Source organism: Camelina sativa, chromosome 10 (assembly GCF_030686135.1).
Source record: "Camelina sativa cultivar CO46 ecotype springtype chromosome 10, ASM3068613v1".
Lineage (NCBI taxonomy): Eukaryota > Viridiplantae > Streptophyta > Magnoliopsida > Brassicales > Brassicaceae > Camelina > Camelina sativa.
In genome coordinates, this window is record NC_141889.1 from 20,043,113 (window position 1) to 20,112,941 (window position 69,829).

The window sequence follows — 69,829 nt, forward strand, 5'->3', positions numbered from 1 at the left end:
TTCTCTATGGCTAAACAATCTTTCAATAAACTGGTTTCTATAAGTTCTCGAAACAAATCAAGTCAATACAAATAAAATAAAATAATGTGAAAACATCTTAAACCTATAGAAAGTTGTTAGAGAATCTAATAATTTTTCATACATCCCACACATCACTATTTTTAAACAAACAACCTAGCACGTCCTCTAAATGTAGAAAGTGGTGCCACACTATAGCACGAACCCAAGTTGGGAAGATACTGTAGTATTTACACACGGAAGAAAAATAATATATAAAGGACATTCATTTTCCTGTAATATCATAACCAAAACAAAGAAACCAAAAGAGCGACGAGTATTATGAAATCCTCAAGAATGATGGGGCGAGTGAATTGCATGGTTTATGTCGTGGTCTTAAGTGCCATCGCGGCTACAGTCACATCATATCCTTACTCCTCCCCTCAAACCCCGCAATACAATTCACCGGTCCACAAACCACCTCACTCACTTAAAAAGTATTCCCCATACTATTCGGCATCACCACCATCTCCACAACAATACAAAAGACAAGGCCCTAACTATACGCCACATCCAAAACCATATGTTTACACCTCTCCACCACCACCACTATATTATTTTCCTTCTCCTAAGGTAGCCTACAAGTCTCCACCACCGCCATACGTCTACAACTCCCCACCACCACCATATTACTCTCCTTCACCTAAGGTAGACTACAAATATCCACCACCCCCATACGTCTACAGCTTTCCACCACCACCATATTACTCTCCTTCTCCTAAGGTAGACTACAAATCTCCACCACCCCCATACGTCTACAGCTCCCCACCACCACCATATTACTCTCCTTCTCCGAAGGTAGACTACAAGTCTCCACCACCACCATACGTCTACAGCTCCCCACCACCACCATATTACTCTCCTTCTCCTAAGGTAAACTACAAGTCTCCACCACCACCATACGTCTACAGCTCCCCACCGCCGCCATATTACTCTCCTTCTCCGAAGGTAGACTACAAGTCTCCACCACCACCATACGTCTACAACTCCCCACCACCGCCATATTACTCTTCTTCTCCTAAGGTAGACTACAAGTCTCCACCACCACCATACGTCTACAGCTCCCCACCACCACCATATTACTCTTTTTCTCCTAAGGTTGACTACAAATCTCCACCACCCCCATACGTCTACAGCTCCCCACCACCACCATATTACTCTCCTTCTCCGAAGGTAGACTACAAGTCTCCACCACCACCATACATCTACAGCTCCCCACCACCATCATATTACTCTCCTTCTCCTAAGGTAGACTACAAGTCTCCACCACCACCATACGTCTACAGCTCTCCACCACCACCATATTACTCTCCTTCTCCGAAGGTAGACTACAAGTCTTCACCACCACCATACGTCTACAGCTCCCCACCACCGCCATATTACTCTTCTTCTCCGAAGGTAGACTACAAATCTCCACCACCCCCATACGTCTACAGGTCCCCACCACCACCATATTACTCTCCTTCTCCTAAAGTAGACTACAAGTCTCCACCACCCCCATACGTCTACACCTCCCCACCACCTTCATATTACTCTCCTTCTCCAAAGGTGAACTACAAGTCTCCACCACCGCCATACGTCAACAGCTCCCCACCACCACCATATTACTCTCCTTCTCCTAAGGTAGACTACAAGTCTCCACCACCACCATATGTCTTCAGCTCCCCACCACCACCATATTACTCTCCTTCGCCAAAGGTGAACTACAAGTCTCCACCACCGCCATACGTCTACAGCTCCCCGCCACCACCATATTACTCTCCTTCTCCAAAGGTGAACTACAAGTCTCCACCACCTCCAGACGTCTACAGCTTCCCACCACCACCAGATTACTCTCTTTCTCCAAAGGTGGATTACAAGTCTCCACCTCCGCCATACGTCTACAGCTCCCCACCACCACCTTATTACTCTCCTTCTCCTAAGGTAGACTACAAGTCTCCACCACCGCCATACGTCTACAGTTCCCCACCACCACCATATTACTCTCCTTCTCCTAAGGTAGACTACAAGTCTCCACCACCGCCATACGTCTATAGCTCCCCGCCACCACCATATTACTCTCCTTCGCTAAAGGTGAACTACAAGTCTCCTAAGGTAGAATACAATTCTCCACCACCTTCACCATACTATTCTCCTTCTCCAAAAGCCACCTACAAGTCTCCACCACCACCATATGTCTCCAAGACACCTTATTATTGATTTTTAATTGTTTCATAACCAACAAGCGTGGTTGCAATAATTTCTTCCGATGATTTTATCCCTTTGAATTTTCTCATAATTTCTTTCCATTTTTTTTGTTATGCCTTTATTTAACTAATAAAATTCTGTTAGTTTTAAATGAATTTTTTTTTAAATATTTGTTTGAATTGGCTATAAATTTGTAATATGTTCATTTCGCACATTGATGGCGCTATTCTCTTATCAACCGTATATCACATCATGGTGGGCACCAAAATGATTGCGTCGAAACCATCGTCATACCATGAACACCTTTTTTTTATCTCTTAATTTTTCTATTTAATGGTTCTTGGGAATTTCAGATTCCACATGGCCTTTCCCATGGACAAGTTCTGTTCTACTTCACTATCTTTTTATATATTAGCGAAGCAAGATGTGTATTTTACGTACCAAGTAATATGGATCGTAAAGTCCATTAATGAAGTGAAGTCCAACCCGAAAAATATTCTAGATCTTAATATTACTTATTATACAAGCTATTTCCTTATGTGTTTAGCAAAGTTTACATTATACAATATTAGCAATATGTCAAAGCTAATCACTATATATATATGCCTTAATCTTATCAAAGAAAACTCAATAAAATAAATCTATTTCTATTATATTTGACATAGTATCAGAGCAATCGATCTAGCGGATCAAAACTAAAAGCTTCCGCATCTTGTGTGATCTTTTCGTGATCATGGAAAATCTCATGGACGAAGAAGATGCTGACGATGATGATGAGATTGATCGTTAAGTTATCTAGATTTTTTTTTATTATTATTATTAATTTCTGTTTCTCTCTTAAATTAAGTTGGGAGTTTGGTGTTTTTATTTTAAATATTATTTAGAGGTTAGTGGTACGTGTCTGCGTTTTTTTTCAAAGATTTAAGTATTTGGCTTTCTATATCTGATTATCGTTTTATTTCGTTTGTGCAAGAGTTGTTAAGTGGGGGATTCTTACGAGTGGCTATAGTTAAGGTTTTGTGGGTTTCAGAGGAATTAGTCATGATTTTTAAAATATTTCAATATTTTAGTTTGGTAATAGTTTTAACATTGTGGGGGGGGGGGGGGAGTTTGGTTATAGTTTAATCATTAAGGGGATTTATTGGAACACTTATGTTTAGGTTATTATTAGTCCGATTTGTGGACTGTCCAAGATAAGGACAATTGTTTGTGGAGTTGCAGGATTTGCGCCCACGGGATGTTGTTATTCCCTTTTTACCAAAACCGAAGACGAGCTGAAATTCCATCCCTTTCTCAAAACTAAAGTTTATATTCTGATGAGTTTGTTGACATGATTTGTCCGTCCTTGACAAGTGTCCACGACATAGGTGTTCCGCTTTGTGGTTGCATAGTTTGCGTTTTGCGTCCCACCTTTGTCGTGCGGGGGAGAATTAGGGAAGCAAGATGTGTATCTTGCGGACCAAGTAATATGGACCGTAAAGTCCATTAATGAAGTGAAGTCCACCCCGAAGAATATTCTAGATCTTGATATTACTTATTGTACAAGCTATTTCCTTATGTGTTTAGGAAGGTTTACATTATACAGTATTACTAATATGTCAAAGCTAATCACTATATATATGTATGCCTTAATCTTATGAAAAAGAACTCAATAAAATAATTCTATTTCTATTATATTTGACATTATACTTCATGTGCTGTTACTGACACTGCAATCACTTATGTGAAGACACTGCTGCAATCATTTATGTGAAGACAAAGAGGCCCAAACCCAAGTCCAACAACATCAAATCCAAGTCCAACAACATCAAAGTTTGATTGGCAATGGGAAAACGTCTCAACGGTGAAAACAGAGTTGCAGAGCCGGTAGGGAGAAGGGTGTCGTCTTCTCCCATCCAAACAGATTTGAGAATCCTCCTCTAATGACTCACCCTAATACAGCTGTACATAAATATAAGTTTTGTTTTTGTAGGATTCTAGAGTGTTCCTTCTCTTTGTATATAAAAGGACGTAAAACCCAAAAGTTAACGAGGAAAATACAAGTTATTCAGAAAATCCCTCTGTTCTCTAAATCCTTTTAACTTATGCCTTTCCTATGAACAAGCTCTGTTCTACTTCACTATCTTGTTATATACTTCATGAGCTGTTATGTTACACCACTGCAGTCACTTATCTTCTCAATGAAGTTGGTGTTTCCTCTGTCTTGCATCAGGTTGTTTAGTGTGATAATGTTGGTGTTCAATATTAATAATCATCTGTTCTGACCACAAGCTAAAGAAGAGAGATTGATCATACCATTCATCGCTACCTTTGACTTGTAAGTGTATTAAATTGAAAACAAATTTATTGTTACAAGACGTTTTGAATAAAAAAATTCAAAAGCAAATGGTGTCCTCAAAAACGTAACTTCCTCTCACTGATACATGCACACAGAAGCAGACGTACTGTACTATTTACTGAACAAAAAGAATCTCACTAGCTACAATCATCTCACAACATATACTTGTATACATTTATATATATAACAGACATCTGCCACCTGACTGGATTGAATATGGATCTTATCCTGCTTGCTCGTGTCAGATCGTATCACACCTTACCTTACATATAGCTCGGATATGGATTGTAACCTTGAACCTGGCCATGCGGTTGGTGTGGATTACCATTGGATACAAATGGGTTGCCGAATGGGTTCATATTCTGCTGTTGTTGCTGGTAAGTTTGTGCAGGCCCCATCATCATTCCTGCGTTCTGATGCTGAAACCCAAATATTTGATGATTTTGGTTCGCCATTTGAATAGGAAGAGGAGCTCCGACTCCATTAGATGCAAAGAAAGGTTGGTGCATCATTTGACCGTTATGAATTCCATTTTGTTCCCATGGATTGTAGCTCCTGTTTTGCTGTTGAGTCACTCTGATTGCATCCTCATATAGGCTGTCAAGTGTAAGCTTGTCCAGTCCACCCGCCTTTTCAGTCAAATGACACATGAAGAAATCTAATGTCATAAACCCAAACTTTCTGAAATATAAGAGACATAGATAGAGGAAGGGACAACTTTACCAATTTGCTATTTGCAGCGGCACCTTCATTGGAGCTTGGGGCAGTCACAAGCGCCAATTCCCAACCACTCGAATTCCCATTTGTAAAATCAGTTGTCAAAGGTGGCGGCTCAACTGGATGAAAAAAAAAACATCAGGTTGATTTCAATTTGTCTATTTACTGGGAAAACAGGATCTAAGAAATGATATACTAATACTGCCATGTGTGAAATAAACTGTATACCGCTAACAGGAACAATAGCCAAAGCCAAAGCATTTTTCTCTTCGAGTTCAGAGACCACTGGAGCTGGATCATCCATAGACTAGCAGGAGAAAGTCAAATGAGTCAGCACATTAGTTCCAAGAAAAAGAAACGCTAGGTTGGGAATAGTTAGACACTAGACACACACCAGAAGATCAGGTTGTTTCTCTACAGGCTTCTCTGCTTCTGCTGCTTTAACTGGTTCAGGTGATGCTGGTTTCTCTTCAACAACCTTTGGGGGCTTTTCGTACTCTATGGCCAAAATCTCTTTGGGAGCAGTAAGTTTCTCAACAACCTGCCGTTAACATAAAAGTAAGTGTTAATAGCAACTTGAATCACAGTGAAGGAAATGGTGATGAGTTTGTTCATGCAAAAAAGAACAGGAAACGCCTAGCATATTTGGATTTACAAAGCCAAGAACAAACGAATAGATAAAGAAACAACGACAGCCTTCATACCTGCCCCTTCTTGACCCCTGCTGCTAATGGTGCTTCTTTCACATACTCTTCCATTGCTTGTAGAAAAGAAGTGGGAGGCTTCATGCAAAACAAGATATGGTGAGGAAACAATCGCACAAATAACCGAATTACTATTTACATTTGTATGAAAATCCAACCTGCTCAATCTTTATAAATCTATCTCCACGTCCAACATTAACGCTTTTGCAAACTTCTAAAAATTCAGAAAGCCTCCCTGCCTGAACACCAATGAAACCAAACTTAAGGTGGTTCTTGTGCCAAACAAACGTTAAAGTAGAAACCAACACACCAGTTAAGAGGTTGTATGTACCTGTTTTACCGCTCTCCTGTACATATCCAAAGCCTTCAGAGCATCGTTTCGTTGCATCTCAAAGAACTGTTACAAGGAAAATTTGTGTTTGAATAAGTCAGGAAAGGGAGAAAAAATATATATGCAGAAAAAGAAGCGCGTTTGCGTACCTTATCAACCAAATTGTCGATTCCATCTGTTAGTGCTTGGTATATCTTAGTGCTCTCAGATATAACCTAATTGGTGAGAAGTAGACCGACAATCACAAATGCTGTTAACAAAATTTAATCGAGGAACAGTTAATGCCAGTTAACTGTATAGCATACCATTGAGAGTGCCAACTGGATAATGTGATTTTGAACTGCTGCCCCTTCAGGCTGCAAAGATGCACCAATGTCATGTCGTTGAACGAGAGTGAAAGAGATACAAGATAATAGAAATTTACTTTGATATATCATCTAATGACCATTGCTAACAAAATCAAACACTAAACAAAACTGACGTCGTAAACCCTGAATCGGATTTATCACCTGACAATCAAGAACACGGAAAAGAAGTTCTTGGAGAGCTGGAAGTTGTTCGAGCAAGTCAGGAGTGTCCAAATCTTTGGTTCTCTGCATGTATAGCACGTTCTTGAGAATTGTAGAGTGAAAGAAAACTCTCTGAGAGCTCATAAGAGGAAAGAGTTGAAAACCAAAACTTACTGGAGGGTCAATCTCAACATCGTACTTCAAAACACGGAAACACTCTAACCGCTCCTCTAAGAATAGAGCATAGAAACGGACCCAAGCAGAGTAAGCCCAAGCTGAAAAAAAGGGGTAAAAGAAAGATAAGTATACCAAAGAGCTACCTGTATAAAAAAAGGGAGTCAACGAAAATAAAAGCAGTTTACTACCATTTGGACCGGAATCATCTTTGAAATGAGACATATTAAGCATATGACTCCTGCTTCTGCTATAATTAATAACTTCTTCATGAAAGGTCTGGTCCACTTCCCTCAAGGCACGGTGAATAACAATAAGAGTTTTCAGTGCAACCTGTAAATTTAAGAAGAATCAGCAAGCAGCAAGTACTAAACATAAAACCACGACCGTATTTACAACAATAGATAATCAAAAAAGTTCATTGCGACTTCACAAAAACAGACAGTGAAGCTGTAGCAGATAAATCTTACAAACTAAGAATACTTAACTAATGTTATATCTCTAGCAATTCCAGTTCTTAGCACATTCCTAATAAGTTTACATATGTGAAGGTCACCAGCAAACAACAAACGAAATAAAAACCGTACCGCCCAGTTATGTGTTCTTGATAACCGCCTTGCAAGAGCATGGATGCAATATGCAACATCTGCACGAGGCCTTGTTGCTGAAATAGCCATGAAAATAGCTGCATAGAGACACACACACACAACTCGTTATACGTCTTTTTTGCTGTAAAGGAATCAGTGGGCGCAAACAAATATTTTGCAACCAAGGCACTAACCATCTATGATTTACCCACCTCTGATGTATCTTTCTTTAGAAGGACGCTCCACATGATTAGTAGCCTTGACAATAGCAATATCCAATTCCTGCAAAAACCCATCACACACCACCTTTGTTAGCTAAAGCAGAAGCATAATAAGAAGAAAAAAAACAAGATTTTTTTTAACAGAGGAAGAGAGTTACCTTGTAATCGCTATTGACCTTAGCTAAAGAAACTGTGGTGGTATCTTTAATAGCTCCAAGATACCTCCTTAAACTGCTCTGTGATCCTCCACCACCTGACGACATTTTCGTTTCTCCCTCCTCAACAACCGAAACCCTGAAACCTTTAACGTTAGACGTCATCTTTGAATTTCGCAGAAAAAAAAAAAGATAAAAGATGAGAACTTTTGTCTTAAATCACAAAACCCTCATGTCATCTTAGAACAGAGACATCAAATCTACCATAAAGGAAACATCTTTGCTCTGTAACCCAATAATTCCCATAAGCCCTACTAACAGAAAGATCTTACAACAAAAAAAGATAGTCTCACAGAAACATTGAAACCAGAACGAATCGAGATCCATACCTGATCCAAGGTTTCTTGAAACCAAGAAGGAAAAATCTCAGGAAGAAAGAATATATCAACGCGGTGTCTTTCTTAATTAAAAGGGGTTGGAGAAAGGAAAGACGAAGACGGCATGAGAATATTAAAAAAAAAGAAGATGGATCGAATCGAAGAAGAGAGATGAAGAAGATGAGAGAGAGAGAGAGAGAGAGAGGTACAAAGTCAGAGTCTCCTCTTGGCTGTACGTTGGACGAAAAAAGAAACAAAGTCTTAGCGAAAATGAGCTAAGAGCTAACGTGATTTGGTTTGGTTTGGCCGCCGACGAAAAATATTTATTCTCTTCTTTATAAAAAGAAAGTTTTATCTATCATTTGCTTTGCTTTGTTTATACTTATATTCTTAAAAGTTTGAAAACTGGTCAAATCTTGGCAATTATTCCACGTTGCTATGCTGCTATTAGCCAAATAAATGTTAGAACTGTCAAGATAAATTATTGACATTTGTGAGTTCACAGTATTATTTTATCATTTGTGTAACATGTTACTAAATAGACTATTAGTATTTATTAGACCAGTCCAATTAAATACTGGATCACTTATGTGGGTGTATTGTAGTAACAAACTTTAAAATTATTCTTTGATTCACTTTTCATGAACCCTTCTAGTTTATCTCCTCTTAATTATCCAATTAAAATATAACAATATGCAATATCATATTATACTTAAAAAATAAATCAAATTTTAAAACAGAAAAATAAAATAAATTAAGAAAACATAATGTATAGATTTTTAATTGAGGAAATTATATGTCGAATTGAATTTATAAAAGAAGGGTTAGGATTCAGATTTTACAAATGATGATTGGGGCTTAAATTTTACAAAATGAAACTATACTGCAGTTTGTGTTTATAAAAGAGTAGTTAGGATTTAGATTTTTCAATTAAAATAATTTATATGTCGATTTGAGTTTTTAAAATAATGGTTAGGGTTTAGAATTTATAATTGAAAAAACAATATATAATGTTAGGGTTAATGATTTAAAAATTCTGATTTAATATTTTTTATCTTGTTAAATTATGTTGATTTATTTTGATTGTTTTATTTATAGAATATTAATTGTTTTAGTTTGTTTAATAAATTTATATGGTAATTTTTATTGGTTGATTAAGAGAGGGGGGAATGAGAGAGGTTCATCCCTCATAATTGTTCATTTAACAACATGGTACACTTATATTTATACAATTGTCACTATTCTAAATTAATGCTATATACATACAATGTATTAGAGCAAGCAAGACTTTATTATATTAATGTCTCATAATTAATGGGCAAGGATGTAGCCTTGACAATGGTTTTTAGTTAATGGGGTGTATTGCAAGATCTATGTACATGCCATATATGATGAATGTGTGAAGTAATCATGTCATTATCTACAAAGAGATGGAGAGATGGAAGAGACGTGTAATAATCAATGAGATTCACGCATTTGTGTGTCATGTTTGTTGCAGATACATTTATGATATAAAAGAGATCAAGCGTTCATCTACTTCAGTTCGACAGGTAAATGTCCACACATCCATCAACTCTCATTGTTTTTATACAGAACAAGAGCAAACTTTTGTCTCTTCTGATGTCAAGTTGATGCTATCGCTTGATACTCCTTTAGATGACCTCCCATCAGTTTCACTCACATACGTTGAATAGAAGTCGTCATCATGCCCTTCCTACTCCCTCAACTCCTCAATCTTCTCCACAGCCTCTATTATGTCCAACCTTGTCTCCACGTCTGGTTCACAACAGCTCAATCTGATCCTCAAGAGTTTGAGAATATGTCCTTCACAATGGCTTGTCTTGCCCATCTCCTTATCAAATAAATTTGGTGCCCATTCCCCATGGAAACCCAAGTTCACCCAACTCGCTAAATCCTCTTCACTACCTTGCGAGAAATTGGCTGGGAATTTTCCGCTTAGGATCTCCAAGATGAGTATGCCAAGCTGCCATACATCAGTTTTCTTGGTGATACGTTGGTGTTGCAAATACTCAGGGGATCTATAGGCTGCCATGTGCACTTGTGTCTTCTCTTGGTTGATCAACGGAATTAAGCCATAGTCTGTGAGAAGTGGTTCAAAGGCTTTGGTGAGGAGAACATTGGAGGATTTGAGATGACCATGTGGAGCCATTAGGCTAGGTAGATCATGGTGGAGATATAACAGCCCCCTTGCAACTCCTTTCACGATCTTCAATCTTGTTGGCCAGTCCAAACTTGGATTTCCTAACGACTGATTACCTACAAAGATTTGACTCTTAAGCAACAATAAATCATAGAGACTTGAAGTGTAAAACTTACTGTGAAGATTAACAGCCAAGCTTCCTCTCTCAGCAAAATCACATACCAATAACTTCTCCTCCTTCCTATAGTAATAAGCCACAATGGGAAGCAGATTATGGTGCCTTAACCTCCCTAATCTTTTCGTGTGCTCTTGAAACTCATCTCTCCCTACACTGTTGTTCATCTGCTTGAACCTCTTCACGACCATCATTTGTCCGCTTGATAGCACTGCTTTATATGATGCTTCAAAACATCCACTCCCATGTATCTCAGCCGAACCAATCAAAACTCAAATAGTGTAAAGTAGTTCATATGTTACACTACACCCACCAAACTCATCCAATAGTTATGGCATTATTCATAATTAAGATTATTAAGATTGTTATAATAACTTATTAGTCTAAAATAGATATTTAGTAATATTAATACAAAATTAGTGACACTTGTAAATGACATGTAATTTTCTAATTTGTATAAAAATGCTAAAATATTTTTAAAACTGGATCACTTAAATAAAACGACAAGCGGAAATTTAATCTAAACCATGCAGATTCCATTCAATATGTGAGTAAATGTTACATGCTATTCTCAGGAAATGAGAGAAATTTGAGGGTCAAAATCAGTGTAACCAACGTCAAATAAACAGAGACCTTCAGATGGAGCTGGAGGAGCTGTGGCTCGTCTGCATGAAGCTTCTAGCAGTTTTAACAATGCATCATTATCTGCACCAGCAGCTGCTTCTCGGATTGATGTTGCCACAAGAACTCTTACCATCTGAAAGTTACAAAAACAATTAAGATTTAAGTGAAGGAGAAAATCTGAAAAAATTAGGACTCTTTAGGGATGAGATCCTCATCAGGGATGCTATTGTACCATTTCTCTTGTGTACAGTGTGATTCTTTATTTTTCAAAAGTTAAAGGCAATCTTTTTTATAAAGAACCAAAACTTGCAACGAAAGAGTAATTGAAGCTAATATTAGGCTTAAAGTAAACACCTTGCGGAGAAATCGGTTAGCGACAAGCTCAACACACATAACCCTTCTTCCTTCTACATAATCCTGGTACAATTCATCAAAAGAAGTCAATTTTAGTTTTCCATGGGGAGCTAATCTCCATAATGTTGAATATTGATGCACCAAAAACCCATGCCACAAAAATGAAGAGCTAAGAGCATATCTTAAGTAGAAACTATAGCGTGTAGCACCTTAACTCAACAAGTGGCATTAGAATGACTGATTCTAAAGTACAGAAATGACATATAATGTGAGAACATAATCAAACACATACAGAACAGGACAATCTAATCTCAGCTGCCCGTGCATGGTACATGAAACATTCTGTAGGTGGACCTCTGAAACGTCAAAGAAAACCCATATAAGAAACCATTTACACTTCAAATTTATGGCAATGTACATCATGCTGATTAGAAAGGTAAATTATCATGCTGGTAAGAAAGTGGTCTAGAACTGTTGCGATGGTAAAGTGTGAGCTCTTACTCGTTTCTTGCAGCCTTCGTATCACGCGCAAACATCTTGTACGATAATACTTTTCCTTGAAGCTGCTGTAAAAGTTGATCAACCTTGCTTACACTGAATTCACTTGGTTTCGCTACTACTTGAAAACTTTTCCTGGTTTCCTCAACTTCAAGCTCATCATCCTCGCTCAATATTACTCCTTCACTTAAGAGTCCATTTCTTTGCTTTTCACGGTTCTCATCAAAGATAAAGTTCTCATGGTTCTTGCCACCTTCGCTCAATGGCTCAGTATCACCCAAAGGAAAGATATACAAGTAACGCCTCCATTTTGCAGAGAAATTTGGGTGAAATGATCTGGAAACCTGCAGTTCAGTTCATAGTTCCAAAAATATGATTAGAAAATTTGTGTATCATTACAAATAATTTTTATCAAATTTTGCAGAAAACTCAAAAAGAAGACGAAAAACCCATCCTGAATAGCATCTTCAATTTGTGTATAGTGTATACCTTAGAGATTGACACAACCCTAAGTTTGCCAGAAGAATCTTTATTGATAGCATCTTCAATTTCAGTGGGTTCAATGTCTTTTCTCCAGGTATCTAAGAGAAAAAAACTTAAAATTAATCACGTTGACTAGCCAGTATGGCCATGTCATTTAAACAAGTAGTATAATCTCATAATGATTTACTGCTAATTTGAATAAGAGCCAACCCTCAGGAGCCAAAAATTGGAGTACTCATGGAGAACAAAAGAAAAGCCATTAACTAGTTTCGTAGGAATCAGAATTTTCACGTACAAAAAGAACAAACTTGATTAAGAGCAGACACTCCTTTGTCCGTTCTTCCAGCAACAAGTACACGTCCTTCTAATGGTTTACATTTTTTCTTGAGCAGTTGGGCTTTCTTTTCATCAACAAATCCCCCGAGAGACTTCTCTACCACACTTAAGAAACCACAAAACGCTAGAACAATCATTTTTCAGGGAAAATGAGCAAGTACATGTTTGGTGCTTTTGTTACCCTTTTTCCAATGCAATGTGCCCAAGAAAGGATGAAAGTAACCTACCCCTGAACAGTGTGTAAGTCAGGCTGTTTCTGCCATCCATCAAAACTAGTCCCACTGTACGAAAGAACGATCTTGAAATTGACTCTTTCCCACCTCCCGGATCTCCCGTCTTTCCTAGTAGAAGTCTCCAATTCGGTTTCAAGAGGCATCCCTTCAGTTATCCCATCATCATGGACCAAATATTTCTAAATTTTGAACACTATTTCAATCAGGAGGACGATACAAGCCATCTTGACACAACTTGGTGATAAAAGATAAACTAACCTTAGGCTGAAACAAATCAAGGACTGAAAGTTTCCCTTCCACTGCATTTGAATAGAAATCAAGAACGTGTTGCCAAGGCCTATCATACATAAACCTAAAGGTCTCTCTGCCGAACAAAATAAAGCAAGTTAGTATCCAAAACATTTGATGTTATGAGCTCTAAATGTGTTCTCTTCAACAATTGGTAAGGTTCAGGATCAGTATCTTCCTTAACTAAAAGCCCCCAAATCGGAAACGATCCAATTTTTAACTATAAATTGCTAAGAATCTGAACCTGGCGTTCCAGCGAGCTTTGCTGCAGGCATCGGCGTGGTGGTAATGAACGTAAACTCTGCTCGCCATCGTCTGAGATTGACCTAAGCAGTTGAAACCTTTGATAAACCTATTTAGACCCATATACGTTCATATAAACTCAATATTATTTTACTTTTACTGTAAAAATCATTATGAACCTGAAGTAATTAAAGACAAAATACTGATGATTAAAGACAAAATATAGATGTAAAATACAGATGTAAAAATCATTATGAACGGCAGATAATAAAAAAGATAACCAAAATCTTTGCCTAAATATGAGAGAAATTGCGATGATGAAAGAAGCATTATTACTGACTAGCACCGAGCCAAAAAACTCAAGATTATGATCAGATTCGTTAAAAACTCTATTTCTGGTTCTATATTCAACAGAGCCACAATCAAGAGTTTATTAATAAAATTCAGAGTGATGAACACTTACCATAAACACGAGAAGCAACAATCTGCAGAAACCATATTAAGAAAAGAAAAAAAAGCGTGAATTATTTTGATCATCTAAGGTCACAACACTTTTGACATTCTTTCACATAAACGGCTTATATAAACAATCAAAAACGAGACCTCACATCATAGAAGTATTCATCAAAAAGACATGTAATGCAATAGCTCCTCCTTCGCCAAAAAAAACTAGCCAAACTAACAAGAATCATCAACCTTCTAAGTTCACTAATGACACTAAGGCACTAAAGAAACAGAAACAGAGTCAGGAAACCATGACAGAATCACATCTTCTAAGGATTCAAGAATTAACGTTTACATATTCTCCTATCTAGATTATCAGAAAAAACTTATGTCACTACTTCAAATGAGGCAAACGAATAACTTTGATAAGCCACGAACTAGTATCCTACAAAGATAAGATTGGTTTTACTCATATCTTAATCCTACTTCTGTTCTTACAAAGATCACACTTAATAAAGTAATTAACAATTTCCTACAAAAATCTCAAGCAAAATCATGTTCCAAGGAAAAAAAATGATTCAGAAAAGTTCACCTGACATTGAACATCAATCCCACTATTTCTTAAGACAAAGGGATACAAACCCACAAATCCAAACACAAAAGGACACAAATCCAAACACAAACCCACAAATCCAAACACAAAGAGACACAAATCCACATATCCAAACTCAAATCCAAACGATATCATCAGTATCAAGACAAAGAATTTCAATGTACATGAGTATCTCGGCAAACCAATCTTAATCAATCAAAGAACCATTCAACGATCGATAAACAAAACCAATCTTAATCAATTATACAAAAGCATTCTGAGATTCAGGTTTCATCACATATAAAAAGAAAGCAAACGTCACATATAAAAACAAAGCAAACGTCACACATAGTCTAACAGAGCAATAGCGTCAAACAAAACTCAGATTTCTCACAAACAAAAAAAAAGCAGAGAAGCTTATGGAACAATAACAACAACAACAAATTTAACAACAGCTTACAGACCCACCATTTCTTAAGACAAAAGGACACAAACCCACAAATCACTGATTTTGATTTTTTTTTTTAAATGGTTTTGTTACCAGCAATTGGGTTTGATCCAGTACAAACCCTAACACAAAAAAAAAAAAAAAAAAAAAAAAACAGATAGAGATGCATCGGCAAAATAAAAATACTCCGATTGAAGAAGAAGTTGGACATAATAATAAGACCAAGAAGGAGACAAGGATGATGTCTCAAAAGAATTACCAGCAGTGAAAGGTGCTTGTCGGAGAAGGTGGTGAAGCCGATGTTGTTGCCGGCGAAGAAGAAAAAAGCTATGGGATTGAAATCCCTAAATTGAATTTGGGGATTTAATGCAAAGAACTCAAGAAGGAGTGTTCAGGTTTGAGTTCTTGATTAAATCCTGCAAACAAAGAAAGAAAGGAAGAATCAGTGAGAAGATGATGAAGAAAAGAGACGAAGCTCCAAGGGACGCCAACCTAATTTGCCCTTCAAAAGGGAAAAAATTTTCTCACATCCCAATTTAATGTGCTGTGCCCAAATACCACTCTATGCTTACTAATTTGAATTAGAAAAAAAATGAAATTAAAAAACAATAAAAACCTCGGTTCTTGAAAAAATTTAATTCCCTCCATTATTACCGTATCAGCTTCTTCGGAATTGCTTCTTTTTTACTTTGTTTTGCGTAGAAAAACAATCTGACGAGAGGTGAAAGAGAATATCGAGCACTAGGCTTTTTTTGTTTCATACATTCTGGTTCTCATTTTGTTTTGTCTCCACTTAAAGCTTTTCCATTTCCGTCCAATTCAGCTCCGGTCTGGTAATAAAAGTGAATCGAATATTGTATTTTTGATTTATAGATTTTTTTTGCAAATTTTAGTGTTTGGGTAGCACACAGTCGATTGGTAATAACAAAAATTAGTTGCATTATGAAATTAGGGCTGTTAAATTGTGTTGAATCAGAGAAATGGTGAAATCCGATTTTGAAAACCCAGAAATTGTAGGAAAAAGGATAACTGGTACAAATGGTGTAACTAAGACATAGTGGTACAAATGATATAATTGGTATAACTATGGTTGGTATTTTGTAAGTGTTTTTTTAGTAACACGATTGTAATTGTAATTACAGGAGGCGATGAAAAGCATCATACAATTTGACTATGGAGGGCACTACTCAGAGGAGCATGAGTGGATTTCAAACAATCCTGCGGGTTATTGTTGAAGTCGGTAAACATAACTTACTCGGCGTTAGTTAAAAGTGTATGCAAGAGATTTCAATCGATGAAACCTCAAGCAAGCTGAAACTGAGTTATAAGTTATGTAAACTCGGAGAGAGACATATATTGTAGATGACGAAGATGTTTCAGTGTTTCTAGTATCAGTGGATGATGATGGATTTAGAACCGTTTTGAATGTGGAGTTAGTAAAGGATTTGGAAGTTCCTCAGATGGTGGAACAAATATCAAGGATGGAGGGAAGAAGTTCAATGGGTGTGAACTCTGTTGGGTTGGGTGTAAATGATGCTGAAAATAGTGCTAGTGGAGTGGAACCAGCAGGTATAACTATGTATAATTAGGTATAACTATGTCAAAATTTACAATGAATTATATATAATTTAAAGTATTTATTAAATTATATATGTTTAATTATAAAACATGGTAATTTATAAAATTGCAAATAAATCTTTATTGGATTTACTATATTGGATTTAATCAGGAAAAAAAAATATATATATATATATATATATACATAAAACACTTCTAATAACATAGTGTATAGTTACTCTAAATTATGCCCATCAATGTATGGAACTGGTGAAAACTATGATTTCATGATTACTAAATGATTAAAACCTCTAACATAGTAAATAATATTAGAAAATCAACTGTCCAACTACATCGCATTTATTTAACCCAACGTCCAACTACAAAATTTACAAAATCCTGAAAAGTACAACTATGAGTACATACGTCCAACTGAATAACTAGGGGATAATTATATACACAAATCCTAGTAGAAATCTCACGTGCGCCGTCTTTTATGACCACGTGCGCCACAATCCTGAAAATAATATTATTATATTAAAATCCAAACCCAACTTTCCTTTAAGTTTCTCTTTCTCTTTCTATTTCCTTTATTGTATCTTTTGAACTTTTTCTTCTTCTTAGCTCTTGTTCTCTCTCCAGTTCCGTCGAGATGAACCACCACCGCCGCCGATTTCAAGTGCAATTCCACCGTCGCAACTGATTTCGAGTCAATTTCTCCACTGAGCATAACGATGTTTGTGTTTGCAATATGAAAACATATGTTTATGTTATTCACACTATTTTAACGTATCAATCTAACTTTGGATTTTTCTGAATTTAATAAGGTTTCGTCTAATTGTCATAATTTATTAAGGTTTAGACCATAGTTGTACCAGTTTAGACCATAGTTGTACCACATTTAAAACATAGTTGTACCTGTTTAGACCAAAGTTGTACCTGTTTCCAACACAGTTGTACCTGGTTAGAACAAGTTGTACATGTTTACAATTTGTTTAGAACCAGATTTATGCAGTCCATAATAAAAAACCTGGATCAATAGCAACCTTAAATCCCAAAACAACACACTTCCATTATCCTAGTTAGAAACATAAACAAATAAACTAAGAGTTATATGAGTTTGACCAAAAGTACACACAAGCAATAAGTTTTCACTTCTTCTTTCTCCCTCGCTTCACCTCAGCGGTATAAGGAGGTTGGGTCCATATTGATGGGACTACTTCACGCTTTTTAGCTGGTTTGTCATCCTCATCGTCATCCTCATCTCTTTTCTTCTTCTTCTTCTCTTTCTTCTTCTCGCTACATGTCCCTTTATTCTTCTTGGCCTTCTTCTTCTTGTTATGCTCATCTTCTTCAACAGCCTCAGTCTCTGCCGTCTCCTCCTCCACAACAGTCCCTAATTTGAAAGTAAAGAAACAACATACTCATTGTAGTATCTCCACCGTAAACAAAATCAGGTTATAAAGTATTCAAATTGGATCGTTTATTGTTTACAAGTTTCTAAACTAAACTCTCCAATTGCAATTGAAACATGCAAGTAATTCGTCACTTACAATCACTTCGGCGACAACAGTTACTATGGCGACGTGTATGGACTTCGACGACAGTTTCTATGGCGGTGATTTGAGATTTAGCTAACGGCGCCGTTAACAAACACTTCAACGATTCGAGACGGAGGAGGAGATAACGGCAGCGTTGTTAAACAGGTGGTGACTCGCCGGAGCTACTCTTCTGAATCGGCGGCGAGAGTTTCTCTACACGGCGGCAAAACTTCTTTTCTTTTCTTTCTACGGTTTTCAGTTTTCGTTTTTATTTTTGCACTCTGACTATTATTAAGGTAAAAATGTGTTGGATCCGTTGGATCCTGGGTGGATGGGTCGGGTTTACGGATCCCATGGTTGGGTTATGTAAATTTTTAAAATTTCTTTGGTTTTTTGGTATTTTGTTAATTTTTTCCTTTTAAAAATAATTGTCAAAATTCTTATTTTTCATAGAGGGCATATTAGATTACCTTTTGCAAAAGGAGGGCAAATTAGCTATTGATCCAGCTCCAAGCGTAGGAAAAGAAAAATGAATTTCGATAATTTTGTCACATTTAAGTATTTAACTATAAGTAAATATTTACAATCTAATATATTAAAGGAGAAGTCGAAATGGCTCACAGCCATTCTCAAAAAAATTGACGTCGTTTACCCTTAATGAAATTGCCTTTAAAAAAAATTTGGACAAGCTTTTATTCTCTATTTAAGTTTTTGAAACGCACCACATTCACCCTCAGACTTAAAGATTACTAATTTTCCATTAATGAGATTCAAAATTGGACCTTTATACCCTTTAGATTAATTAAAAAAATTAAAAATATTAATTTTCTTAATTATCTAATCTATATAATCGTCAAAAACGTGATTTCTATAAGTTATAAAACCCTAAAACCTGAAATAATAATGGGCTTAATAGAAAATCCAACCAAATTATACCGACTTCTTTGAAACCCTAAAAATATAGGTTATTCTTTAATATAAATAGGTACATCCTTAACCATTCACCATAATTCGAAATCTTTAAAAAAGAATAAACCCTAAATTACTCTCATGTTCTCGAATTTATATTTGTATTATAGTGTTGATGATCTTTTATATGGATCTTTGTATTCGTGTTCGTGTTCTAATTATTCATATCCTTATTCTGTAGTATTTGTTTGGAACGCAAGTTCAAGCATCACCAAAACTTTGTGTATTGTTTCTTTACTAATTGAATAATATTGTATATTTTCTTGAATTATTAAAATATTTGTAAATCAAATTATACTAATTCCTATGTTTCAGGTGAGTTAGTAGATGATTGTGATCTTAGTTCTATGTGCCCACACAAGAAAATTAGGTATATATATTTTTTTTGTATACCTAAACTAATTTCCTTTATACCTTGATGCTGCTAAATTAAAAGACTCATGTTTATAGTTACAGGAACACTTCGGAAGATGCTACTATTAATGAAAGATGTTTGGTAATTGTAATAGAAAATTATTCTATCATCTTTATTGACATTTATTCATGTGTTTCTGGCTCTAATAATTAAATATAAATCAATAGGTAGAGGTGGCAAAGTCTATCGAATGTTTTTATTTAGGTGAATCCACCAATGTTCGTATGCTGAAACTCAAGTATTGTTTAAAATTTTATAAGAAAGATTATTAATATTATACTTTTGATTCAGAAATCATACTAATATTTTGTATTTAATTTTTTTTTTTTTTTGTGTAGAAAGTCTATCATTGGTGCTAATAGTATCCCAAAATCTATGGTATAAACTTAATTTAACTAAATGTTAATGTTCAAAATTACTTAATCTTATTTTCTCGGATATAGCATAATTTAGAATGATTAATTATTCAGCAGGTGAAAGATGCATGGTTAGCAATACGACGTCTTACAGCTATTGCTCGGTAGTTGTTTATGTTAAAACAGCAGTAATAATGTTATAATGTTTGTTAAAATTGCTTAGTTTGGTATTATCACGATAACAATTTGTGTCTAAAGGTCACCCTGATATTAAACCTTTTACAAAAACATGATACTAGCGTTTATTCGTAAATCTTTAACTCTAACCCTATTCTTTGATATTATCTGTAGAGAAGAAATTTATCGCAAAGAATCTAAGTCATTTCCTTTTTATTTAAGATACATGGTAATTACCAAAAATATATTCAAATTAGATTTTATTATATCTAATCTAACATATTTTGTTATTTAAAAACAGACTGCATATGGAAGGAAAAATAATTGGTGTCGTAGCAAATTTTCTGGCATGAAGCGAGTAGAAGAACATATTTTAGAGAATAATATGATGAATGTTCTGAGATCTTATAATTGCTGTTTTCTTGATATTGTTTTATATGGATGAATAATTTATGAAGTAATAGTATTCCTATAAAGTTTAATTTTAAAATTGACTGTGTTTATAATGACGTTCTTAAAGTAAATGAGATGAGACGTGTTAACAATGAAAATGTGCGTACCGAAGTTACATTAGTAGCAATACAATTGACCAAAAGATAAAGTTCTTGCATCATTATATAAATTTCAATATATCGTGAGATTGCATATATAAATACCGAAATTGTATATATGAATGATAGAAGTAAAGGAATCAAGTACCCATATTAAGTATATGAAAATGGTTTATATATAACTTTTTCAGTCTGAATTTATTAAAATGTTATAATAATTATTTTTTGATGGAATATTAAAATTTATTAATTTTACGTTATGTCAAGCAGGGTGGATAAACTTAAGAAGTATTCCATATTCAAAACAGAACAAAATAAAGTTTAATATCACGATTAACGTAAAAATGGAAAATATATATACGCATTAAAAGTCGTAATGATAAACATTAAGAAGTTTACTATTATCTATAAACTAAATGGAAGTGTAATAAAAATATTTATGTCTGGAGATCTATACAAAATATTTTTAAAAAAATGGTAAACATATATTCTTATATATCACTTATCAAAAAAAAAAGTAAATATCTTTTATATATTAAATTACATGTATATATACGTCTATTCGACTCTTTTGACATTCAACCTAAAATAACGAAGAAATAAAAAACAGAAAACTATGGTTAGGTATAGCCTTTTCGATGATGTTTCGCGTTTGAATTCATCGAAATATGAATGGAAAATACGTGTGAAAGTTTTGTGTTTGTGGGAAGAAAAAGGTCCATGTTTGGAGATTGTCTTATCTGATATTAAGGTATTTACTTTATTCTAATAATTAGCTCATTATGTATTCCAAAAATAAAGCGTATATGCAGTTATACCTGAAAGTTTTGATTTGCAAGTGTTGAGCATATTATTTTGACAGATAAAATCATATTATGTGACAATATTAATACTATGTGTTATTAGGGTATAAAGGTCCAATGTTCCTTTCGTGGAGATGTTTATGATCGTTTTGTCTCCAAGTTCAACGTTTGTGATTGGCTCGATTTCGAAGACTTTAAGGTTGTCGAGCAGAATGATTCATGTTTAGCTACCACACATCGTTACAAAATTGTTATTTTGTATAATACCATAATCAAAGAGAATTCGATTGTTGGTGGGGAAGATTTCTATGATTTCGTCGATTTAAAACTCATTAATGATGGTACACAATGTGAAGATTACTTAGTCGGTGAGGAGTTGTTTTTAGATATTATAAAAATAATTTCAATTATTATTAGTAAATATTTGTATTTGAACTAACTTTATTTTTATACAGACGTCATCGGTGAGGTTGTCAATGTTGGGGAATTCAGCTGTAATTTCAGGAAATTACAAAAAAAAACGAGATCAATAAGTCTGAAAATCATGAGAAATCTGATGACACATCACAAAGTGACAATATTCGTATGTTGTTTAAGTATTGTACTCGATTTGGTTTAGAAAAAAAGAAAAACGCATTTTACCATGATCACTCAGAAACAGATTGTACAGTCTTTGACGAATCTGATGACGACAGTAATGTTGGAGATCAGGACGATTCTGATTATATACAAGAAGGAAGCGACGAAGAAGATGATGTTTCTTATGATGTAATGGATGAAGAATATGATGATATTGATGAAGAAACCGATTATGAGGTTGAATACCATTCAAATAATAGTGATAACGATGATCATAATGAGGATAGATATATCCAAGATTTAGATGATGATGAAGATAACATTGAGATGCAAAGTTCTGAAGAAAATCTTGCAATAAATAGCAGAGCAGAAGATAACTCTATTAACCACAAAATATCTTTTGATCTACGTGATTTCAGGTGAACTAAAATACTCTTATTATATATATATATATATGATACAAAATTATGATCTTGAATTATATTGAAGCATAAAGTTTTAATTCTTGACATTTTAGTGGAACCCTAATAAGGTGTGAGTTATTCGAAAGATCGGCAGCAAAATTCTATGATACTTATAAATCTTACCGGGGTGATCACTTAATTTGTGTTATTCGATGGGGTGTTATTGAAGTTTTCCAAGGTATACATTTAATTTGATGATATTTATTGCTCAGTATTTTTGAACAAATATTAAAGTATTATTTCTGTTCTAACTTTACAGGAAAAAGAAGTATATCATTCTACAGTTTGTACGGAAATAATACTCAATCCGCAAATTCCAGATGAGTCGAATAACAAATGAAATATTGATGAACTTCAAGAAAGTAAAACTTAAAAAATTGTATCAAATATCCGTATACGTAATTAGAAAGATAAATAACAAATGATTTTGCCTAAAAAAAAGTTAAGAGGATATATAGAAACATAAGTTAATATTCGTATATATCAATAATTAGTACATTTTTAGTTTAGAGAATATATACGTACCATCTTCCTATATAAACAGACCTAACAACGACATTCACTAAATTACTAAGAAAATTAAAGTATAAACAAAAAGGATCATAAATAGTCGATTATATGAATTCTTGATCATAGCTTTTGTTTTTTTTGCAGATCGCAATTCCTGGCGTCACATAATGAGACCTTCGAAGATTCCATACCGAAGAAAGAATGTATCGACACATGCTGTCTCTAGAAAACGTAACGACATTCTCAATTTTTAACATTAAGAGATATGTTATATTTAAATCTAAAATATCGTACGCAATGACATTGAAAATCAGGTGTTAGTTCTACGATAAATCTTCCTACTTTTACGAATGCATTGAATATTCAATATCCTAATCCACATAAGATGGCAAGGTTGAAAAGAATGGAGATATTGAAGTCTAAGAGGGCAAAGAAAGAAAAGAGGTCATATGTCCGGAAAGGAATTAATTAGTATTTATGTAAATAAATAAATGCTAAGTAACTAATTCAATCGTTATTTTTGCAGAGAATTTACTTTTTCCAGGACTACACGAAGATTTCGCATGTTACGTCGCAACTGATTCAGATACGAACGATGAAAGCGATTCTGATAGCTCTACTGATGAGAATTCATGTGAGATAAATGAAAACAATACGACATCTGACATGTTTCTTGGGTTTCGTCCCATAAAAGCTAAGTTACAAAAAAATGGTATATCTCGATGCATATGTGAATAGTTATATGATAGTTTTGTAATTATGTATTTTTTTAACTAATATATATTTAAAATATTAACAAATATTTTGTATAGGTTATTATGATGATGGAGATCCTTATTTTTTATGTGAAAATTGTGGAGCATATATGTGGTATGGAGAACGGGTGAATAAACGGACTAAAAAGGCAAAGCCGGATTTTTCATTGTGTTGCCATCGTGGCAAAGTAATACTTCCTACGTTGAAGACTGCACCTAAATCGTTACTAACGTTGTTTTATAATCATGACGACCGGAGTAAAAACTTCCGTCATAACATAAGAGCATACAACATGATGTTTTCGTTTACATCTCTAGGTGGTAAAATTAACCATTCCATAAATAATGGTAGAGGTCCTTATCTATTTCAGATGTGCGGGGAAAACTATCATCGTATTGGTGATATTTCACCAGAACCTGGCAAGGAACCAATGTTTTTACAATTATATATACATGACGTATATAACGAAGTATCTAATAGAATTTCCGCATTTAGGTAATTATTAATAATGTTAAATATGTATAGAAATATTTGTCATATTTTTTTAAGTATGTAAAACATCTTTAATATTTGTTATATTTACTAATCATAATTATTATATTTTTTTAAATTGGCATTAATATAGGACATCTAGATCTGCGGGAGATTTAAGACGTGAGATTGTTGAGCTTTTAAAAAAGACGCTTGATCGTCATAACCCGCATGTTAGGGCGTTTAGATCGGCACATGAAAGATTTAATATGGAGGACGGTAGCGAAGGTTTGCGATTGATGTTACTTTCGGAAAGGACCAATAATGCAAGGACTCATAATCTTCCTACCAGCAACGAAGTTGCTGCTCTAATTCGTGGAGACTTTACGGGTGGTGTAAATAAACGTGACATTGTTATAGAAAGTCATTCGGGAAATTTACAGCGGATAAGTGAATTTCATCCCGCATACTTACTTTTACAATACCCATTGTTGTTCCCTTATGGTGAATATGGTTACAAATTAGGCATCGATATAGGGTTCGTGGATACCCGTGGACATAAAAGAAAAACGGTCACCATGAGAGAATTTTATGCATATAGAGTATATGAAAGATATGAAGAATCTTCCATTGTTGTTATGGCAGGCAAATTATTCCAGCAGTTTTTAGTCGATGCATTCACTACTATAGAATCAAACAGGTTGAACTACATTTGGATCAACCAAAGCAAACTCCGAACTGAAAGAGTTGATAAGATAATTGAAGCTGCTGAAAAAGGACATGGAGATCTTGCACAACACGGAAAGAGAATTTTTATTCTGTAATCGTTTATAGGTGGAAAGAGATATATGATGCAACATTATCTAGACACCATGGCTATTTGCAAGTATTATGGATTTCCTGATCTTTTCATAACCTTTACGTGCAACCCAAGATGGCCTGAAATAGATCGTTATCTACAAAGGCATCGTCTTAGTAAAGAAGATAGACATGATATATGCAGCCGAGTTTTCAAGATGAAACTTGATAAATTATTGGACCAAGTGACAAAGGAAAAAACGTTTGGTATCGTAAATTCTGGTATGTTTCATAATATTTATTATAATTTCAATCAGTCTTCCGGAAAGTGTAAATATATTAATGTTTTTTTATTTGATATTTTTCAGCAATGTATACAAAAGAATTTCAGAAAAGGGGTCTGCCTCATGCGCACATGATTCTATTTTTACATCCAGACAATAAGATGCGTACAACAGACGACATTGATAAATTCATAAGTGCTGAAATTCCTGATAAAGAGGTGGATAAGTATTTATACGAAGTTGTTTCTGATGCGATGATTCATGGTCCTTGTGGTCCTATGAACAGAGATAGTGTCTGCATGAATAATGGACAATGTACTAAATTCTTCCCAAAGCCGTACATGGATAGTACTATTGTCGACGATGTTGGTTATCCAATATATAGACGACGAAACGATGGGAGAGTTGTAGAGAAAAGGGGTTTTCAATACGATAATACTTATGTTATTCCCTATAATCGTGATTTGTCTCTTCGTTTTCGTGCTCATATAAATGTTGAGTGGTGCAATCAGACACGTTCAGTAAAGTATTTGTTCAAGTACATCACTAAAGGTCCGGATTATGTTAGAGCCAACGTAGGAGGATAAGATCAAGAAAATAAAATCAAAAAGTATTTCAATTGCAGGTAATAACTGTTTATACAATTTGTCAAACATTCTCATATTTTTTATCCAACTAATTCAAGCCTTTTTAGATACGTATCTGCATGTGAGGCCTCTTGGTGGATATTTGCTTTCCCGATTTGTTATCATACTACACATGTAGAAAAGCTCCCGTTTCATCTTCTAGGACAAGAATTGGCTATTTACAACGAGGATGATCCAATAGAAGATGTCTTGCATCGTACAATGAACAGAACTTTTAAATTTTTGGGCTGGATGGAATGCAACAAGATATATCCCCAAGCTACAGAACTCACGTATGCTGAATTCCATCTAAATTTGTGTGTAATAAGAAAAAAAAACTTTGGAAGCCAAGGTCGGAGAAGCGAAAAAGTTTTGCAATAGGCAGGATTACATACGTACCGCCATCGATAGGACAAGCCTATTACTTGAGAGTTTTGCTTAATAAGATTCCAAGACCAACAAGCTTTGACTATTTAAAAACAGTCAACGTTGTTCTTTATAAGGATTTTCAGGAAACTTGCCATGCATTGGGATTACTAGACCACGATAAGGAATACATTGCGGCTATAAATGAAGCAGGTGAATGGTGTTTTGGGGAATTTTTAAGAAAATTCTTTGTGATCCTACTACATACAAAGAGTTTAACTATTCCTCTTGAAGTTTGGAATAAAACAAAGGACATCTTGTGCGAGGATATTTTGTTTAAAGAAAGGAGACACCGAAATGATCAAGGTATATCAAAATGATTTTAATTTAATCGAAAATATTTTTTTTTTCCGCAAGACAAGATTATAAATAAGTGTTTAACTTACTATGGTAGGTCTAATGCTGACACGGGCTCAGACAGAAAATATATGTTCAACTGAAATAGAACTTATGTTGCGATCGAATGGAACGTATCTTACAGCCTTCGAGAAAATGCCTAAACCTGATGATAGTATCATGAAGACAGGATTAAATAAGCTTATCGCAGATGAAAAAATATATAAGCCTCATAAACAACAGGAATTGTACGATAAGTTGTTACCAATGCTAACTGATGAGCAAAGACGTGTTTATGAAGAAATCATTCACTCTGTGAATCACGACAAAGGTGGTATGTTTTTTGTCCATGGTTTTGGTGGTATTGGAAAAACATTCATGTGGACTATTCTTGGTGCTGATATAAGAGCTAAAGGTAATATTGTTCTGAATGTTGCTTCAAGTGGTATAGCTGCATTGCTTTTGGAAGGTGGTAGAATGGCTCATTCAAGATTTGGTATTACAATCAATCTTAATGAATATTCTGTGTGTTCGATCGATGCTGAATCTGATCTTGCTGATTTAATTAGAGAAGCAAAGCTCATAATATGGGACGAGGCTCCAATGATAAACAAGCTTTGTTATGAAACTTTGGATAGGAGTTTGCGAGATATCATGAAGTGTGACCAGATATTTGGAGGTAAAGTAGTAGTGTTAGGAGGTGATTTTAGACAAATACTACCTGTTATTACCGAAGGAGGAAGAGTGGCGACAGTTTTAGCATCTATAAACTCATCTGTTCTTTGGAATAGTTGTAATGTTCTTAAACTTACCGAAAATTTGAGACTTCGCAAGGCAAGTAATAGTATGGACGCGGGTGCTCTCGCTACTTTCTCAAAGTGGCTTCTTGATATTGGGGATGGCAAAATCAACGAGTCAAATAGTGGGGATGTGGAGATTGAAATTCCTGATGATTTATTAATTAATATAAGTGGGAATCCTATTGAAGCAATAGTTAAAGAGATTTATGGAGAACGTTTTGCAACGAGGACTGATCCAAAATTCTTTAGTGAAAGAGCTATTCTAAGTCCAAGGAATGACGGTGTTGATAAAATAAATCAGTTTATGCTTACTAAGCTCCCAAGTATGCAAATAAAATAAAATATGGAATATGGATATTGGAGAAAAAGTTTTTATTTAAAAATATTGATATTGAAGTAAATTTTTTATTAAAAATGTCTATTAAAACATACCTAATATTCTTTACTTTTTGTTGATCACAGGTGAAGAGAGACGATATCTTAGCTCTGATAGTATTGAAACGTCTGACACAAGCGAACATGATGATATGATCTACACTCAGGAATTCTTAAACAATATACAAGTTTTTGGATTGCCAAGCCATGTTTTGACGTTGAAAATAGGAGCACCTGTCATGTTGTTAAGGAATATAGATCCAAAGGGAGGTTTGTGTAACGGTACGAGACTAATTATTACTCAGATGGCCAACCATGTAATCGAAGCAAGAATCGTGACAAGAAAAAGGGTTGGTGCTAGGGTACTTATCCTTCGGATGTATGGTAGTCCACCTGATGCAAAATTTCCCTTTCGTATGAGGCGACGACAGTTTCCTATTATTGTGGCGTTTGCAATTACTATAAATAAGAGTCAAGGTCAAACACTAGAACATGTCGGATTGTTTCTACCGAAACCGGTTTTCACACGTGGATAGCTTTATGTTGCCTTCTCTAGAGTCACAACCAGAAAAGGGCTAAAGTTGTTAGTTACAGATAAAGATGGGAAGTGTCAGAATAAAATATTTAATGTTGTTTACAAAGAGATATTTGAGACGGTCTAATTATGTTTTGAAATTGCATTATTGTTTTGGATTGTTAGACTTGAACTTTGTTTTATCTCTTAAAATAAATTGGTTTTAATTATATTTATAAAACGTTGTTTGCCCCATTTTTACTATATTTTAATTTAACTTCTCTCCAATGATAAGAATGTTATGTCAGAAGGGTGTAGACTTTCACATTGAAAAAAACCATATCCTTATTATCCTCTTATTCTATATTATAAAAGAAGTATTAGAGGAAAATATCACATTTTATTAGTTTCAACAATGTTGATTAAAATTATGTAATTGTTATATATATCTTAAGTTTATATATTACCTATAAAATGCTTAACTCTAACATATCTCAAATAATAGGATTGTTATGTCATTATGATTTAAACTTTCAATTTAGAGAAAACCAAATTCTAATATTCTCTTATTCTAAGGCATCTTATATTAAATTTTACACATCATTACATTTTATTAGTTTCAACAATGTTGTTTTCAAAAATAAATTTGTTAGTAATACCATTATTAAATCTTTTATTATACATACAATAATAATTATTAAAATACTTAACAGTCTAGATAAAAGGTAAGACACGCTAATACGTATAAGATGCAACGTTTAATCGTGACTGTTTGTATTCTTACAAATCTCCAATCCTTTTTTCGTTTTCGTTAACAGAGGATAAACAGGAAATCCCTAATTTGTGGAAATCATGAAGTACGATTCTATATCTAATCTTTATCCCGGCAGGATGAGATGGTGTATCTTGGACAAGGTCTTAAATTCGTGGTATGTCAACGAATTCTTCACAAAATGGGTTCTTCTTCTTGTGGACGAAAAGGTTAGAGTAGTTAATAGAACAAGAATTCTACTTATGTTTGATTTACAACAGTACTTAAATCATAGTTTTCTAACACAATGTTAATCAATTTTGGAAGGGTGACACAATTGAAGTTGCTTTTATACCGACTACACTACTCAAGCTCCGGAAGTACATCTACGAGGATGAATTGTATGATATTAGGAATTTCAAAATCATCAATCCAACCCTCAAGGAGAGGAATACCCATCATCCTTATCAAATCAAGTTTACGGATGAAACAACCATGACCTTATAGGAATCGGTAAATTCCAAAAATTATTTCCGATTCGAAGATTTGGATGATATTTTCCGAGGAAGAATCCACCATCCCATCTCCTTTGGTACGCTTCCCTTAAATTAGTTTTAAATTTATTAAGTTGAACTCCGTGAATTTAGGTTTTTGATGTCTTTGTGTTGAGAAATCTATAGTCTTTTTAGGAAATTTGGAACTTTCTGTAATGGTCCCTTCCATAGTAAAATACAAATTCAACTTTAATACTAAAATAGTTATATGTGAGTGTTAAATAGTTTTGGAAACATTCATTTATTTCAATGTAAAGACAAATTCTGACTTTTTCTCAAAATAGATCTTTAAACTCTGTTAATATAGTTATGAAATCTTTGTGTTAAGGAATCTATAGACTTTTTAGGATATTTGGAACTTTGTGTATTGGTCCCTCCCATAGAAAAGTACAAAAAGAACTTTTTACCAAAATAGTTGTATGTATATGATAGATTTTGGAAATGTTCATTCATCTCATTGGGGAAATTTGAATTTTTGCCACAATAGATGTAGTAGCTGTGAAGGACAACAGAGATCATTATAATGAAGTTATTTTAACGCTATTAAATGGCAGGTAAAATACATTTATTTCACCTATCATGTTAGTAAAATTTAGAGTTTGACTATTTCATAAAATGTTTCGACTATCTACATTTGAAGGAATGAAACAATCAAGTGTCGTGCAGTAAGCGACTGTGCTACCCGTTTTATGTCTTTATGGGAGACATCTGGATGCCATCTCACATATCAAACCGAACCGGTGTTTTGTGTTCTGCGTTTATGGAAGGTTGGAGAGTATGAAGGTATGTACTATTAATAACACTCGCTTGATTGAACAAATGCTAAACACTATGTGGTATAATCATTTACCAAACTTTTATACCACTTAAAACATCGTTAGGTAAACCGTGTATTGTAAACACATTGGCCTCCTCCAAGATATTTATAAAACCGGAGTTTGAAGGACTTGAGCATCACAAGGCCATGTAAGTTTTGAATGTTCATTAATATCAAGTAGTGTATCATGCTTGGGTTTAACTTATGAATGTGTTTTCTATATCTTCAGCTCGGAATTTGCTGGACGTTATTACATAAATCATGTAATGGAGCATGTAGGAGAAACTACAGGGACGTAAGCTGAAGGCATATTAGTTTCCAATTTTTTTGTATATGCAAACTTGATAATATGCTGAATGTTTGTATGACCAAATACTAGAAACCCTTATATGGGTTGGTTTCTATATTATCCTAATGGTCTAAACTTTGATAATATGTTGAATGTTTGTATGACCAATTACTAGAAACCCTTATATGGGTTGCTTTCTATATTATCTTAATGATCTAAACGAAGGAAGTCAATTAGAACATTAGCTCATATATTTTTAGATCAAAGAATCAACCAAATACCATTAGTTCATATATTTATAGACCAAACAATAAACAAAGTACATTAGTTCGTTGATTTCAAAGATCAGAATGATCTCCTTTCCTATATTATTCTAATTAAAATTAATCATAACAAATGTTTTGGGCTCATTAATTACTTGAAAATATGAAAATGGGCCTTTAAATCTTAATAAAGATAATATATATGTAGAATACTATAGTAAACATCTATTGAGATCTTTTATTTGTTTCCATTTTTAAAAATGGAATTGAGAAAATTTAAACATTAAAAAAAATAAAAATAAAACTATTTTAGTATTTTAGAAAGAAAAATTGAATTGATTTTCTATCAAATTTCTGCCCGCACAGGCGTGCGGGTAACTCTCCTAGTTTTATATAAACCAATATAATTTAATTTAGATACTTGTATCTTTTAGCTAAGAAATTCTTCTAAACATCTTAAAACTTTTAAAAACTTTGTATATAAAACTACTACTATTAATGAATTTAAGCAAAACTGCTTAAAACATATTTTATTATTAATTTTGAAAAATAGTTAGCTTAAGAAATTTTTAAGAAATTTTTAAATTTCAATGGTGGGGTTCTTAAATTTTTTTTTTTTTCAAAATTATTATAGTATAATTAATTTTGTTTAAATTTGTGTTGAGTCCTGGCGAGATATTCCTGTTCAAGAATGAGTTGGGATCATCTCAAGTGGTCAGTCAAAACTCAAAACCTATAAACCATGTTCTTTCCAAATGTAAAACAACAGTTTGTAAATCCCAAAACGATAACGTTACACTAACTTACAAACAAAGACAAGGACAACTAGAAATAACATGACAACTCGAAGACCAAAGAAAGATTGAAAGGAGAGCCTACTTTCAGTATTTTCTTAACCATGTTTCTTCTCCAGTCATGCTAGAGTCATCAAGGGCAAGAGAATGGCCAGATATTAACATAGTCATCAAGGTTGCACTATTTGTTTTGCTAAATGATACATTCCCGATATCATAATCGTTTGGCCCTGGAGTTCATCAGTCTGTGCAAGATTCAATGATCACATTAACGTTTAACACAATCTGATGTACTGACTCAAAAGTTAAACTGCTACGGGAGATGGACATACCAATTCATCATCAATTGTTAACCAGCTACTGAAGAAGGGAAGAAACTCTCACTTTCTTCGGTCTTAGTGATCGGCTTTGTGTTTTTGGATCCTTTCATAGGCTTCTTTTTAAGAATCTTCTTCAATGCAATAAGCCAGAAATCTGGCACTCCTTTCTCTGAAGAAAGACAATTGGCCATGTGTTCATCTCATCATCATCAGAAACTAATTAAATAACCATACTTCAGAGTAAGAATTGATAAAATTACCTTCAGCTGCTTTCTCTTCTCCTTGTTCTGATTTTACTTCTTCCCCTGCACCTTCAACTTCAACCACACCGTTCACAATCCCATATCGCTGTGTATCTGATTGGGTAATTAGGAAAGAGGAAAACCATCACCATTAGTTATAATCACGAATGATGCATAAAAAAAGTAAAGAACATGCATCCCTAACGAGAAAGTACCAACAAAGAGAAGTCTAATTATAAGAAAAAAGGATTCAAACAATTGTTTACTCCACCAAATATCATCAGAGCTCAACAACAGCCGTCTAAACAAAATACAAAATCAAAGACTAGTTCCAAAATCATCTAAAAGCTGGAAATTTACTCACTTGAATCTCTCTTAGAACCTCGACACGCTTCCTGACTGTCGGAGTCAAGTTCTCAAGAACAGACATCTGAGTGTTGTCCAGCCAAGTTCTGCTTCTGCAACTTGTTCTGCAACAAACACACAAATCAGAAAAACTAGTACATAACAAACTTTCAAACAATCAAATTAAGATTGTTAGGGGTGGATCTCACTCCTAACAGTAGGCCCGGCCCAGAAAAGACCCAAAGGAATCAATAGACCAAGAAGGGTTTTTTTGGTCTTTTCGGATGACGAACCGACACAGTAATCTATAAATAGTGATTGTACGGCGTACGGGCAAAAGACGGAGAAACGGAGGAGGAATTCGTTCGAGAGAACAGGTTCTCGAAGTATCGATTTGACGAGCTCGCAGTTCGTCAATTGTTTCCCTTTCGTCATTTTCTAGCTCGTCGTAATCAATTGTAGCCCGACTTTTTCATATAATAAAGAGAACTTTGACCCTCTAAATACCGAACTAAAATACTCTAATTGGACCGATTTGGACATCAACAAAGATGCAGAAACAATCCTCAAAAGCGAAGAATAATTCATTGAACCCTAATTTCAATCACAGCAAATAACCCTAATTCATCACTGATAACATCATTATTTTAGCTATAGTTTCCATATGAATTTAGGATGAGTTTGATAGGATTTCAATGCTTTAATGTCTATTATCAAGTATTTTAGGTTTCAAGAAGGTTTTACAGGTTTTATAGCAAAAAAGACCAAAAGACAAGGAAAATACGTTTTAGGAGAGTTTCAGAGCTTTACAGTACGGACCACTTTTGAAGACCTTCCACAACTCAAAATATATCTTTATTGGTGTCTATGGAAAGCTGGAAGAGTCATATTTCTCCTCAAAGTGGAATCAAGTCAATCCATTCATTCATCCGGAAGTTATGCCTGATTTACCGAGACGTGTTATAAACCGACGTGAAGAGAAACAACCAGCCGATGGGCTTTTATTCAAGGTCTGACCAGCGACCGTCACCACGGCCCAGTCCAAGCCTCCTCCACGGTCCAGAAGCCTCCTTCGCCTCCCCTTGTCCTGCACTTAAGAAGAGAAGTCGTTTCTACCCTTACAAAATCCTAACCCTATAACAAAACCCTATAAATACTCTTAAGACCTAGGGTTTTCAGTGTGCATCTTCTACAGCCCTTGGAGCCGCCCTAGCCACGACCATAGAAGCTCTTTATCTCTCACTCGCCGTCTCTCTTGAAGCTTGAAGATCTGCCATCAATCTCTCTTTCTACTCTTTCTAGTTCTTTCATACTATCATTGCTTTTGGGATCAAGTTACTTTTGTGACAAATAGAGAAGTTTCCTTTGAACCCCTTTTTGTTTATTGATTCACTTTTGATGCTATACTTTATAATATCAATGTCGTTTCTTTGCATCATGAGCGAGTAGTTTACTTTGTTGGATTCTATGGGGTGATTCAAGGAGAATTCATAGGTTCGGTTCAATTAGGTTGTTAGATCTTATTTTCGGTTTTATATTAGAGTTCTTTTGGGACATCTTTATCTTAATGCTTATGCTTGGATTGATCACCAAGTACTGATCTAGAGAACGGGAGCGCTAACCGCGTTATCCTACTACTCCGAACTATTGTTATACCGAAACCTTGCTCGTAACCTGCGTAAGTTGAGTTACGAAGTTTGGTGAATGTATCGAACTTGTTTAACTAGCTGGTTGACATGCGTCGTTGCCTGCGAAAGTTGAGTAACGGAGTGTGAAGACGTTAGACTTTCATTCTATGAGAATAGCTTGTTAGTTCATTAGTGTTTCGTAGTTGAGAACCTAGACCGAAAATTGGTATTTACTTGTTAGATCTTACACTTAATATTGCTTAGAACCATGAAAACCCTGAGATGACTCCCAGAACGCCCAACGCCTTAGTCTTATAGTTTTAAACCGTTTTTATTTATTTGCAATAGTTATTAGGAAAACCAAAACCCCAATCTCTTATTCAGTCTTACCCATAGTTCTTTCTCTTATAATTCAATTTGTGTTTGCTATTACTCTCTGTGGGATCTATCCTAAAATACTACACTGATTAACTGTGCACTTTCAGTCGTTGTGTAGTCTTTTCAGGTAAAAGATTTGGAGTGAAATTCTACACACATCAATCACCATCTACAAATGAAATCGGAGAGATTCTTACCACGGGAAACTGATTTAAACATTATTGAACCAAACTCTCCTATTTGGCCACTTGAATCGTTGCTGGTTCCATAGGCGGTGGTGATGGTGATGACGACGGACAAAGGCGTTGGACCAGTGGCGAGAGAGAAAGAGAGAATGAGGGAAAGAAGAAAAAATGAGAGCGATGCGCGACACAGATGAGAGAAAGAAAAATTAAATATATATATATATATATATATATATTTTTTACTCCCAGCCAATTAGCTGTTGATACAACTTTGATCCTTAGTGATCCTTAGGTCATCTCCATCGCTAGAAGCGATATGTGTTTCTTTAAAAAAAAAAATAGTATTTTAATTTTAAATTTTCTTTTTATAATTTTTTATTGCAACAATTACTATATGTTTGACATGTGTGTAGTAACAGTAAAGCAACGTTTCTAAAAAACCTTCTGCTAGCAACGTTTCTTTCTCTTTCTTCAGTTTTTAAATATTTTATTAAATTATTTTTGTTAAGTATCCTTAAAGATTTCTCCAGTGGAAATGCCCTTAAATCTCTAACACAAGGATCGATCGGTAGATAAATTTGTTTTTTTTCATTAATATGATTTATTTTTAAACTTAAGCAACTCTTAGGATATTGTTAATGACCTTCAATGGAGATGACCTTTAAACCTAGTAATTATCAAACATTAAACCCGCTCTTAAGACAATCAAGAAAAGATTTGCGGCTCTCTCTTGTTAATTTTTGGTAGAAGGACAGAACGAAGTGTCAATTTATGAAACAAATGTTGGAGTTTTTAGTTTTGAGAATCTTAACCGGATGCAATCTAATCCATTCAACGGAAGAGGGTTTGTAACGTTCATTAGTAAAAAGAAATTTACTTATCCCACAGATATAACTATGAATTTTCATATATTTTGGGTATTTTAGTTATTTTGATTTTAAAATAACTACTATTTTCGTTTTTATAGTTGTAATTTTGAATACATGGATTATATCATATCAAAAATAACTAATATTTTGGTTATATTATTATATTTTAGCATTTTAGGTAATTCAACTATCCATTCGGATTTCGGTTTGGATCGAGTTTAAATTCAGGTTTTTTTAGATATAAAATCTAGTATCTGTTCGGTTATTTTCTCAAATTCGGATTCAGCTTTTTCGGATCGGATTCGGTTTGGATTTTTATATACCGATATTAAGCCGAGGCCTAGAAAATTCAATGTAAATTTTGATTTGTTAAACATTAGTTTATACACTATATCCCGTGGTAAATCATAAATACATACAGTATTTTAAAAAGATATTGTATGCTATTTTGGACTCAACTGGAAGTGTAGTATATGAAGAATTTAAGTAGTTACATATAAATACTTCTTCACTAGCTTACAGTGTACAGACATGGCTCACTATATAACAAAAATTTGCTTGGGATTGGCCCTAACTACAACATCTGCTCAAAGTCAGAAGACAACATCAAAACGTAGTTACAAGCCCTATGCCTACCTCTTCTGCGAGTTCATCCCATACAGGCAGGAGCGTCAAAACCACAAGGATTATTGCAGTCCCGACGAGGGCCTTCCTCCATGTTCCAACCTCGGTCACGTCGTTTAGACATGGTTTTTCTGGTGTTCTCTATTTAAATACATTTGTACTGCTTAGAAAAAGCATTTAAAGCACACTCGTATTGTTTGAAGTTGCAGAGTTCAGAATTTTTGGGGTACCTGGCAGATTAGTACATAGAGTCCCCAAGGAAGTGCCAAAGGGCCGCCGAGCTGAAAAGTAGGAAAATGCCAAAGCAATAAAACAAGCTGTTCGAGAGCACGAATTAGAGGGCATGGTATGGATTATAACTTGGAACAGTTGAACATACCACTCTGAGTCCAAGCATTACATAGGTTGTTAAGCCAAATGTAACCAACGCATTTTTCCCGAATGCGCCCTGCACAAGATCCATGCCCATATGTTACATATGTGATCTAAATGTTGACAATTTGAAGTCTTGTATGAATATCTCAGACCCTTTTCATTGTTTGGACATAAGGATATATAATAGTACACATTTAGATCAACCTACGCGTGGTCTAAACTCTAAAGATAAGGCACACTTGGAAGAATTTGATACTAGTTAGGATTGTTTCTAGGCAACCTTAGGCGTCTAGGTTTCCAAAAGAATACACAGACACCATCCATAAATAAGAGAAGTACCTGTACAGCCCTGCCTCCATCCAAACATCCCACAGGAAGCATATTAAACGCTGTTGTTGTTAAACCACACCTAAGAATAAAATCTTAAAGTAAGCGAAAACTGTCAAAATTTTCTGATCAATAATAGAGAATGAGCCAAGGGATTAGATGCTACCATCCAGCAATTACAAGCGGGTGGATTGAAACTGTAGCAGCATGCAACGCTCTGCAATCATTAGGAAAATAGAAACGGGTGTTGGAGTTAGATAGTTTCGTCTAGGTTGAACAGTCACTAGCTGTGGAGAGCTTACGCATATCCCAGAGTTGCTCTGCTGATGAGCCCAAGAAGTAATGAGCCTTGAAATAACATACTGGGAACCTGCACCAGATCGCTAGCTGCATCCGGGTTAGTAGATAGGAACAGACCAACAGCAAACATGGAAACTGAGAGTGCAGCTCCAGCAAATGGACCAGCTAGCGAAATGTCAACTTTTGTACTCCGGTCTGGAAGAATCGACTTGAACTGTACAAATCAAGTAAAAGTATTACTAATGATACTACATAAAGACAATAGTCTTGTCTTCAAAACACTTCAAGATGTTCAGCTTGTCATCGGAGGAAAAAGTAGATGGATGCATTTAAGGTACATGTATGCATTTTCTAGCATAGTAGCTTTTTCCATTTTACGTCAAAGAACTTTGAAAGATTCTTCTTCAAGACATAAACAACATAGAGTTCAAAAGGAGATTCATCTCATGAACTTGACAGAGTTGCAATAGACATGATCAGTTAAACCACCTGTGTGATTGCACCAAAGCTTCCGAGTGTAATGTTTGGAATGAAGTAAGGAATGCTAAGCTTTACTTTCTTTGGAACTGCAGCAAGAAAGTGCCCTAATTCCTGCAAATAAACAATTCATAAATACAACCCTCTAAACAAAATACTGAGAGCGAAATAAGAAAGCCAGATATCACCACCAATACATGAAAGCTTATCATTCAACCAAGGGAGCATGCCTGCTTGATATGAATTATGAAAACAACATAACCAAACATTCATAATAAAGAAAATATTACTATAGAAACACATAAGTTTTAACTTACATGAAACAAAAGAATTCCCAATACACCATATGCCAAAGGCAATGCAGCGTCAACAAATGGATACAAGAGCTCCATATCAGGTGGTTCAACAGCATTTGGATCGGTGAAATACTTTACCACCTCAGGAGGTAAGCGGTTGATCTGTTAAATCAAGTAGTGCATTAAAATATAGCATGATGTGTGGTGTGCTAACAGATCAAATGACATACTGATGTATTGCTTCTGAGAAAGAAAAATAAGGTACCTGAGAAGCAATTCCAAGCTCCACAGAGGAACCAATTGTCAAAAGAAATAATATTAAAGCAATCACATACTGCCAGAGTGTGGTTGGTCCTGGCTCCGAGACTTCTTTACGAAGCAAACCAAAGCTAACACGAGCACCACCACGAGGATCTGGTCCTTCCGAGTTAGGCTCCTCAATCATGAATAAATTATACTTATCGCCGGAAACTTCAGCTAGTTTTCTCTGAAGTTTTGCAAAAACATCCTCTTTCTTTCCTCTCAAGTTCCCAAGAAAGAGGATTCCCTCCCCAAGGTCCCCAAATGGCTCTTCTTTGGTGACCCAAAATGTCGAATAGCCGAAAAGTTTGTCCTTTATCAACTTGACATCAGCAGGATCCACTTTCTCAGGTCCAAGAAGCTCCATCAGCTTAAACGAGTCTATTTGGAAACTGCTGTATGATGAATCAACAGGCGATATAGTTGATGGCTGAGATAAAGACACAAACTTCACTCTTAGTAACACAAGAATGAAGTGAACATACAATGAAGTTGCTTGATTTTGTATGTTAGTTGTACCAATCTCTTAAGAGAGAAACAGAGAAGCTACAACGAATTTGCAGATAAAACACTAAAAATGACAAGAACAAAGTGAAATTAAGCAATAGTAGGATTCAATTCTCACAATTTCAAACACTGGAATTCAGGACAAAAGGGGAACTTTAATCAGAGATAAGTATGTTGTGTACCATTGAAGTCTTGTCGGAACCGAACTCGTTGCTGCTGCTGCTGCTGCTACTGGCAGAGCTACTGTTGTTACTTGTCTCGTCATCTTCTTCATCACGAGATGCCGTTTTTACAACAGAAGACTTGTGGGTATCTGCGTTTTCTCCGACACTGTTGTCTCTGTTACTGTTTTCATCATTGCCTAGACACTTTACAACCCTAAATCTCTGAGAGTCCTCTGTGCAAGAGAAACAGAGTCTCTTTTGCCATTCGGGTAGTGTTGTTGTTGTCTTAATGTTATCCCGGTGGTGAAATGATCGGAATCTGATGTTAACGGCAGCTGCAAAAGCGACGCTGGTGAGAGTCCCCATGGGAATGGGAAAGGAGAGAGAGAGAGAGATAAGGGAAACGTTTATGTGGGAGCGCTTTAAGATTGGATTATCCTCTACCGGTTTTCGTACCAGTATTGGTTTCGGTTTAGTATCTATGGCTTTAATGATCGGTTTAATTCACCTCACACAACGGTCAAAATTGATATACAACACGTTGTTCCGCAATAACCACCCATACCGGTTAATGTCAAAGAACTGATACTTTATGAATCTCTCAACTAAAAAGAGGTAATCAAAATAAATGGTTGAGTGACTTAGGGAGTGTTATTGGTTAGCCACTTTAAATATTATGTATACTAGATTAGGATCCACGGTACACCGCGGACCCAATTATTTATAATTAAAATATTTAAATTATAAGTTGTATTTATAAGTTTAAACCATATAATACTGAAGTATAATTTATTTTTTACATAATATTTATTAATCAATTTAATTTGATATGTCTATTCTTGGATACCGATAGTGTTAACAAAATAATGAAATGATGTTTTACTCATTTAATACCATATTAATGATATGTTAAATTTATATAAATATCAACAAAACCCGTCCCGCTATATAACTCCGTCCCGAGATATTTTAACTCGCACTATATAATCTTAATTTTTAATTTTTATTGTTTTGTATTGTAAATATTAGATTGAGTTGATATGTTATTTATTAAGATTGTAACCATTTACATTATATAAGATTGGCGTTTCTTATAAAATTTAAATATTTATAATATTTAGAACTCTTAAAACGGTTGAGTATTTCTCATACTTGCAGTTTCGTAAAAGTTTAAATATACTATTAATATTTTAAAGGCCTTCTAACTTTTTTTAAAAGTTGAAATATTTATAATATTTAAACTTTATTAGGTTTAAATATTTATAATATTTGAAACTTCATAAACGTTTAAATATTATTAATATTTTAAACATTTTATAAAGTTTAACTTTCTAAAAAATATAAATGTTTATAATATTTAACTTTTTAAAAGTTTTAAATATTTATAATATTTAAATTTTTAAAAATCTTTAAAATAAAGAACCAGAATAAACCGAATAAAAGTTTTTTAAGTTTGAATGCCTAATAAATCAATATTTCTACTCATTTGTATTATGAATTATTTTGGTCTCTTTTATAGTATGACTCTGAATTATTGCCCAATTTTTTTAGGCGATGTGGGATACTATACCCGTATTTTTTATTCATCTATTGAGTAATATATGTCCGTTATAAAAAAATTGTATTACATCATATGCAGGAAAAAAATCACAAATTATTATTAACTAAATATATTATAGAATAATTCAAAATAATTTAAATAGAAATTCAAATAAAAATGAAAGGGAATCATATATTTATGTTTGAATGAAGTACAAAGATTTCCTTATTTTTTAAAATCTTACCTATAATTAACTTTGAAATTTTTGGTAACTAATATTAAAGTTAATGTATTAAATGTAAAAACTTTCCAAAAAGTATTTTTGAGCAAAAACTGCTGCAAAAATACTAGTATAGATTGGTATACAATCAAGATTTTGTTAAACTCTTTTAAAGTTTGGTGTTATTAGTTTGTGATTTGTACAAAGTCATTTAAAAGTTTAATGACTATGGTGTTATTGGATTAAAAAATTTATAAAATCATTAAAAGTTTTGTGTTATTTAATTAAAACAAAAGAATCTATGATTGTTAATGAATTCAATTATTGTGTTATTGGTTTATGATTTTATACATTTTCCTTCACAACATGAAGTCATTCAAAGTATGATTAGAATAATGGAATTGTTTGGGAGACTACAAGATTATAGAAAAACAAATCAACAAAATTATAGAAAACTCTCTAACAATTTTTCTTTTCTAATTTTTTTTATTTATTCACTTTCTATGATTTTATTAAATTCATCAAAATATATACTATTAATTGGAGAGTACACTTTAGAATTAAAAAAAAACAAGTATTCCATATGTTGCCCTAAGGACAAAAGAAAAGAAGAAAATGGATAAAAAATTAAGGACAAATATCCCATAATTATAACTATTAAAAGGACGCGAATCCACTCTGTATGGCCATAATCTTATTCGGATCCGGTACATCTTGCAAGTATATACAAACAATGTCCCCCTCCCAAACCTTTAATTGAAATCAAATCCAAACAACATTAGATGAAATCATATATCAAACAAAATTGTCAACTACTTTAATGCAATCCCTTATCAATCTCTCCCATATTCAAACTGAAAATAACATCAAAACATTAATTGAAAATATATTTGTGATTGTATATAAGATTCTTCATTTATCTCAATCCCAACAACTCATTCTCAAAAATTACCATATTTGTTCGACATTTAATATGATAGAGTTAACCCATTTCAAACAATTAAGAAATATACAGTTGACCATTTAAAATATATCAATCATCTCAAACAAAATCGGAAACAATAATATTGCAATCCCTAATCTTACTCTCCAATATTGATTGCACAGAATATTCTTCAATTCTCACAATCCCAAAAACACATAACTTAAACTACTGTAAAAACCAAAGTATACGGCGTAAACAAACAAACACATCAAACTTTAAAGTAAATAGGTCAGAAAATCACCTTAGTAGAAGAGATGGCTGCCACCGATGGTTTCACTCATGTCTCAGAACTGAAAGCCATCAAAACAACATGGAAGATCGTACGTAAATTGAAGGAGTATACTAATTACACTGGAGAGACAATAGAGATGATATTGGCTGATACTGCAGTAAGTTTTCCTTATTTTGTATAAACCTTTCCACAAATTTTTAAAAAGTTATAATTATCTAAAATATTTATACTGTTTCATGTTAGGGGTACTCTTTTACATGCCACGTTTAATAAGCAACAGTTAAACAAATTTCAAGGCTTATTGTTTTTGGAGAGTGGAGAATAATAGAAATCTTTCAACTCACAAAAGCATCAGGAAAGTTTCGGGCAACCGAACATCCATACAAGATGAACATCATGAACTCAATCGTCATAACCCGTTGTCATTCTATGTCAACCGACTTTTATTTGGATCTAGCTAAATATGAGAACATTCTCGCAGAAGATGTTTTGAATGAACACATTCTTATACGCAAGTTTACTATATTGTGTGGGAGAGATTATATAGATATATTGATTATTATTAATCTATCGTATTAATTGAATGGATTATATTTTCCACTTCAAATGTTGCGTGGGTGAAATGAAAACGTCAAAGATCAATGGTAAATCGAAAAAGAGATTAGAGGTTGGACTGCGAGATACTAGGTAATGAGATCAAAAACACTAAACTTTACCAAGCATCAGTGTTTTATAATTCTGAACATACATGAATGTAGTGATCATCGTTTGTCATGCACCCTTTGGGGCAAGTTTGAAGACAATATGTAGAAAGCATGTCATGATGCAAATGATTCAATGGACATATGCTTAATCCGGTGTGCAAAGATTAACAGCCACAATGGTATGTTTTAAACAACTCTTACGTTTTTCCCCATCAAATTATGTGGTTTTCATGTAATTAAATATAATCCTTTGTAGATGAGAACAATTTCTAATGCTTTCGATATGTCATTGATGTTAATCAATCCAGAGTACTATCATGTTCAAGATTTTGTTGAGAAGTACTATTCTGAACTATTTATTTCTAAAAATATATATATGCTTTTTATTTCCACTAACTGTGTTTCTATTTATTATTGCCTAATGTTTCCCTATTTCTTATACAGTCTGCCAAGAGATGATTTGAAAATAACTTTCTGGACAAGAACTGTAGTTGCGTAAAGATGTCAAATGACAAGGGTGATTATATCAATCAGTTTCCACAAAGCACAATTTATGATCTTCTCGAAGCTACAATGGTAAAATTACATTTTAAAAACTCTTCTTTAATATAAATTACATTAATGATTTTTGCAATTTTATTTTAGGAAGGAAAGTTTAAAATACTTTGTAGTATCTACCACATCGACATGGAGTTTGGCTGGTACTATTTTACTTGTGTGAAGTGTTAGGAAACATGCTTTCTCATACCAAAAAAGGAGAACAAAATCATCACCGAAAACAAAAAGAGTCTCTTTGAGTGCAAAACTTGCAACCAAGATGTTTCAAAGGTTATATACAGGTAATTGGCTTCACTTCTTTATATTTGGTTTTAAATTTAAAAAAAAATAGTTGTTCCATGAATTTGAAAAAAAAAAAATTCTTTGTTTATGTGTTCATATCGTATTTTAGGTACAAACTGGTCATGGATGTCATGGATAACACTGGTGATTCAAAGTTTATTCTCTTTGACACCAATGCTATCAAGGTAGTTAACCAAACTTCAATAGATGTTTTAGGTGGACAGTATGATGAGGTAATACATCTAATTACCTATTTATAGTATACTAAAAATAGAAATATTTGCATTCTTAGTTTTCAATAGTAAGTATTAATGAATTATATATAATGTACAGATTCAAGATCCTACCATTGTGCCTACACCTTTGCAAGCATTGGTAGGAAAGACTTTTCTATTTCTTGCTTCCGCAGAAACCTCTTACAAGGTGTCATATATAGAGATGGGTGATAATACTACATAAGTTGACAATATTGAAGAGTCTGAGTGTCAGGCTGATCCTAGAGATGTTATATCTACTGAAGTAATTTATACTTAAATTTCTGACTTGAATGGTCATTACAATAATTATCGATATTTGATTTTGTAGGACCAAGATTTTTTGTCGGATGGGAATGACATTGGTACATCTTTTTCGAAGTTGACGACTGTGTTGTAGCATCTTCATTACAATCTTCTTTCTGTTTTGAAGAAGGTGTTGTAATAAAAACCAAAGTATCACTACAAGAAAACTTGGTATTTCCGACTACATTTGGCGACTAAACCAGTTGTCACCAAATTTAGCCACTATATAGCTACTACATAGCGACCGCTTAGTGACAAAACGAAATTAGTCGTTTAGTAGTCGTTAAATTGCGACAAAATGATATAGTCTTTAAATTTGTCGGTAAATAGCGACTAAATAGCGACGAAACTAAGAAGTTGAAAATATTGTCCCCAAATAGTCGCTATTTTAGCGACTAATTGATGTAGTCGCCGAATATAGTCATAAATACTTGTTGATCATATGAGTTACTAACTTAAAATTTTAAATTTGTTTTATATTTCTAATTTTGTTTTAGAAAGATTTGAGACATGTGAAGATCATATGAGTTTTTGAAAAACCCATAACATATTGTTTATTTATAATGCCCAATAAAACATGATTTTTTTTCTTCCAATATGATCACTAAAACTCATTTATATTATTTAGTGCAATATAAAGGGTAAATTTTTATATAAGGTTTTGGATATTATTACACATTTGAAAGTATCTAATTTTCATATTGGTGCTTTAAGCTATATATGTAATAGAAAATTATGTACTTTAATTTATATGTAATGTGCACTTACAAACTATATTTAATTATTAGCTGTTTTTCAATATATTTGATTAGACCTGTTTACAAAATCTTATTTTATTAGAAGAAAAAAAAAATATATTACCATTCAGGTTACTTGAACCTGAGTCTGAAGACTCTATTCAAAGTACATTAACCATCTCAGCTACTTTCTCTTTTGACATTTGTACCAATATGTTTAAATTATATCCTGTAAAACAAAAAAATATTATTAGGCCAAAAGGCCTAAAACCCATAAAAGCCCAAATTCTTTATTACCCGAAACCTAAACGCCGACTCCATCTCCATCTCCGATTTCTTCTTTCTCCGATTTCTTCCTCCTTCACACATCTTCGATTTCTTCCTCCTTCTAACCCTAAATCTTATTTTTAACCCATCTTCTTTCTTCGATCTCGATCTAAACCTTAACCTAAACGCCCTCTAACCCATCTCCTTCTTCGATCTTCCTAACCCTAGATCTTATTTCTAACCCATCTTCTTTCTCATAATCATTCGATGTCTTCTAATCCTATGGTTAAGAAGTTGAAAAAGAGAAAGGTTGCACCCAACCTTTCTCAGAGAGCTGGACCCTCTAACCCATCCGCAGCCGTAAGAAGAACCAATCCTCTTCCTCCGCAATACAATTTTACGCTGGCGGCTCCAATTCCTCCGCCGCACACACCCCAAGAGCAACAACATGTTAACCCCCAACAGACAACACCCCATTTCCGGAACTTCCCACCGCCACAGACGCTTTTCCAAAACTCTGTCAATCGACTTCCCCAACCACATTTTTCGACACCTGAAGTTCAGAACAATCCACAGGATCAACCGGAGGATCATCCGCGGTCTCCACCTCACTCTCATGGTCATAGTCAACCGTCTTCTCAAGGCAACAACTACGAGCCTCAACCTCAACTCCACGATGACACAATGCAGTCTTTGACAGAACTCCTTACGATGCCTGGCCGTGAGAAAGTTTACGACCGTTCTCTCTCCCAATCGGTTTCCCAACACGACTTGGTAAGTTTCATGTCTTTCTATAATTTTCTAATTGATGTGTAATTTTTGAAGTCTAACACGATGCAATCTTGCTCTTGATGTGTATTTCTTCTTTTTAGACTTCGACTGATATTGTAATTGGTACAAAGGATTTTTTATCAATTAGACTTCGATTGATATTGTAATTGGTACAAAGGATTAAAACTTAGATTATTTATCAATTAGATTTTTTATCAATTGGTACAAAGGATTAAGACTTAGATTAAGACTTAGATTTTTTATCAATTAGATTGTTTGATTCGGTTAATTAAAACTTAGATTTGGTTCTTACTGCAATTAGACTTTGTTTGATCATGAAAGATGCCAAAAAAAATTAGTATTTAATTGTTTGAGTTTTATGTCTGACTATATGATTGTCTCAGACTTCTTCATTGATTGTCTGATTTGTTGATTGTCTCAGTTAATAACTTTAATTGTCTCACTTGTTCGGTCTATGCTTACTATCATTGTTTACCAATTGTGTGGAGGTTTGATCAGGACAAAAAGCCTCACTTGTTCGGAAGATTACCAAGATTTTTACAAACAAATTTGATGGTCCATATTATACTTGGACTTGTGTGCCTCCCGATAGGAAAGATAGATACTTCATGGAGTTTGCGGTAAGAATGGTGTAATAAACTTGTTTGCTACATGTTTTCTTTTCTTCATGGATGAAAACTAACATAATTCTCTCTTTGTTTTGTAGAAAACTCACACCTGGGATCCTTTGATAACAAGAACTGTTCAACAACATTTCAACACCATCTGTAACCGGCGGATGAAGGGAATGGTTAGTGATGTAAGGACTAGTCGAGTTCAAGCGACATGGATTGGCGATGATCTCTGGAAAGAGATGGTTGAAAACTGGGATACTTCACGGCATTCAATCGTAAAATAGTAGGTTATTAGTCGTTAAATTATCCGACTATTAAAGGACTATTGCTTAAATAGTCATATAATAGTCGTTAATGGGTCACCAACTTTAGTAACTATTTAACGACTATAAGCCGACAATGGTACGACAACGTGTATTAATCACAAAATAGTCGCTAAATAACGACTATTTACCAACTATCTGGTTTAGCGACAAAATATTAGCTACAACAGTCATTAGTCGTTAAATAGTCGCATATCTTCATTTAACGACTATTAAGCGACTATTCTCACAGTGGTTTATTCCTTGTTTTCTTGTAGTGTATACGGCGTAAACAAACAAACACATCAAACTTTAAAATAGATAGATCAGAATGTCACCTTAGTATAAGAGATGGCCGCGACCGATGGTTTCGCTTATTTTGAAGGCTTTCAATTGGGAGATATTGGTGACAGCTTGTCTTGTGGAAAGGTTGTTAAAGAGTGGGGACCAAAGTTCGAGAAACGCCTAGTGCACCAATAACCTAATGGTGGATTTGGATGATTAGTTCTATTTTCACGGTGAGAGGTTAGGATCGATGCCCTGCAAAGCCAGCCTGGGGTCCATGGGAGCAGCTATCGGAGGCTAGTGTAATCCACATGACGGGTTGTCACAGTAGTGCCCATGTATTTTCTTTCCACTATGGCTTTGACAACTTCTTACTCGTTCGACTGCAACAATCATAAATCTATACTCTTTATTTACATCGCAGAAAGCAAAAAGCACATTCATTTATCATTATAAAACTGTTAATTCGTGACTTTAGAACTGTTGATTACTATTTAACTTTAAAACCTCAATTCGTGTATAAAATTCAATTTCATAGATCCATCAAACCTCAATTCGAGTCGAATATAACAGTTAGATTCTCATGTATGTCATATGGTTGTATGAGACTGAACTCACCAGAAATAACTGTAGAATATAAAAATAAAATTAGACATTTAACAAATTTTGGAAATAAAACTAAAAACCAAAATCAACTATATGTTATTATTGAAAAACAGATACAAATATATTTGCCAAACCCATGAATATTCCTAACAATGCTATAAAACTTACCATTACATTAAAAAATGGTAAAGTCTTAGATATGTAAGATACGTAACATTATGCATCAAATAAACAAATATCAAATCTAGAGAATAAGAACAGGAAATAATAACTCATGCTATAACAGCTAAAGTTTGAAGAACATGAACCTATCTCTTGTGTGTACTGGATGCTTGTAGTGGGGGGGGGGGGGGGGGGTTAATGCAACATATATATAGTGTTTGAGCTGAAGGTAGGGTGATAACATCATTATTTTACTCATATTAGCTATAGTTTTCATATGAATTTAGGAAGAGTTTGATATGATTTCAATGTTTTAATGTCTATTATCAAGTATTTTAGATTTCAAGAAGGTTTTAGGTTTTATAGCAAAAAGGACCAAAAGGCAAGGAAAATACGTTTTAAGAAAGTTTCAGAGCTTTACAGTACGGGCCACTTTTTAAGACCTTCCACAACTCAAAATATATCATTCTTGGTGTCTATGTAAAGCTGGAAGAGTCATCTTTCTCCTCAGAGTAGAATCAAGTCAATTCATTCATTCGTCCGGAAGTTATGCTCGATTAACCGATACGTGTTATAAACTGACGTAAGAAGAACCGACCTACGGATGGGGTTTCATTCAAGGCCTGACCAGAGACCATCACCACGGCCCAGTCCAAGCCTCCTCCACGGTCTAGAAGCCTCCTTCGCCGCCCTTTGTCCTGCACTTAAGAAGAGAAGACGTTTCTACCCTTACAAAACCCTATGAATACTATTAAGACCTAAGGTTTTGTGGTGTGCTTCCTTTGTGCCTCTAAGTTCTTCATCCACGCCACCAGCAGCCGACCTAGAGACGACCAGAGACTCCTCTACCGCCGTCGAAGCTCGTCCTCTCTCACCCCCTCTTAGAAGCCATCGCCGAAGACACCAAATCTCTACTCTTCCTTATTTCTTTCATATTTAATTTGCTTTTGGGATCAAGTTACTTTTGTGACAAATAGAGAAGTTTACTTTGAACCCCCTTTTGTTTATTGATTCGTTTTTGATGCTGTTCTATATAATATCAATGTTGTTTTTTAGCATCATGAGTGATTAGTTTTATTTGTTGGGTTCTATGGGGTGATTCAAGGGGAATTCATAGGTTTGCTTCAATTAGGTTGTTAGATCTTATTTTCGATTTTATATTAGAGTTCTTTCGGGACATCTTTATCTTAATGCTTATGCTTGGATTGATCACCAAGTACTGATCTAGAGAATGGGAGCGCTAACCGCGTTATCCTACTTCTCCGAACTAGTGTTATACCGAAGCCTTGATCGTAACCTGCGTAAGTTGAGTTGCGAAGTTCGGTGAATGTATTGAACTTGTTTAACTAGCTGGTTTACATGCGACGTTGCCTGCGAAAGTTGAGTAACGGAGTGTGAAGACTTTAGACTTTCATTCTATGAGAATAGCTTGTTAGTTCATTAGAGTTCCGTAGTTGAGAACCTAAACCGAAAATTAGTATTTACTTGTTAGATCTTACACTTAATATTGCTTAGAACCTTGAAAACACTAAGATGACTCCCAAAACGCCCAACGCCTTAGTCTTATAGTTTTAAACCGCTTTTATTTACTTTTTTTCGTTTGCAATAGTTATTAGGAAAACCAAAACCCCAATCTCTTCTTTATTCTTAGCCATAGTTATTTCCCTTTTAATTCAATTTGTGCTTGCTATTACTCTCTGTGGGATCGATCCTAAAATACTACAATTGATTAACTGTGCACTTTCAATCGTTGTGTAGTCTTTTCAGGTAAAAGATTTGGAGTGAAATTCTACACACATCAAAGCTTTTTGGCACCGTTGCCGGGGAGTAACTAGCTGCCCATTGAATTTGATAAGAACTCTCGTCTAAGACACTTTGAATTTTTCTTTTGAATTTTTCGATTTTAGTTTTAATTTTATTGTTTTTCGATAACCTCTATTTTCCCTTTTAGATTCTGTTTTTCGATTTTGTAGTGCATGACTATGAGTCAACCCTTCGGAACCGTATCTCCAATTCAGGACATTGATCAACTAGAACGTGAAATCAGAAAATTTCGAAGACAACAACTCATGGCCGAAGAAAGGAACCAGGACCAAGGTTTCCTTAACCTCGACCAACCGCTGATACATCCTGCCCTCAACGAGCAAGGAGAACCGATTCTTTCATAAGGCGGTAACCCCAACCTTGACCCTAAAGTTGGCCGAGACCATCAACAAGCTCCTCGTGATGCTAATCCTCTAGGCGTGGGAGACAACCTCGATGTTCCTCCTCACCAGCCTGCTCTCGTCGTTAATCCACCACTACCTCAAGTTGGCGGAACAGAACCTGCTTATGTGCACCCTTTAAGACGTGCCGCACCCAACCGTACCATAGCCGATTATGATGCTCCTAACCAATTCGTTCAAGACCGGTCTGCTATCCGTATCACTCATCCTCCAAGACGTGACTACGAGATTAAACCTCAAATTATTGGTTTGGTGAAACAAAATCAGTTCCATGGCCTTACTACCGAACATCCGATGGACCACATTGATCTTTTTGAAGAAATCTGCTCTACAACAAGAACCAATGGAATCCCCGAAGATTATTTGAAGTGTAAGCTTTTTCCTTTCTCTCTAGCCGACAAGGCTCATAGATGGTTAAAGTCTTTACCTCCTGGATCGATTACTAGTTGGGAAGGATGCAAGTCAGCCTTTCTTAGCCACTTTTATACCAAGTCGAGATCCAACTCTCTTCGCAACAAGCTGCAAAGTTTTCAACAAGGACCGGTCGAATCTTTTTAGGAAGCATGGGAACGTTTCAAGGACTATGAACGTGACTGCCCCCATCATGGTTTTGCTCAAGGTAACCTTTTAAGTACTTTCTATAGAGGATTACACCCTAAGTATCAAATATCACTCGACATGGCCAACAATGGAGATTTCACTACGAAAACCGTTCAAGAAGGACGAGCTCTCGTCGACAACCTTGCTGCAAGTAGTACCAACACTTGCACCGATTTTGATAGAACCATTCGTTCTAGCAATTCCGACTCTAAGGAGATTGCTGATCTTAAGAACATGATGAACCAACTTCTAAGAAACCAACAATGTGGAGTAAACGCTTGTGAGACTATTAATAATGGGAACATGGAGCCTTTTCAAGAAGATTCTTATAACCAAGAAGAAGAAGTCAACTATGTTGGTGCTCAAGGATACTACCAAAACCGAGGGTACAACAACAACAATTTTAGAAACACTTCTAACCTTTCTTATAGGAACCCAAATGTGGAGAATCCCCAATATCAGAATTATCCTCAGCAAGCTAACCGCTTTCAAGGCAACAACTTTGGTGGAAACAACAACAACAGCTTTCAGTCGCAACCCCAATTCAACAACAACAAGCCGCCTTTCCAATCCGGACCAGCCCAGGTGCCTACCTCTCAAGCCGATGCCAACGTCGACATTAAGATGCAAGAACTCCTTGTTGCTTTTCAAAAGCAATCAAGAGAGATCAACTCAAGGATGGACAACATCTATACCGAACTGAATGGGAAGTTTGAAAGCATTTCTATCCATGTCAAGAAGCTTGAAACTCAAGTTGCTCAGACCGCTAATGCTGTACCACGCCAAGTTGGTGTACTTCCGGGAAAACCCGACGAGAATCCTAAAGGATATTGCAATGCGATTTCAGCCGTACCAGCCCTCACTTACCGTGACGCCAAGCCTATGGTACCACTCTTTGACTCTTATGAAGATGTTATTCGTATGACATGTCCATTTGATGAAGAAACCGCTAGCCACTACCCCTTAAGGAGACTACCTAACGCTGAAGATCCTGGACGCTTTGTTTGCTCATGCTCCATAACAGGCATTGAATTCTCTAACTCTCTTTGTGATTTTGGTGCTAATGTTAATGTTATGTCAAGAAGTGTAGCCGATACACTAGGATTGCGAAACATATCGCCATTCAACCTCAGTTTAGTGTTTGGAGACTCATCACAAAAGGTTCCCGACGGATTTGTTCAAGACCTACAACTTGTAGTAGGAGACTGCATAGTCCCTACCGATTTTAGCATTCTAGATATGGAAGACAAGACAGAGAGACCATTGATCTTAGGAAGACTATTCCTAGCTACTGTTGGAGCTATCATAGACCACAAGTCAAAGAGGACAATATTTGCTAACATCAACAAGAAGAAGTCATATCCGACTATCTCCAAGCCGAAGCCATGGCCGACCTACTCACTACATGAAGAGCCGATGGACCCTAACGTAGACAAGATGAAGCAATTCGACCAAGGAACATCCACAAGTACCAACAACTTGCTACCCAAGCCACCTAAACCGCCTAATCCACCACAAATTTCCAAGATCAAGATCATAGTTCCTCCTGAGCTAAGTTGAGAGAGCAGGGAACAGATCCAAGAAATGATAAGGCATACTAAAGAAGTTCTTCTTCATGCAAAAGTTTTTGAAACTTCTGCAAAAGGACAACTTGTTATTGAAGCTGGAGCAGACCATCAAGATATCAAAGGAGCCAAAGGAGCATTGATTCCCGAAGCTGACCTTTCTCAAGCCTAACTTGGCTACCACCGTCGAGCCAACGATGTTAAACAAGTGCGCTTCTTGGGAGGCAACCCAAGCTAGTAATTTTTTATTTTTAGGATTTATTTTCTTTTACTTTTAATATTTTTACATTTTAGTTTCAAGTTTATAAATAAAAACAACACAAAAAAAATAGAAAATAGAAAAGCCAAAAAAATGGAAGAAGAAGGATCATGGATTGACAATGCACACTATGACTAGTGGCAAGTACCACCTACTGACCGGCCATGTTCAATGTGACCGAAGAATACCGAAGGCGACGGATCATCACCGTCCTTGAGTGATCGATGTCGAGAGTCCCCACCAGCCATACTGACCGTAGCCAATGCCAAGTCCCACGTCCCATGTACCGTGTACCATGACCGTACCTGCTGCTTACGTCCGCGACCATTCATCTGTGTGCCGCGAGACAACTCCAAACCACCACCATCCTCACCACCTACCATCACCATTCTTTTACTTAGGTATGTTTTTATTATTTTTATTTCTCATTATTATTGATGGTTTTAGGTTTTTGTTTCAAGGAGTATGCATTTAGAGATATATCAAATAGAATTCGATTGGACTTAGCCTAGTTCAAACTCGATGTCAAGCAACCAAAGGAAGTACAAACGGTTAGTCACCACATTTTCATTACCACAGCCGAACTCTAGACTCTTTTGGGCAACCATAAAATGTCTAAGAGTCGACAAACATCATTCCATTAAGGTGACATTGTTCTTAAACCCTACACTTTTCCTTATGATTTTCAATCCTCATCTCTTTCTTTTTTCCCACCGAGGACGGTGCAATTTAAGTCTGGGGGGAAGGAAATTCCATCATATACTAATGCTACTTTCTATTTTGTTGACTTGAGACCTTTTTCCACTTTTTACATCAATAATTTTGAAGTTTTTATCGGGTCACATTTTTTTTATTGAGTCAAAACTAGTAGGGGATTATGATCTTATTCTAACGGTTTATTTGATTTGGATTAACACTCTTATGACTCTTGATTATGCTTGGCAACAGAACCAAAGTTTGGAAAGACTGTGAGCCGACTCAACAATCCCCCAAGTCCCTATTCGATGGATATTCATATGATCTAACGTTGTCTCTAACTTTTATAGGACCTAAACCGGACTTAATTATCAAACCCTGGGAATTGGTATACATTGGACTAGATCTCTACATTCAAGCCACACAAGACATTGCACTTCTTCAAGAGTATGTTCCCCTCTCTCTTCCAATCAATACTAAAAAAAAAAAAGAAAAAAAGAAAAAAAAAAGAGAAGAAAAGAAAAGAAAAAAGAATAAAATATGAGATGATTTTGATCAGTTTAGATGGGTAGGTAAATTACCTGTGATCTCATTATTCTACTCTTGAGTCAAATAATCACACAAAGCTTGGAAGCGAGAGATAGGTAAATTACCGATGACCCCAATATTCGCCTACACCTTTGATTAAAAAAAAAGAGAAGTGAGAAAAGGGAGAGGAAAGGAATCATATGAAGAAAGTATTAGCTTGAAGAGAGTCTACAAGCCATTGATCGATTTTCCCTTGGTAAGATTTCACTTTTTATTACTGCTTTAATTTATGTAAAGAGATGACAATGGAGATTCTGGAGACTCTAAAGAATTGTAGGATCAAGGAGCGTTGATGACTCTCATGGTGGATTACAAATGGAAGTTGCTAATGTCAAGGCGAAGAAGAGTGCAAAGACAATATCCCCAAAGATAAGTGAATTCCCAGTATATTCAAAACCTCTTTTCCATGACTTATTCTGATTATTTGCTTGAGGACAAACAAAGACTAAGTATGGGGGAGTTGATAACATCATTATTTTACTCATATTAGCTATAGTTATCATATGCATTTAGAAAGAGTTTGATATGATTTCAATGCTTTAATGTCTATTATCAAGTATTTTAGGTTTCAAGAAGGTTTTACAGATTTTAAGAAAGTTTCAGATCTTTACAGTACGGGAAACTTTTGAAGACCTTCCCCAACTTAAAATATATCATGTTTGGTGTCTATGGAAAGCTGGAAGAGTCATATTTTTCCCCGAAGTGGAATCAAGTCAATCTATTCATTCATCCAGAAGTTATCCCCGATTTACCGAGACGTGTTATAAACTGACGTAAGAAGAACCGACCTACGGATGGGCTTTCATTCAAGGCCTGACCAGCGACCATCACCACGGCCCAGTCCAAGCCTCCTTCACGGTCCAGAAGCCTCCTTCGTCGCCCCTTGTCCTGCACTTAAGAAGAGAAGACGTTTCTACCCTTACAAAACCCTAACCCTAAACAAAACCCTATAAATACTCTTAAGACCTAGGGTTTTGTGGTGTGCTTCCTTTGTGCCTCTAAGTTCTTCATCCACGCCACCAGAAGCCGACCTAGAGACGACCAGAGACTCCTCTACCGCCCTCGAAGCTCGTCCTCTCTCACCACCTCTTAGAAGCCATCGCCGAAGACACCAAATCTCTACTCTTCCTTATTTCTTTCATACTTAATTTGCTTTTGGGATCAAGTTACTTTTGTGACAAATAGAGAAGTTTACTTTGAACCCCCTTTTGTTTATTGATTCGTTTTTGATGCTGGTCTATATAATATCAATATCGTTTTTTAGCATCATGAGCGAGTAGTTTTATTTGTTGGGTTCTATGGGGTGATTCAAGGGGAATTCATAGGTTCGCTTCAATTAGGTTGTTAGATCTTATTTTCGGTTTTATATTAGAGTTCTTTTGGGACATCTTTATCTTAATGCTTATGCTTGTATTGATCATCAAGTACTGATCTAGAGAATGGGAGCGCTAACTGCGTTATCTTACTTCTCCGAACTAGTGTTATACCGAAGCCTTGCTCGTAACCTGCGTAAGTTGAGTTGCGAAGTTCGGTGAATGTGTCGAACTTGTTTAACTAGCTGGTTGACATGCGACGTTGCCTACGAAAGTTGAGTAACGGAGTGTGAAGACTTTAGATTTTCATTATATGAGAATAGCTTGTAAGTTCATTAGAGTTCCGTAGTTGAGAATCTAAACCGAAAATTAGTATTTACTTGTTAGATCTTACACTTAATATTGTTTAGAACCATGAAAACCCTAAGATGACTCCCAAAACGCCCAACGCCTTAGTCTTATAGTTTTAAACCGCTTTTATTTACTTTTATTTGTATGCAATAGTTATTAGGAAAACCAAAACCCCAATCTCTTCTTTAGTCTTAGCCATAGTTCTTTCCCTTTTAATTCAATTTGTGCTTGCTATTACCCTATGTGGGATCGATCATAAAATACTACAATTGATTAATTGTGCACTTTCAGTCGTCGTGTAGTCTTTTCAGGTAAAAGATTTGGAGTGAAATTCTACACACATCATAGGGTTTCATCACCGTGAGTGTTCTTAAGTCTTAATTCGCAGGTTTAGAATATATTTTTCTCGATTTGGTTTGTTTTGATTTATGGAAGGTTATTAAGATATATTAATTTAATAGGATCGACTAATGGTAATTGTTCTTTCACCATTATTGCCACGATAATTTAGGGGTTTAATTTTGTTAGGTGTTAACAATATTAAACGCTAATAATGCATATTAAACGCTAATGAACAAAAATGTTCTTATCTTTCTATAAATTTGATTGTGTGGCGATATTGTATGCATGTAAATAAACGGTTTTAATTTGCTAAGATTTCTTTTGATTAAATGCACAAATAGAGAATCCGATTAGTAAATTAGTGAAATCATAAATCATAACATTAGAGAGGATCTGATTAGTGTAATCATTTTTTTTGTTTTGGATTTAAAACCGACCCGAATTTAGTTTGAAAAACAGAAGGATGGTACAAATTTGTACGTCAAAAATGTTAAGATAGATAAAAAGACAAAAAAAAACAATAGAGATGATGATTTCGATCATTTAATGTCAAGATTTGCCAAATTAATAGGATAGATTATGAGAAGTTATATAAGATTTCGAGTGAAATCATATTCTTTCAGTTGCTATAATCATGGAACAGTTTGGCCATAAAGAATGGTAACCACGTTTGATTGGGAAGAAGATCAAATCAGCAATTATACTCGATTATTCTAAACAACTAAATTGATATAATATAACTTACTCTTAGGATTCTACTATTTTTACTCTGAATATTTACACCTATAATAAGCACTTCTTCATACAAATTCTATTTAGAAGATATGAAAAATGAAGAAGAAGAAATATAATGATCAATCTGGGTCTAAAAAAACACATATGTGTGATGAAAACGTGAATCATACCATACAGATGAATCATGGTAATGAAAACGTGAATCATACCATACAGATGAATCATGGTAATATACTAATATTATTGTGATAAAACTGACATATTAACTACCAGATTGTATGTTGTTTTCATGAGAGTTTTTGATGATTTAAAGCACATACCTGATAATGGTCAGACTGTTTCCTACCTTCAAGAACAGCCAATGCCTTCTCATGTGCAAAGCATACAATCTGGTAGTTAATATGTCCGTTTTATCATAAATCTGTTTTTTAAACAATTATGTTTGAAAATCTTTTATTGTTGTACATTTTAATAGGTTCTACTACTACATATTCACTGAAATCAAGACCAGTATTGTCAGATATTACAAACCTACAATGTCTTCCCAATCTTGACCACCGTGCAATACCAAGCAAGAGAAAACCAACACATCAATATATTCAAGATGAGAATCATCAATCAGGAATTTACAAACAAGGTTTGTGTTAGAGAGTTAACCATTGAATATAAATAATTTACTTCCCTTTGAATGTTATTAACAAATTAAACTCCTATGTTACACAAAATCAGGAACAACTGAAAATACTGGAATCACAACATTGGAAAACCCATTGCAAGAGATATCGTTATCCAATCATTTAGCAAATACGGAATACACACCACCTACCAAACGGTGACATTCAAGATGTATATTTATAAAATTTAGTCCTCCATCTGTGAATAACAAACAAGGTACTAAATTAAATTTTGATAAAAATATAATGTAAGTTTGCTAAACTCCTATATATGTAATCATTTTTTTTTTGTAACATATCAGTCTCGAATTTAGCATCGAAAGGAGTATTACTTGCTAGACCGATAACATCGTTAAGACTTGCAAAAATTTTGGCAAGGTAAAACAAACCCAATTCTCCTTCCATACTTGAAACACCAACATGCACTACAGATAATGGATCTAACAACTGCCAAAAAAGAGATTCACTAAACACAGGTTAGAACTGACGATCTTTCATTGTATCCCTATGTTCTTTATTGGATAAAACCGGAACCCGTTCCGAATCTGATGGGTGTTTATCCGAAATCCGATTCGAATACTAAAAATATCTGAATGGGTCTAGGATTCTTTTATCGAAATATCCGAAAATCTGAAATACCCAATCCAAACCCGAATGCCCAGGGCTAGGCAGCTCAAATCCAATTCTTGATTGATATTCTCTATGAAAGAGAAACAACTGATAAGTGATAAAGGCATATGCATCGGTAGAGCATATATAAGTTTCTCAGATATATAATTTCAATAGATTTAATATAATTTAATAATAATACATAACTAATAGAATAACGTCATTTGTCAGATAAGTTTCTCAATAAGTTTCTCATGATTTCTTAAATGAGAAACGATTCTCTCTCTTCTCTCTACTTTTTTATTATTTTTATTTTTAATATTAACGAGAATCTGAGTGAGAAACCCCCAAATGCGCTTTTATGTTTGTTCTCTTGTTCTAAGTTAATGATGCTACTATGGACTTCTCTTTCTTATTATTACAGACAGATTTGGTTACCAATTTTGATGAGACCTAAGTTTTGTTCAGGTTGATTTATCCAAAGAACTCCCAAAGACATATTACTGTCAAGTCAAATGTGACGAGTTATGTGTCAAATATGAGAGAATTGGGGACAATTTGAGGATAGGTGCTTAGCAAACGTGGGCATGAGCAGCTCCATTGCTGCTTTGATATCATCTCCACGGTCAAGGTCTTTTACCTCTGTTTCGGGTCCTGCTTCTGTGATTCTGAAAGCAAAAAAGAGTAACGATGTGGGAGTTGTGATTCTTCAGAAGGACGGGTTTATGTAATAAGGAAGGTGAAAAGGAATTTTAGTTCAGGGGAGGCTTCGCCAATGGCTGCATACACACATCTTGAGTTAAACCTTTAGACATAGAAGGGTGAAATAGTTGTAGAGAAAAAATGGTCCACAGTGTCACCCACTTGGGGGCAAAAAGCAAATCAGAAAATATCAGAAGTGACTACGGAACATGATCGTATAATGTCTCCATCACGGATTGACGCTCTTTGGGGCCATGTAGATAGTGAGAAGAGTAGACTCTGGTGATCCAGTAGACAAAGAAAATCAAGGGGTTGCGATTACCCCACCTGTATCTGATGAACAAACGCAACGATGTTGGGGATTGATCTTCCAGTTGCACACATCCATGAGGATTCTGTGCTACAAGCTTCATTGACTCGCTCGTCGAAGCAGACACATAGATATCTCTCTGCCACTACGCAAAACGCAATAGATTCAAAGCCAAGGGTTATCGAAAAAAATCTCAACGTAAACATTAATGTCGGGTTTTTTTTTGGAATATTCACGGGTTCAATAAGTTCAATAAGCATGTGGTAGTATACGATTGGATTAAAAAGCATTCTCATCAGTTTGGATGCTTTTTGGAAACAAGAGTTAATGCTTGTAAGGTTGATCGGGTAGTTTTGTCATCTTTTCGGAATTGGACTGTAGTTTCAAACTATGAGTATCACCATTCGGGGAGAATATGGATTGTTTGGAGTGAGAGGGTGAGACTTCAAGTACTTTCCAAGAGTAGTCAAATGATCACTTGTGCGATATCGGTGGAGCCATATGAGACGGAGAATATTGTTTCTTTTATTTATGCATCTAACTCTATGAAGGAAAGAAGAGAGTTATGGCGCGAAATTCAGGACCACCATGGTTCTTCTGGTTTTAGTGCAAAGCCTTGGATACTTATAACGAGATTCTGGATCTCATTGAGCATGTGAGCATAGAAAATCATACCGTCCTCGGTAGGAAAAAAGAAAGAGTTGAGGATGGAAATCATAAAGAAAAGTCTAAGTTTAAGAACAATGTCACCTTGATGGAATGGAGTTTTTCTACTCTAAGACGTTTAATGGTTTCCCAATTATTGTTTTAGATGTCGGCGGATGTAGTGAAGATGTGGTGACTAACCGTTTGTAACTTTCTTTGTTGCTTGACATCGAATCAAACTAGGGTAAGTTCATTTGAATTGTTTTTGATAGATCTCTAAATGCGTTTTCCGTGAAACAAAAACCTAAAATCAACAAGAACTTTTATAAATTGAAAATAAGAAAAACTTACCTAATGCTTGTTCATTTTCTTGAGCTCGACGATATCTCTTTTCAGAGTTCTAATCCATAGCTTGAAGGCGTGGAATGGTCCAAATCATTCACTACAAGAAAAATGAGTATTAATAGCACTTTAGTATAGCGGTTTATGTGTTTATGATATGGTTAACCTATGTCTGTTTTTTTATAGCGTTTCTAAAGTGATAAATGCTATGAATAATAAAATTTCATTGTCCGCCAAAATTTTAATGAAAATTGTATTTAAACTTAAGTTGTCCGCCCAAACAAAAAAATGATTAAGTTAAAAAAAATATATATCTGACCTAAACACTTCAACGACACACACCCAATCTCATCTCCTTCCACACACCATATCTTCTTTTACGAGATACACCACAACATAAACCCTCAAGTCCAGTGACCTAGTCGGAGGTTTCTCTCTATATTCCCTCTAATTCTTGTTCACTTCTCTGAATCTCCTCCGTCTCTGTCGTTTCCAATTCTTCAGATCTGAATCTAGAAATATCGCATCTCGGGTTCTTCCTCCTCTCCATGGCCTCGAAATCCAACAAAACCCTAGATTATGCGTTCTAGATCCTCACTACTTCTTCACTCATCTCTTAGATCTATCTCCTCCTCTGAATGACGGTTCAACCAATCTTACCCAGTCACTTTTCTAAACGAGTATTCTCTCTCTTCTTCATGAATTGCTTCTCCAATTTTCTCTTGATTGGTTTGATTTTCTGACAAAGTTTTCAAGTGTTGATGTGAATTTTGTTTCTGGGTTAGCTGATTTTGTAGGTTTATTATAGATCTCTGCAAGAAGGGTTTTTTGGCTGGGCTTGTTTAAGAGAATAACCAGATCAAGAGGAAGAACAAATGCACCCACCAAGTGTTTGTTTTTATTCCTCACTGACAGTTTTCTTGTTCACAAGGTAAAATCTCTAGATCAATCTGATTTAAGGGTTGATTCTGTTTTCATTTGAGTGTGATTACAGTTTTAAAGTATGAGATTTTTGAGTATTAATCTGTTAAGCCTTTTCCTTGTTTCTTTTCAGATATACAAATCAACTTATTTTGTACTTATCTTTCAGAGCTAAGAATGATGTGTAAGGAGGTTCCTGAGGAAGTGAATCAAGCTAGAGACAAGGCAAACTAATTTAAAGAACAGGAGTATATGATAGCATAAACTCAAACAATCTTCGGAAGCAGGTCGAGAAACTAAATGCTCAACAACAACAACAAGAAGATGAACAAAAAATGATTATGATTTTTCTCATTTAATTTTGTTCATGTTAGACTCGATAGCTATAAGTTAAGTTCCACATCTATAAAAACTTGTTGTAATTGTAAATTTTTATAAATAATAATATTCATTATTTTTTTCCTTGTAAATTAAAATTGAGGCTTATAGAATTTAAAATTGAATAAAAAAATAAAATGAAAAAAATGGCTGTATTATGAAATAATAGTTAATTGTCAAATCAATTATTTTAAACCCCTCTGCATGTCCATGAAACCGGAGTGCTACAATTCATCCCCACTAATAGATTGCAACGTCCTTGTTGTGCACCAAGACTGTCACCCCTCGATGGTGTGAGCCCAGTCGACTCCACACTCATCTTGCTTCAGCTCAGATACTACTTGTAACGCCCCGACCGCCACCTATTAGTGGGCCAAATATCTGATCACTGTCCATGGGCCCACCTTCCTTAATGGGCCTCTCATGTCCTCTCACTAAGCTTGTGAGCTCATCCATATCTGACGGTTGGTTTGCTACGTCTGGGAGATTTTAAGGACTTGTTATCATCCCTACAAATCACTACATGATTTTTCCCTGTGTTTTGTCCTCACTTGCACAGTTCCGACAGTCACTTTGCGGAAGGTCACCCATCCTGAGACTACTCCAGCTCAGCACGCTTAACTCTGGAGTTCTCTCAGGACCCTTTACCAAAAATATAAGTGCATTTTGGTAACATAGATGGCCAAATCAATCTTTTAAACCCCTTCGCATATCCCTGAAACTGTGGTGTCACACATTGTTACTAAGGGGTGGAATGGCGGGTATATTGCTTGGTGCCTTGTTTCCCACTCGTTCTTCATTCTTCATTTTCTCTTGTTGCACACCTCAAATTTGAGATCCGAGAAATGTTCCGAAAACTTGAGACTAAGATCTCTGCAATGGAATGAATATCATTTCATGTTTCCTTGTGATTCGTTCTGAGAAAATTTTTGAAGTTTGCAGCTTCGCTTCTTTACTGTTGGTTTTGGAAGATTGATCATAACTTTCAGACCGTAATAGCAAAATCACAATATGCTTTTTCATGTATCTTTGTATTACTCTCTACTATTTTCCACCAAACTTCAGATTTTTCTGGGTTGATCAGATACTTTATTTGTATCTTGAACCGGAGCAGGTCATGTCTTGTGTCTTCTTCTTTTTGGGTTTTCTGGTTATCTGATTTTTTTTTTTGTTTTTTATGTTTTTTTTTTAGAAACAAAAATAAAAAGATTAATAGAAAAATGAAAAACGAAATAATAATTAAATTCCTACCAGTGGGTTGCCTCCCATTCAGCTCGCTTGTTTAACGCCGTTGGCTCGACGTTGGTAGCTAGTTATGCTTGAGGTGGATCATCTAGGAAAATTGGATCTCCTATTTTTTCTTCCACAAGTGCGAGATAGGGCATGCGACGCTGTCCATTGACAGCGAATTCACCTCGAACGCGGTTATTAAGTACCACAACAGCATATGGTTTTACTTCTTTGATTTTGAATGGTCTAGACCATCACGATTTAACCTTTCCAGGAAAGTATTTCAAACGAGAGTTGAAGAGTAGAACCTGATCATTTGGTGAAAACTTCTTTGGGATTATCTTCCGATCATGGTAGATCCTAGAATTCTCATAAACATTAAAGCAAGCCTCCTCTAACTCATTCAAATTGGATAGTTGCTAAAAATTAAAGAATACAATTATTTAGTTTTGATTTTAGAAGGTTAATATAATTTAGTAATAATATATCAAAGATTTTCAGTTAATGTTTTGACTTTATTTTCGGTTTGATCTGATATGAGAGAGGATGATCAGGGATTGCATTAAAATTGTTTCCGATTTTATTTGATATAATTGATATCTATACTATTAATCTATACTATTAAAAGGGAAGCATTATTCATTAAATAGGCAAAAAGTTGGAGATTATTACATGAAATGCCATTACAAATAGAACAAACAAAAAACAAAGAAAAGGGTAGAATTGTATTAAATTAAAATTCAAAACACGCAGACTCTGTCAAACCCGACCCAAAGTTTATGGGTTTGATAAAAAAAATTCGAACAAAACATAAATGAGCAACTGAGTATATTTTTCAAATCTAAAAAGGAAAACTCGCAGAGAAAAAGGGAAGCATTTAATAATATATTACATGTTTGTCTGACTAATGATCCAAACGTTTTGGGCTATCTTATAGTACAAATCGGCCCACTTTTATATAACGTGTCCAATACTTTGGTTCATAGTTTGCTATGGAATTACGTTTTTTATTGGAAAGTAAATTATAGGAACGAACAGTACATGTAAAAAGTATCCAAACAGATATTGACTTCTAGAAATTTTGTCAATCAATGACTCACACGTAAATTAAAGAAATTAAGAGAGGACTAATAACTCTCAAATACGGCATATCAAATATCCGGTAAACTAAACATATCAATTAAAGTAATTCGAGCGTATTTATTTATATGTCAACTTTCCAAATTCAAAATATATTATAACAATTATGGAAAACCTGATTTTACAAAATTTTGGATGCATTTCACATGTTTAATATTCCTCAATTAATAGTGAAATTACGCAAATTTGGGAGTATTCCACGTTTACGGAATATTAAACATGGCAAAATGTTTGCCACTTACCTAATTTTCCTATCATGGTGTACGACTATAAAAACCATACAACGTGATGTTATTGTTACTCAAATCAAACACATAAAACAGTATACTACAAGCAATACTTCCACAAAAAAAATGGATGCTAACAATGTTTTCACAAGTCTTGCTACCATTAAGTCTTTCAAAACGACTTGGAAGATCCAAGTCAAGATTGTGCATTCTTGGAGGCAGTACACGTCTTTCTTTGGAGAAACCTTGGAGGTCATACTCGCTGATGTTGATGTGAGTATATTACAAGGATGCTACTCATTCTATTTCTTTATGTTCATAAAACATATAATAACTGTTCATGTTTTCTTTTAATAGGGAACTCTGATTCATGCAACTATAAAAAAAACCAGGTCAACAAGTTTTTCCGTATGATAGTTGCGGGAGAGTGGAGAATCATCGAGAATTTCCAGCTGACTAAATCTATGGGAAAGTACAGGGCAACAAATCATGCATTTAAGATGTCCCTAACAAACTGCACAATAATTAGCCGTTCTCCTGCACTATCAGATGATTGGTATTTGGATTTGAAAAGTTTTGAAACAATCACTGATGATGAAGGTCTTAGTGAGAACATCTTGATTGGTATGTACTTTGTAAACATTTTTTAACATTTAACAGAATACAATAACTGCTCCGCTCAATTTATATTTTTGGTATTGTAGATGTTGTTGGACAGGTTGTCAGCATTGGTGCTATGGTAACTCATGACGTCAATGGGAAGATTTCCAAGCGCCTTGATGTTGTTTTGAGGGACACTAGGTGATACAAACTATTTTAAAGAAAAAAATAATGATGTATACAATCATAATGTATAACGGTTCTAACTTATAAAACTTATATAACAGTACCTTATGGGGGAGATTTGCAGATACCATGTAATCTATAGATTTCAGCGGGGAAAGCAAAATGGATTATGGGTACTAGGTATTTTACATATTCGACGATATTAAATAAAATCCTTGTGTGTGTTTCAGATTGATGTACTTATCTGTTTTCATTATTTGGTTTCAGAGCCTGTACTTTTTTGAAGGTACTTTACAATAAGAAGGGAGTTATGAGGAAAACAATGATGCTTTCCAAATCTAAATATGGTACTGCACTGTTTTCATTATCCAAACCACCATCAATGTCGCGAATTACTAAGATGGTAATGTGAAAGAGAAAACTGATTATGTTAGAAAGACAGAAGTTTCTAAATGGGTTACATTTAAGGAGTATTTCGATGTGAAGATTGAACCAAGTGTAGGCAGAACGGAGAAAATGAATGTGACAAGAACCTAGATGTCAGATAGGTGCTGCTAACTATCCATGATTTCATCTATTTATCTGATTACTTTGGCAACTTAGTTCTGTTTTCGAAATTTTAGAATACAATAATTTCCAAATGATTAATTAAGCACTAAGACAGAGTTTTCAATTTTTGGGAAATTTGTTATGTCATACGATATTCAATAATATTACCAAAGTTCTATTCCGTTCAAGTCACTCCTACTTATTAAGTCTAAACTATCTATACTTGAAAATAAAGTTTGAAATTACTAACCGATTAACAAAGTGCTGGACCTTTGCACGTCTTTGATAAACCTCCATACTTCATCAACTTACAGAACGTACCTGCATATGACACAATTTCTTAAAATAAGCTTGAATAACCAAAAAAGATAACATATCAAAACTAGCAAAACGGAAATTATAATAGATTTGATGATAGAGGTTACCGGAATTACAAACTGATCGACGAACCGACACTAACTTTTTCCATAAATCAAACACGGACGTTACGGATGCTTTGTCTGTGATATATTAACTTTCCATATATATAATATATGCAACAATCACGTACAACCTATTAGTCTTATTCCACAAAATAAATTTACAAATATGCATACTATTGGAAATAAAAATATGCATATACTATTTGTAATAAAAATATTTTATAAAAACACTTGCAACATTCTCGAAAAACAAATAACATAACAATTTCATTTGTAAATAAAAATAAACTTATGAAAACATGTCCGTACGTACGTGCGGGTCCGACTCTAGTTATTAATGGTAAGGTGTACAACTCGGTATTGTTTAGATTGGATGATCTTTATCAGATTAAATGACAACAAAAATGGTAATTATTTAAAATGTTGTTGTTTATTAAGTATTTAAGTATGATAAGTTGTCTAAAACTGTTTTGTATATCTATATTAACATTTTTGAAGTACATTTTGGTTTATGCCCTTTAAGTTTTAATTATTATTATTTTTTTAAAACATTAACCCCTAAAACAATTCCATAAATAACATTGTAAAGAAACTCAAATACTAAACTTTCTTAAATTGACCAACATTTGTTACATTTATTAGCATAAAATCTTAACAACATCTATACATTCCGATTTTTCCAAAAACAACTCTACCCACTAAAGTTTTAACTCATTAAATCTCCAAAACTATTTTTATTGATGCTAGAATCTCTCAAATTTAAATGATATACAACAGATTTTCCATAACAAAAGTTTACAATATCCATAATTATATTAACATTATTAAATTTCCTAAACCGAAAATCCAATTATAAAATGTCACATCAAATATGTTGAAAACCCACATATAATTTGGTTTATTTTTTATTTTTGAGGAATTACCAAAAAAAAAAAAATTCTATTAATTATCATAAATTATATATATTGACAAGGAAAAATTATAAACTATATAAGTATGCTAATTTGGTAAAACAATTAACATAATTAAAATTGATAAAAAACTTATTTTGATTATTTTTTTTTACCCAAAAATTTATTTTGATTTTGGTGAGACGGTTGGCATTAATCCTATATAGGGAGTTAAGTGGAATTGTTTTTTTTTTTAAAACACTTTTAGATGTGTACGAGGAGATAAATGTATTACTAGACTATACATATACCACACGGGTTAAAACCTTGAAAACACTACAAAAATCCTATACTTTGATTACTTATATCAAATACCTGTAAAATTTTATATTTTTTTAAATTAATAAAACAATAATAAAATAACAAATAAATACAATATAAATTTAAAATTTTTAAAATTAAAAATATTGTTCTACGGTACACTGTGGGTTAAATCCTAGTAATCGATGATTTTCTGAAATGTTTAAATCAGTAACAGAACTTATATGGTAGATATTGAATATTATGTCGTTTAGATTTAATTTCTCCTTCAGGTTTAAGAAGAAGAAAGTGTTTGAATACACCTCTAATATATCTAATATCTGAAGAAGGTTTTGGCCAAACACTTAGATCCGCGTTTCTTTTATCCAATTGATTACTTCTTTGCTCTTAAATTTTTTTTTGTTTGATTACTTCTTTGCTCTTAAATTTTTTTTTGTTTCTTCTTCATTTCTTTGGGGCGTAAGAGCAATATATAGAATATTTGTGTTTTTTCTTTCGGTTTTGTACTCTCCAATTAACAACAGTATAAAATTCTTAAACATTTTACCGGTTTCTATTATTTACAACTTCTTGTATTTTGTTTTAGGGGCTTGATAGTCATCTCGGTTTGATCAGTTAACCGGGAATTTATCAATCAAAATGAAAAAGAACCGGAAATATCATGAAAGAGAACCGGGAATTTATGTTATGGTTTTATTAATTTTAAGGCCTTTCTCGATTCATCTGGAGAAGCTGAGAAAATTCCTCAATTCTTCTTCTCTCCCCTTTTCTTTTTTCGTTATACATGTCGTCGTCGCTTCTTCTTCTTCTTACTTGTCCACCATATCTTTTTACTAATAAATTATCTCTGCAAAAAAAAAAAAAAAAAAAGCTTCACTTGCCGTTGAAAAGGAACTATGGAGGAGAACGATCGCTTGTCGATGAAGCGGAAAGATATTGACAGAGTAAACGATGATTTCTCTGATTTTTCCCTCTCTTCTCCAGCCAGGAAGATTCGTCGTCTGGTACTATTTCTCTCTTTCTCTCTGAGTGTTTTTTTTAATTCGTGTAAAGCCTAGGGTTCCGTGATCTTGATGATGTGTATCTTTGAATCAGGATGTGGATTTGCCACCGATTTTTGAGGAAGAGGAAACAGATTTGGCGATGCAAGAGATCGAGGTTTCGCCGGTGAACGATGAGAGAGCAATTGTTCTGTTTAAGCCTCTCCATTATGGTCATCAGCCTAACCTTTTTGTTGATAGAGACTTGATTTCTGGCTTTAAGAGTAAGTCTTTTGTTTTTCTTATCAAATTGGGGTGTTATATTTATGATTGAACCAATAATGAAATGATGAAGTGAACAAGTGATGATTATTTCTGAACTTCCTTAGATTGTGAGATGAGTTTCAGCAAATAGTGTAGCCGATCTTATTAAGATTGTGAATAGACTTTTGAAGAAGGAGAACCTTGGACACTATATTACTGGGATTTCACAGCTCATTAAGTATGTTGAACCCACTAGTTTTTCTATGGTTGTTTCTGTCTTTGCACCATCCAATTGTTCGCCTTTTCCTCACACTTGTGAAAGGCTACGCAAAATAAGGTGATGTACAACTCTGAAGTTTTTTTCAAAAGCAAACATTCAGGGTTCAAGTGTGGTAGGGATTCAGATGACATAAGGTCTTATAGTTTATATGTTGAGTCGATCTTTGTAATTTGGGGGAGCTTAGTGATAAACATTATGATGACTTGGTCCTGTCATGTAGTTTCTCTGCTACAAGAAGGCGTTAGATTTTGTTATGCTTCATAGTTTTTTTTGTTTTTGTTTGAAAGCCAATATTTCCCTCTCACTTGTTTTTCTGCTATAGGAAGGTGTCTGATTTTGTTAAGCTTCATTTACTCTGTGTTTTTGGAAAGTCACTAATTGACTTATGATCCTGAATCTGGACACTAAATTCTGACGACTACTCTTCTTTTCTTGCGCAGATAGATTCCTTCGTGATGCATCTATAGGTGACGATGACCACTATGAAGATCAGAGATCCAACAAGTGCCAAGCAGTTGTTTGTTGGAATCCTGCTCAGACTTCTTACTCACAGTCCGTAGGAACCTTCCAACAGCCGCGTACACTAGAGATTACTGAGTTGGATGAGACAGGTGAGGATGCGGTTATGGATGACGCAGCCACTGAGATAGAAGAGGATAGTGGAAACACCTGTCCATCTTTTCCTCAACCAGCTCAACAGCAGCTGCAAGTGGACCCCACCTACGGTTTCGGCTTGCATCAGTGGCAGCAACAACATAACTATATGATTCCACCACAGCTCCCTCAAGTTAGCACTACTCCCACTCCCATCACTTGGTTCCGATGATATGCTTATGCCTGGGAGACAAGAGCTCATCATCAGCGAATGCACGTAGTAGTATAGAGACAGGAGCCCATCATCAGTGCATGCACGAAGTAGAGATTTAGAGGCAGATTTGTTGCTAGTTTAGTTCTGCCCTTTTTGTGGGAATTAGAGAAGATATGGCATAGTTTTGTTGCTGTAAACCAAAACCACTGGCTTCAGCTGTAATTGTCCTGGAATATATGTTTTTGGCTGTCTTTTATAATAACCTGACAGATTCCTACGATCCGGCTCATACGCACTTCTACAAGTAGCATTAACCATGTATATCTCAGTGTAAGTATATAAAAGGTGCAAGTTCTGTTGTTGAAATTTGTTTCCTAATCGGCAGGGGAACATTTATGCTTACTGCGCTAGTGTTAAAAATTGGCGTCACCTTTGGTATTTGGCAAAATTATAGATTTAAAAACATTAACTTCAAGTACCAT

General features: G+C 34.7%; 8 protein-coding genes, 1 long non-coding RNA gene and 1 other non-coding gene across 55 annotated transcripts; 4 read left to right on the plus strand and 6 right to left on the minus strand.

Moving 5' to 3' along the window:
• Positions 1-300: 300 nt before the first annotated feature.
• Positions 301-2,399, plus strand: LOC109126937 (uncharacterized). Its single transcript, XM_087468298.1, has one exon. It carries the CDS (start codon positions 340-342, stop codon positions 2,254-2,256), a length of 1,917 nt encoding a protein of 638 aa, XP_087324424.1. The 5' UTR covers positions 301-339; the 3' UTR covers positions 2,257-2,399.
• Positions 2,400-4,553: 2,154 nt separating this feature from the next.
• On the minus strand, positions 4,554-8,768 carry LOC104719241 (putative clathrin assembly protein At5g35200). Of its 2 annotated transcripts, XM_010437106.3 has the most exons (16): positions 8,370-8,768; positions 7,984-8,119; positions 7,817-7,886; positions 7,605-7,702; positions 7,209-7,350; positions 7,018-7,118; positions 6,844-6,927; positions 6,640-6,690; positions 6,484-6,549; positions 6,335-6,400; positions 6,162-6,242; positions 6,004-6,081; positions 5,694-5,840; positions 5,528-5,606; positions 5,306-5,418; positions 4,554-5,211 (listed from the first exon to the last, which is right to left on the minus strand). In XM_010437106.3, exons 2-16 carry the CDS (start codon positions 8,086-8,088, stop codon positions 4,846-4,848), a joined length of 1,647 nt encoding a protein of 548 aa, XP_010435408.1. In that variant the 5' UTR covers positions 8,089-8,119; positions 8,370-8,768; the 3' UTR covers positions 4,554-4,845. The 2 variants fall into 2 exon arrangements, with proteins under 2 accessions (XP_010435408.1, XP_087325585.1); XM_087469459.1 differs by having other exon boundaries at positions 6,844-7,118; positions 8,370-8,714.
• Positions 8,769-9,802: 1,034 nt separating this feature from the next.
• LOC104719243 (pollen receptor-like kinase 1) lies at positions 9,803-11,055 on the minus strand. The gene is made up of 2 exons (XM_010437119.3): positions 10,695-11,055; positions 9,803-10,634 (listed from the first exon to the last, which is right to left on the minus strand). Exons 1-2 carry the CDS (start codon positions 10,885-10,887, stop codon positions 10,072-10,074), a joined length of 756 nt encoding a protein of 251 aa, XP_010435421.1. The 5' UTR covers positions 10,888-11,055; the 3' UTR covers positions 9,803-10,071.
• Positions 11,056-11,207: 152 nt separating this feature from the next.
• Positions 11,208-16,071, minus strand: LOC104719242 (uncharacterized). Of its 44 annotated transcripts, XM_087469460.1 has the most exons (13): positions 15,729-15,846; positions 15,496-15,652; positions 15,257-15,358; positions 14,216-14,237; positions 13,754-13,850; positions 13,480-13,585; positions 13,216-13,400; positions 12,948-13,093; positions 12,659-12,750; positions 12,173-12,513; positions 11,964-12,027; positions 11,672-11,734; positions 11,208-11,450 (listed from the first exon to the last, which is right to left on the minus strand). In XM_087469460.1, exons 3-13 carry the CDS (start codon positions 15,257-15,259, stop codon positions 11,265-11,267), a joined length of 1,305 nt encoding a protein of 434 aa, XP_087325586.1. In that variant the 5' UTR covers positions 15,260-15,358; positions 15,496-15,652; positions 15,729-15,846; the 3' UTR covers positions 11,208-11,264. The 44 variants fall into 44 exon arrangements, 33 of the variants coding, with proteins under 33 accessions (XP_087325586.1, XP_019086878.1, XP_087325600.1 ...); XM_019231333.2 differs by lacking the exons at positions 15,257-15,358; positions 15,729-15,846 and adding an exon at positions 15,891-16,071 and having other exon boundaries at positions 13,754-13,861; XM_087469474.1 differs by lacking the exons at positions 15,257-15,358; positions 15,729-15,846 and adding an exon at positions 15,891-16,024 and having other exon boundaries at positions 13,754-13,835.
• Positions 16,072-27,509: 11,438 nt separating this feature from the next.
• LOC147936277 (uncharacterized) lies at positions 27,510-28,566 on the plus strand. The gene is made up of 2 exons (XM_087468662.1): positions 27,510-27,978; positions 28,118-28,566. Exons 1-2 carry the CDS (start codon positions 27,510-27,512, stop codon positions 28,564-28,566), a joined length of 918 nt encoding a protein of 305 aa, XP_087324788.1.
• A 3,364-nt stretch (positions 28,567-31,930) lies between these two features.
• On the minus strand, positions 31,931-35,298 carry LOC104719244 (uncharacterized). 2 transcript variants are annotated; one of them, XR_015568669.1, is made up of 6 exons: positions 35,123-35,298; positions 33,129-34,667; positions 32,939-33,044; positions 32,593-32,688; positions 32,345-32,501; positions 31,931-32,257 (listed from the first exon to the last, which is right to left on the minus strand). It is a non-coding gene; the product is annotated as an uncharacterized LOC104719244 (long non-coding RNA). The 2 variants fall into 2 exon arrangements; XR_015568670.1 differs by having other exon boundaries at positions 33,739-34,667; positions 35,123-35,297.
• Positions 35,299-36,402: 1,104 nt separating this feature from the next.
• On the minus strand, positions 36,403-39,813 carry LOC104719245 (putative zinc metalloprotease EGY1, chloroplastic). Its single transcript, XM_010437120.3, has 10 exons — positions 39,368-39,813; positions 38,644-39,108; positions 38,400-38,540; positions 38,095-38,196; positions 37,608-37,819; positions 37,472-37,522; positions 37,318-37,387; positions 36,983-37,051; positions 36,834-36,884; positions 36,403-36,744 (listed from the first exon to the last, which is right to left on the minus strand). Exons 1-10 carry the CDS (start codon positions 39,713-39,715, stop codon positions 36,586-36,588), a joined length of 1,668 nt encoding a protein of 555 aa, XP_010435422.1. The 5' UTR covers positions 39,716-39,813; the 3' UTR covers positions 36,403-36,585.
• An 11,109-nt stretch (positions 39,814-50,922) lies between these two features.
• On the minus strand, positions 50,923-51,031 carry LOC147936278 (small nucleolar RNA R71). Its single transcript, XR_015569797.1, has one exon. It is a non-coding gene; the product is annotated as a small nucleolar RNA R71 (small nucleolar RNA).
• A 13,142-nt stretch (positions 51,032-64,173) lies between these two features.
• Positions 64,174-64,852, plus strand: LOC147936279 (uncharacterized). Its single transcript, XM_087468663.1, has 3 exons — positions 64,174-64,320; positions 64,440-64,671; positions 64,752-64,852. Exons 1-3 carry the CDS (start codon positions 64,174-64,176, stop codon positions 64,850-64,852), a joined length of 480 nt encoding a protein of 159 aa, XP_087324789.1.
• A 2,879-nt stretch (positions 64,853-67,731) lies between these two features.
• Positions 67,732-69,627, plus strand: LOC104719246 (uncharacterized). Its single transcript, XM_010437122.2, has 3 exons — positions 67,732-68,019; positions 68,111-68,279; positions 68,980-69,627. Exons 1-3 carry the CDS (start codon positions 67,912-67,914, stop codon positions 69,363-69,365), a joined length of 663 nt encoding a protein of 220 aa, XP_010435424.1. The 5' UTR covers positions 67,732-67,911; the 3' UTR covers positions 69,366-69,627.
• The last annotated feature ends 202 nt before the right edge of the window (positions 69,628-69,829 follow it).

What these genes read in the sequence shown, in the direction of transcription:
- LOC109126937 (XM_087468298.1), top strand. Translation starts at nt 340, where the DNA reads ATGAAATCCTCAAGAATGATGGGGCGAGTGAATTGCATGGTTTATGTC.
- LOC104719242 (XM_087469460.1), bottom strand. An exon ending in GGGTTGTGTCAATCTCTAAG is followed by an intron (nt 12,514 to 12,658) that starts GTATACACTATA and finishes ACTGAACTGCAG; the next exon opens with GTTTCCAGATCATTTCACCC. An exon ending in ACGAAGGCTGCAAGAAACGA is followed by an intron (nt 12,028 to 12,172) that starts GTAAGAGCTCAC and finishes TTGACGTTTCAG; the next exon opens with AGGTCCACCTACAGAATGTT.
- LOC104719245 (XM_010437120.3), bottom strand. Translation starts at nt 39,715, where the DNA reads ATGGGGACTCTCACCAGCGTCGCTTTTGCAGCTGCCGTTAACATCAGA. An exon ending in GCTTTGGTGCAATCACACAG is followed by an intron (nt 37,820 to 38,094) that starts GTGGTTTAACTG and finishes TGATTTGTACAG; the next exon opens with TTCAAGTCGATTCTTCCAGA. An exon ending in AGAGCAACTCTGGGATATGC is followed by an intron (nt 37,523 to 37,607) that starts GTAAGCTCTCCA and finishes TAATGATTGCAG; the next exon opens with AGCGTTGCATGCTGCTACAG.
- LOC104719246 (XM_010437122.2), top strand. Translation starts at nt 67,912, where the DNA reads ATGGAGGAGAACGATCGCTTGTCGATGAAGCGGAAAGATATTGACAGA. An exon ending in CCAGGAAGATTCGTCGTCTG is followed by an intron (nt 68,020 to 68,110) that starts GTACTATTTCTC and finishes TCTTTGAATCAG; the next exon opens with GATGTGGATTTGCCACCGAT. An exon ending in CTTGATTTCTGGCTTTAAGA is followed by an intron (nt 68,280 to 68,979) that starts GTAAGTCTTTTG and finishes TTTCTTGCGCAG; the next exon opens with ATAGATTCCTTCGTGATGCA.
- LOC147936279 (XM_087468663.1), top strand. Translation starts at nt 64,174, where the DNA reads ATGGATGCTAACAATGTTTTCACAAGTCTTGCTACCATTAAGTCTTTC. An exon ending in TCATACTCGCTGATGTTGAT is followed by an intron (nt 64,321 to 64,439) that starts GTGAGTATATTA and finishes AAAAAAAACCAG; the next exon opens with GTCAACAAGTTTTTCCGTAT. An exon ending in TAGTGAGAACATCTTGATTG is followed by an intron (nt 64,672 to 64,751) that starts GTATGTACTTTG and finishes TTGGTATTGTAG; the next exon opens with ATGTTGTTGGACAGGTTGTC.
- LOC104719243 (XM_010437119.3), bottom strand. Translation starts at nt 10,887, where the DNA reads ATGATGGTCGTGAAGAGGTTCAAGCAGATGAACAACAGTGTAGGGAGA. An exon ending in CTTGGCTGTTAATCTTCACA is followed by an intron (nt 10,635 to 10,694) that starts GTAAGTTTTACA and finishes AAATCTTTGTAG; the next exon opens with GTAATCAGTCGTTAGGAAAT.
- LOC104719241 (XM_087469459.1), bottom strand. Translation starts at nt 8,088, where the DNA reads ATGTCGTCAGGTGGTGGAGGATCACAGAGCAGTTTAAGGAGGTATCTT. An exon ending in TCGACAATTTGGTTGATAAG is followed by an intron (nt 6,401 to 6,483) that starts GTACGCAAACGC and finishes TCCTTGTAACAG; the next exon opens with TTCTTTGAGATGCAACGAAA. An exon ending in AGAAACAACCTGATCTTCTG is followed by an intron (nt 5,607 to 5,693) that starts GTGTGTGTCTAG and finishes TTCTCCTGCTAG; the next exon opens with TCTATGGATGATCCAGCTCC.
- LOC147936277 (XM_087468662.1), top strand. Translation starts at nt 27,510, where the DNA reads ATGAAGTGTGACCAGATATTTGGAGGTAAAGTAGTAGTGTTAGGAGGT. An exon ending in TATGCTTACTAAGCTCCCAA is followed by an intron (nt 27,979 to 28,117) that starts GTATGCAAATAA and finishes TGTTGATCACAG; the next exon opens with GTGAAGAGAGACGATATCTT.